The following is a 63406-nucleotide window of genomic DNA, read 5'->3' as shown; positions in this document are numbered from 1 at the left end:
GTATAATGAGGCCCAGGCTTTATAGTGAAGGGACAGGAGTGAGGGCCTGTGCCCAGGAGCTACAGACTGAGGAAAGGGCTAAAAAGCTTTCACTAGACCCCTGTACAGCTGTATAACGAGGCCCAGGCTTTATAGTGAAGGGACAGGAGTGAGGGCCTGTACCCAGGAGCTACAGTCTGAGGAAAGAGCTAAAAAGCCGTCACTAGACCCCTGTACAGCTGAATAATGAGGCCCAGGCTTTATAGTGAAGGGACAGGAGTGAGGGTCTGTTCCCAGGAGCTACAGTCTGAGGAAAGGGCTAAAAAGCCTTCACTAGACCCCTGTACAGTTGTATAATGAGACCCAGGCTTTATAGTGAAGGGACAGGAGTGAGGGCCTGTGCCCAGGAGCTACAGTCTGAGGAAAGAGCTAAAAAGCCTTCACAAGACCCCTGTACAGCTGTATAATGAGGCCCTGGCTTTATAGTGAAGGGACAGGAGTGAGGGTCTGTTCCCAGGAGCTACAGTCTGAGGAAAGGGCTAAAAGCATTCACTAGACCCCTGTACAGCTGTATAATGAGGCCCAGGCTTTATAGTGAAGGGACAGGAGTGAGGGCCTGTACCCAGGAGCTACAGTCTGAGGAAAGGGCAAGAAAGCCTTCACTAGACACCTGTACAGCTGTATAATGAGGCCCAGTCTTTATAGTGAAGGGACAGGAGTGAGGGTCTGTTCCCAGGAGCTACAGTCTGAGGAAAGGGCTGAAAAGCCTTCACTAGACCCCTGCACAGCTGTATAATGAGGCCCAGGCTTTATAGTGAAGGGATAGGAGTGAGGGCCTGTGCCCAGGAGCTACAGTCTGAGGAAAGGGCTAAAAAGCCTTCACTAGACCTCTGTACAGCTGTATAATGAGGCCCAGGCTTTATAGTGAAGGGTCAGGAGTGAGGGCCTGTTCCCAGGAGTTACAGACCGAGGAAAGGGCTAAAAAGCCTTCACTAGACCCCTGTACAGCTGTATAATGAGACCCAGGCTTTATACAGAAGGGAACGGGAGTGAGGACCTGTTCCCAGGAGCTACAGTCTGAGGAAAGGGCTAAAAAGCCTTCACTAGACCCCTGTACAGCTGTATAATGAGGCCCAGGCTTTAGTGAAGGGACAGGAGTGAGGGTCTGTTCCCAGGAGCTACAGTCTGAGGAAAGGGCTAAAAGCCTTCACTAGACCCCTGTACAGCTGTATAATGAGGCCCAGGCTTTATAGTGAAGGGACAGGAGTGAGGGTCTGTTCCCAGGAGCTACAGTCTGAGGAAAGGGATAAAAGCCTTCACTAGACCCCTGTACAGCTGTATAATGAGGCCCAGGCTTTATAGTGAAGGGACAGGAGTGAGGGCCTGTTCCCAGGAGCTACAGACCGAGGAAAGGGCTAAAAAGCCTTCACTAGACCCCTGTACAGCTGTATAATGAGGCCCAGGCTTTATAGTGAAGGGACAGGAGTGAGGGCCTGTGCCCAGGAGCTACAGTCTGAGGAAAGGGCTAAAAAGCCTTCAATAGACCCCTGTACAGCTGTATAATGAGGCCCATGCTTTATAGTGAAGGGACTAGAGTGAGGGCCTGTGCCCAGGAGCTACAGTCTGATTAAAGGGCTAAAAAGCCTTCACTAGACCCCTGTACAGCTGTATAATGAGGCCCAGGCTTTATAGTGAAGGGACAGGAGTGAGGGCCTGTTCCCAGGAGCTACAGTCTGAGGAAAGAGCTAAAAAGCCTTCACTAGACCCCTGTACAGCTGTATAATGAGGCCCAGGCTTTATAGTGAAGGGACAGGAGTGAGGGCCTGTGCCCAGGAGCTACAGTCTGAGTAAAGAGCTAAAAAGCCTTCACTAGACCCCTGTACAGCTGTATAATGAGGCCCAGGCTTTATAGTGAAGGGACAGGAGTGAGGGTCTGTTCCCAGGAGCTACAGTCTGAGGAAAGGGCTAAAAGCCTTCACTAGACCCCTGTACAGCTGTATAATGAGGCCCAGGCTTTATAGTGAAGGGACAGGAGTGAGGGCCTGTACCCAGGAGCTACAGTCTGAGGAAAGGGCAAAAAAGCCTTCACTAGACCCCTGTACAGCTGTATAATGAGGCCCAGGCTTTATAGGAGTGAGGGTCTGTTCCCAGGAGCTACAGTCTGAGGAAAGGGCTGAAAAGCCTTCACTAGACCCCTGCACAGCTGTATAATGAGGCCCAGGCTTTATAGTGAAGGGACAGGAGTGACGGCCTGTGCCCAGGAGCTACAGACCGAGGAAAGGGCTAAAAAGCCTTCACTAGACCCCTGTACAGCTGTATAATGAGACCCAGGCTTTATACAGAAGGGACAGGAGTGAGGGCCTGTTCCCAGGAGCTACAGTCTGAGGAAAGGGCTAAAAAGCCTTCACTAGACCCCTATACAGCTGTATAATGAGACCCAGGCTTTATAGTGAAGGGACAGGAGTGAGGGTCTGTTCCCAGGAGCTACGGTCTGAGGAAAGGGCTAAAAAGCCTTCACTAGACCCCTGTACAGCTGTATAATGAGGCCCAGGCTTTATAGTGAAGGGACAAGAGTGAGGGCGTGTTCCCAGGAGCTACAGTCTGAGTAAAGGGCTAAAAAGCCTTCACTAGACCCCTGTACAGTTGTATAATGAGGCCCAGGCTTTATACAGAAGGGACAGGAGTGAGGGCCTGTTCCCAGGAGCTACAGACCGAGGAAAGGGCTAAAAAGCCTTCAATAGACCCCTGTACAGCTGTATAATGAGGCCCATGCTTTATAGTGAAGGGACTAGAGTGAGGGCCTGTGCCCAGGAGCTACAGTCTGAGGAAAGGGCTAAAAAGCCTTCACTAGACCCCTGTACAGCTGTATAATGAGGCCCAGGCTTTATAGTGAAAGGACAGGAATGAGGGCCTGTTCCCAGGAGCTACAGTCTGAGGAAAGGGCTAAAAAGCCTTCACTAGACCCCTGTACAGCTGTATAATGAGGCCCAGGCTTTATAGTGAAGGGACAGGAGTGAGGGCCTGTGCCCAGGAGCTACAGTCTGAGGAAAGAGCTAAAAAGCCTTCACTAGACCCCTGTACAGCTGTATAATGAGGCCCAGGCTTTATAGTGAAGGGACAGGAGGGCCTGTGCCCAGGAGCTACAGTCTGAGGAAAGAGCTAAAAAGCCTTCACTAGACCCCTGTACAGCTGTATAATGAGGCCCAGGCTTTATAGTGAAGGGACAGGAGTGAGGGCCTGTACCCAGGAGCTACAGTCTGAGGAAAGGGCAAAAAAGCCTTCACTAGACCCCTGTACAGCTGTATAATGAGGACCAGGCTTTATACAGAAGTGACAGGAGTGAGGGCCTGTTCCCAGGAGCTACAGTCTGAGGAAAGGGCTAAAAAGCCTTCACTAGACCCCTGTACAGCTGTATAATGAGGCCCAGGCTTTATACAGAAGGGACAGGAGTGAGGGCCTGTTCCCAGGAGCTACAGTCTGAGGAAAGGGCTAAAAAGCCTTCACTAGACCCCTGTACAGCTGTATAATGAGGCCCAGGCTTTATACAGAAAGGACAGGAGTGAGGGCCTGTTCCCAGGAGCTACAGTCTGAGGAAAGGGCTAAAAAGCCTTCACTAGACCCCTGTACAGCTGTATAATGAGGCCCAGGCTTTATAGTGAAGGGACAGGAGTGAGGACCTGTGCCCAGGAGCTACAGTCTGAGGAAAGGGCTAAAAAGCCTTCAGTAGACCCCAGTACAGCTGTATAATGAGACCCAGGATTTATAGTGAAGGGTCAGGAGTGAGGGACATTTCCCAGGAGCTACAGTCTGAGGAAAGGGCTAAAAAGCCTTCTCTAGACCCCTGCACAGCTGTATAATGAGGCCCAGGCTTTATAGTGAGGGGACAGGAGTGAGGGTCTGATCCCAGGAGCTACAGTCTCGGGAAAGGGCTAAAATGCCTTCACTAGACCCCTGTACAGCTGTATAATGAGACCCAGGCTTTATACAGAAGGGACAGGAGTGAGGGCCTGTTCCCAGGAGCTACAGACCGAGGAAAGGGCTAAAAAGCCTTCACTAGACCCCTGTACAGCTGTATAATGAGGCCCAGGCTTTATAGTGAAGGGACAGGAGTGAGGGCCTGTGCCCAGGAGCTACAGTCTGAGGAAAGGGCTAAAAAGCCTTCAATAGACCCCTGTACAGCTGTATAATGAGGCCCATGCTTTATAGTGAAGGGACTAGAGTGAGGGCTTGTGACCAGGAGCTACAGTCTGAGGAAAAGGCTAAAAAGCCTTCACTAGACCCATGTACAGCTGTATAATGAGGCCCAGGCTTTATAGTGAAGGGACAGGAGTGAGGGCCTGTTCCCAGGAGCTACAGTCTGAGGAAAGAGCTAAAAAGCCTTCACTAGACCCCTGTACAGCTGTATAATGAGGCCCAGGCTTTATAGTGAAGGGACAGGAGTGAGGGCCTGTGCCCAGGAGCTACTGTCTGAGGAAAGAGCTAAACAGCCTTCACTAGACCCCTGTACAGCTGTATAATGAGGCCCAGGCTTTATAGTGAAGGGACAGGAGTGAGGGTCTGTTCCCAGGAGCTACAGTCTGAGGAAAGGGCTAAAAGCCTTCACTAGACCCCTGTACAGCTGTATAATGAGGCCCAGGCTTTATAGTGAAGGGACAGGAGTGAGGGCCTGTACCCAGGAGCTACAGTCTGATGAAAGGGCAAAAAAGCCTTCACTAGACCCCTGTACAGCTGTATAATGAGGCCCAGGCTTTATAGGAGTGAGGGTCTGTTCCCAGGAGCTACAGTCTAAGGAAAGGGCTGAAAAGCCTTCACTAGACCCCTGCACAGCTGTATAATGAGGCCCAGGCTTTATAGTGAAGGGACAGGAGTGAGGGCCTGTTCCCAGGAGCTACAGACCGAGGAAAGGGCTAAAAAGCCTTCACTAGACCCCTGTACAGCTGTATAATGAGACCCAGGCTTTATACAGAAGGGACAGGAGTGAGGGCCTGTTCCCAGGAGCTACAGTCTGAGGAAAGGGCTAAAAAGCCTTCACTAGACCCCTGTACAGCTGTATAATGAGGCCCAGGCTTTATACAGAAGGGACAGGAGTGAGGGCCTTTTCCCAGGAGCTACAGACCGAGGAAAGGGCTAAAAAGCCTTCACTAGACCCTTGTACAGCTGTATAATGAGGCCCAGGCTTTATAGTGAAGGGACAGGAGTGAGGGCCTGTGCCCAGGAGCTACAGTCTGAGGAAAGGGCTAAAAAGCCTTCACTAGACCACTGTACAGCTGTATAATGAGGCCCAGGCTTTATAGTGAAGGGACAGGAGTGAGGGCCTGTGCCCAGGAGCTAGAGACTGAGGAAAGGGCTAAAAAGCCTTCACTAGACCCCTGTACAGCTGTATAATGAGGCCCAGGCTTTATAGTGAAGGGACAGGAGGGAGAAAAGTGGGGAAAGGAGCCAGAAGAGCAGGACTGCCCATCACTAACCTGCAGAGCCGCACTCCACATATATGGCTGCTCTGTGCGCACAGGACCTGTGATGAGGTCACAGGAGGGGAGGAGTCAGGGGTCACATGATCAGGGGCCTCAGTGTGTGCAGGACTCTGCTGTGCTGGTTGTCATGGTGCTGGATGAGGGGAAGTTTCTCTGTGGGGTCAGGAGGGGTTTACAGGGTGGATGTAGCAGAGCCGCGTGTGTACGAGGTGTACGAGGTGTACGGAGCGGAGCCGTGTGTGTACGAGGTGTACGGAGCGGAGCCGTGTGTATACGAGGTGTACGGAGCGGAGCCGTGTGTGTACAAGGTGTACGGAGCGGAGCCGTGTGTGTACGAGGTGTAAGGAGCGGAGCCGTGTGTATACGAGGTGTACGGAGAGGAGCCGTGTGTGTACGAGGTGTACGGAGCGGAGCCGTGTGTGTACGAGGTGTACGGAGAGGAGCCGTGTGTATATGAGGTGTACGGAGCGGAGCCGTGTGTGTACGAGGTGTACGGAGCGGAGCCGTGTGTGTACGAGGTGTACGGAGCGGAGCCGTGTGTGTACGAGGTGTACGGAGCGGAGCCGTGTGTGTACGAGGTGTACGGAGCGTAGCCGTGTGTATACGAGGTGTACGGAGAGGAGCCGTGTGTACGAGGTGTACGGAGCAGAGCCCTGTGTGTACGAGGTGTACGGAGCGGAGCCGTGTGTGTACAAGGTGTACAGAGCGGAGCCGTGTGTGTAAGAGGTGTACGGAGCGGAGCCGTGTGTGTACGAGGTGTACGGAGCGGAGCCGTGTGTATACGGAGCGGAGCCGCGTGTGTATGAGGTGTACGGAGCGGAGCCGTGTGTGTACGAGGTGTACGGAGCGGAGCCCTGTGTGTACGAGGTGTACGGAGCGGAGCCGCGTGTGTACGAGGTGTACGGAGCGGAGCCGCGTGTGTACGAGGTGTACGGAGCGGAGCCGCGTGTGTACGAGGTGTACGGAGCGGAGCCGCGTGTGTACGAGGTGTACGGAGCGGAGCCGCGTGTGTACGAGGTGTACGGAGCGGAGCCGCGTGTGTACGAGGTGTACGGAGCGGAGCCGCGTGTGTACGAGGTGTACGGAGCGGAGCCGCGTGTGTACGAGGTGTACGGAGCGGAGCCGCGTGTGTACGAGGTGTACGGAGCGGAGCCGTGTGTATACGGAGCGGAGCCGCGTGTGTATGAGGTGTACGGAGCGGAGCCGTGTGTGTACGAGGTGTACGGAGAGGAGCCGTGTGTACGAGGTGTACGGAGCGGAGCCCTGTGTGTACGAGGTGTACGGAGCGGAGCCGTGTGTGTACGAGGTGTACGGAGCGGAGCCGCATGTGTAAGAGGATTAAGGAGCGGAGCCGCGTGTGTACGAGGTGTACGGAGCGAAGCCGCGTGTGTACGAGGTGTACGGAGCGGAGCCGCGTGTGTACGAGGTGTACGGAGCGGAGCCGCGTGTGTACGAGGTGTACGGAGCGGAGCCGCGTGTGTACGAATTGTACGGAGCGGAGCCGCGTGTGTACGAGGTGTACGGAGCGGAGCCGCGTGTGTACGAGGTGTACGGAGCGGAGCCGCGTGTGTACGAGGTGTACGGAGCGGAGCCGCGTGTGTACGAGGTGTACGGAGACGAGCCGCGTGTGTACGAGGTGTACGGAGACGAGCCGCGTGTGTACGAGGTGTACGGAGACGAGCCGCGTGTGTACGAGGTGTACGGAGACGAGCCGCGTGTTTACGAGGTGTACGGAGACGAGCCGCGTGTTTACGAGGTGTACGGAGACGAGCCGCGTGTGTACGAGGTGTACGGAGACGAGCCGCGTGTGTACGAGGTGTACGGAGACGAGCCGCGTGTGTACGAGGTGTACGGAGACGAGCCGCGTGTGTACGAGGTGTACGGAGACGAGCCGCGTGTGTACGGAGACGAGCCACGTGTGTACGAGGTATACGGAGCGGAGCCGCATGTGTACAGTACGAGGTGTACGGAGCGTAGCCGCGTGTGTACGAGGTGTACGTAGCGTAGCCGCGTGTGTACGAGGTGTACGGAGCGGAGCCGCGTGTGTAAGAGGTGTACGGAGCGGAGCCGCGTGTGTAAGAGGTGTACGGAGCGGAGCCGCGTGTGTAAGAGGTGTAAGGAGCGGAGCCGCGTGTACGAGGTGTACGGAGCGGAGCCGCGTGTGTACGAGGTGTACGGAGCCGAGCCGCGTGTGTACGAGGTGTACGGAGCCGAGCCTTGTGTGTACGAGGTGTACGGAGCAGAGCCACGTGTGTACGAGGTATACGGAGCGGAGCCGCATGTGTACAGTACGAGGTGTACGGAGCGGAGCCGCATGTGATCGCCGTGTTCACAATTGTGCATGTCACATTTGTGTTTTTAATCCGTTTTTTTCCTTGCTTTGCATGGTTTGGGAGACCCCACCCCTCTCTTGTGTGACGTGCACATAAGAGCTGTCTCAGACCACAAGCCCATACTAGGGAGTGGCCTGTCTGAATCCTGTTCATATTAGACACTGTTCACATGTTCAGGTTTTTAATACATTAGATAGGGACTGCTTCAATAGGAGTTACTGTTGTGAGCTCATTTTCTCATTCACCTTTGATGTCCAATGAACTCCCTCTGCTGGTGAAAGGAGGTGGTGAAACTGATTTGGATGGGAGAAACCTGTCACCTGAACAGGGGGATTGCGATTGGACATCTGGAATCTCTGAGTGGATATAAGGCTGCCGACGCCCTGTAGGGTTGCTGGTGATTTCTCCACTCTGAGCTCTGGCCTCCAGTTCAGTTCCTGTCTTCTAAAGCTAAGTTTTGCTCTGTTATTGTTCCATGAGATTTTGTCTGATTTGCTTAGTTTTGTGTTCTGCCAGCCCCGGCTGGGGCTCTGCTGAATTTCCATTTTTGTCCCTGATCGGTTAAATCTCTTTTGCTCTGTCTTCAGAATATATCGGAGTGCTGACATAGGGATTTTGAAGTCTAGTGTCTTCAGGGCCGTTTTTCCTATCAGACGTGTTGGGACATTTTTGGTAGGGTTTTTTCTGTCCTTTCCTATCTAGTTAGTTGGGCCCCATCGTTTGCTCTGCCTGTCTTTCTGTCTGTGTTTGTGTTTTCATCTGTTTTCACCGACAATACATGTTGGGGGCTGTCTATTGCTTTGGGGTCTGCTCTGGGGCAGTTTAGATTTCCCCTTTCTTTCTTTAGGCTTATTTAGTTCTCCGGCTGTGAAGAGGCGTCTAGGACCACCATAGGATCGCTCCACGGCTACTGTTAGTTGTGAATAGGATCAGGGGTCTGCAATCCGCTAGCTACCAACCTCTCTGGTTTTCTGGACTTAGCTTGCATTTTTGTTTTTTCCTCCTCTGGTGACTCAAAATAACAGAATCACCAGCCATACCGCAGATTCTAGGGTACTCAATAGCAGGAAAGAATTGTAAAAAAAAAAAAATAAAAGTCAGAATTGTTTTTTTTTTCTAATGTATATTTTTTCCTCTTTTTCTCTGGGGCCGTAGGAGGAATTTTTTCTTAATGGAGATTAAGCAATTGTCTGATCGTGTGGAGCAGCTCGCTGCTGAAGTGCGGGGAATTTCCGCCTATCTTGCTCATTCACATGCTGCTGAACCAAAGATCCCTACTCCTGATGTGTTTTTTGGGGATCGGTCTAAATTTTTGAAATTTAAGAATAATTGTAAATTATTTCTTGCCTTGAAGCCTAGCTTATCGGGGAGCTCTGTGCAGCAGGTTAAAATTGTCATCTCTTTGCTGCGCGGCGATCCCCAGGATTGGATGTTTTCTTTGACACCTGATGATCCTATTCTAACTAATGTGGATGCATTTTTTCAAGCCTTGGGGTTGTTGTATGATGAACCTAATGCTATTGATCAAGCTGAAAAAGTCCTGTTGGCATTGAGCCAGGGTCAGGATTCTGCAGTTGTACTGTCAAAAATTCCGAAAGTGGGCGGTCCTTACTACCTGGAATGATGGTGCCTTGGCAGCTCTCTTTCGGAAGGGTTTGTCAGAAACCGTAAAAGATACTATGGTGGGATTTCCTGTTCCCTCAGGTCTTGATGATTCTATGTCATTAGCCATTCAGGTTGATCGGCGTTTACGTGAACGTAAAATTACACGAGAAATGTTGCCACCTGTTGAACAAATGTGTGAACCTATGCAATGTGATAGAGTTTTGTCTAGGGCGCAACGTCAGGAGTTCAGAAGGCGTAATAAGCTGTGTTTTTTCTGTGGAGATGCCTCTCATAATATTTCTGTCTGCCCTAAATGAGAGAAACGTTTTGCACACACATTTGCTGTGGGTGGTGTACAACCTAAGTTTCTTCTGGCAATTACTCTGATCTGCTCCCTGTCCACATTTTCCGCCAAGGCTTTTGTGGATTCAGGAGCGGTTCTGAACCTGATGGACTTGGATTTTGCTAAACGTTGTGGGTTTCCTATGACACCTCTACGGACGCCTATCCCTTTGAGGGGTATTGATGCTACTCCTTTGTCGAAGAATAAACCTCAGTTTTGGACCCAGGTGGTAATGCGGGTCGCCCCAGACCATCAAGAAAATTGCAGATTTTTGGTGTTGCATAATTTGCATGATACCATTGTTCTGGGATTTCCCTGGTTGCAAATCCATAATCCAGTTTTGGATTGGAAATCTGTGTCTGTGGTGAGTTGGGGTTGTCGGTGTGCCCTTAGTGACACTCCTGTTTTCTCCACCTCTCCCCAGTCGCATGATGTTCCTGACTATTTGGCGGACTTTTATGATGTATTTAGTGAGAATGAGTCTGCGTCTTTGCCTCCTCATAGGAGTTATGACTGTGCAATTGAGCTGAGCCCTGGGTGTAAATTTCCCAAGGGTCGACTTTTCAATTTATCTGTACCCGAGCACGAGGCTATGCGATCTTATATTAAGGAGTCATTGGAGAGGGGTCATATTAGACCATCCTCTTCACTCTTGGGTGCTGTTTTTTTTTTCGTGGCCAAGAAAGATGGTTCATTAAGGCCTTGTATTGACTATCGTTCCCTCAACAAAATTACTGTTAAATATCAGTATCCGTTACCCCTGATTTCTGATCTATTCTCCAGAGTTAAAGGTGCTTGCTGGTTTACCAAGCTTGACCTCAGGGGGGGCGTATAATCTTATTCGCATTAAGCATGGGGATGAATGGAAGACGGCGTTTAATACTCCGGAGGGACATTTTGAGTACCTGGTGATGCCTTTTGGGCTCACTAATGCCCCTTCTGTCTTCCAGTGCTTCATGAATTATATTTTCCGGGACTTTGTGGATACATTTTTGATCATCTATCTGGATGATATTTTGATCTTTTCCAGGGATTGGGACTCTCATGTGGAACATGTTCGGACTGTGTTCCGGATTTTGAGGGAGAATTCCCTGTATGTTAAGGGGTCGAAATGCCTTTTTGGTGTACAGAGGATTTCATTTTTGGGATTTATTTTGTCTCCATCAACTATTGAAATGGACCTGGCCAAGGTACAGGCCATTTATGATTGGGTTCAGCCCACTTCTTTGAAGGCCCTCCAGAAGTTTTTGGGTTTTGCTAATTTTTATCGTAAATTTATAGCTAATTTTTCTGGTATTGCCAAACCATTGACTGATTTGACTAAGAAGGGTGCTGATGTGCTGATTTGGTCTCCAGAGGCTGTTTCTTCCTTTCAGGAGCTGAAGCGGAGGTTCACTTCTGCTCCGGTTTTGCGGCAACCTGATGTCTCACTCCCGTTTCAGGTAGAGGTGGACGCTTCTGAGATTGGTGCAGGAGCTGTTTTGTCCCAAAAAGATCCGGTAACATCTAAAATGAATCCCTGTGCTTTCTTTTCCCGAAAGTTCTCCCCATCTGAACGCAACTATGATGTGGGGAATCGGGAACTGTTAGCCATAAAATGGGCATTTGAGGAGTGGAGACATTGGTTGGAGGGAGCTAGACATCAAGTCGTGGTCCTGACTGACCAAAAGAATTTGATTTACCTTGAGTCGGCCAAACGCTTGAATCCTAGACCGGCTAGGTGGGCCTTGTTTTTCACACGTTTTGATTTTGTGGTCTCTTTTCTTCCGGGCACTAAGAATGTCAAGGCAGACACCCTCTCTAGGAGTTTTTTTGCTGATTCTCCTATTGTGACCAAGCCTGCTACCAACTTAGGTGAGGGGGTAGTTCTTTCTGCCATCTCGCCCGATTTGAGACGTGCTCTGAAAGAGTTTCAGGAGGACAAACCTGAGCGTTGTCCCATTGGAAAATTGTATGTTCCTGACCAGTGGAGGAAGAGAGTAATGTCTGAAGTTCATTGCTCCGCATTGGCTGGTCATCCAGGTATTTTTGGTACTAAAGATTTGATGAGTCGGTCTTTTTGGTGGCCCGCCTTATCTCGTGATGTCAGGAATTATGTGCAGTCCTGTGGGACTTGCTCCCGGTCTAAACCTTTTTCTCACTCTAGTGGGTTGTTGATGCCTTTGCCGGTGCCCAGGAGGCCATGGACCCATATTTCAATGGATTTTATTTCTGATCTGCCTGTCTCTCAGAGAATGACTGTTATCTGGGTGATTTGTGGTAGATTCTCTAAGATGGTCCATCTTGTACCACTCCCTAAGTTGCCATCTTCCTCAGAGTTGGTGCCCTTGTTTTCGCAACAGGTGGTTCTCTTGCATGGGATTCCTGAGAACATTGTATCTGACACAGGAGTTCAGTTTGTCTCTAGATTTTGGAGGACTTTTTGTTCCAAGCTGGGAATTCAGTTGTCCTCCTCTGCGTTTCACCCTCAGACCAATGGGCAGACGGAGAGAACAAACCAGACTTTGGAGTCTTATTTGAGATGTTTTATCTCTGCCGATCAGGATGATTGGGTCTCATTTTTGCCCTTGGCCGAATTTGCTTTAAATAATAGAGCTAGTTCTGCCACTTTGATGTCACCTTTTTTTTGTAACTTTGGGTTTCATCCTCGATTCTCTTCAGGGCAGGTGGAGTCTTCTGCCTGCCCAGGTGTTGACACTGTGGTGGAGAGAATGCACCAGATTTGGGACCAAGTGGTGGATAAGTTGTCTCTCTCCCAGGAAAAGGCCCAGCGGTTTTCCAACCGGCATAGGACCATTGGTCCCCGGTTTAAGGTGGGTGATATGGTTTGGTTGTCATCAAAGAATATCTCTATGAAGGTGGCTTCTCCAAAGTTTAAACCTAGATTTATTGGACCTTACAAGATTTTGGAGATTCTTAATCCGGTCTTTTTTTCGATTGGCTCTTCCTGTTACATTTAAGATCCATAACGTGTTTCATAAGTCTCTGTTGAAGATGTTTGTTGAGCCAGTAGTTCCTGTGGTGGCACCTCCTGACCCTGTATTGGTTGAAGGTAATGTGGAATATGAGGTTGAGAAGATACTGGATTATCGTCTGGCTAGACGGAGACTCCAGTATTTGGTTAAGTGGAAGGGTTATGTCCAGGAGGATAATTCTTGGGTCTCTGCATCTGATATTCATGTCGAAAGATTGGTTCTTGCTTTTCATCGGGCCCATCCTAATCGGCCTGGTGGCGTGGATGAGGGTTCGGTGACCCCTCCTCAAGGGGGAGGTACTGTTGTGAGCTCATTTTCTCGTTCACCTTTGATGTCCGATGAACTCCCTCTGCTGGTGAAAGGAGGTGGTGAAACTGATTTGGATGGGAGAAACCTGTCACCTGAACAGGTGGATTGCGATTGGACATCCGGAATCTCTGAGTGGATATAAGGCAGCCGACGCCCTGTAGGGTTGCTGGTGATTTCTCCGCTCTGAGCTCTGGCCTCCAGTTCAGTTCCTGTCTTCTAAAGCTAAGTTTTGCTCTGTTATTGTTCCATAAGATTTTGTCTGATTTGCTTAGTTTTGTGTTCTGCCAGCCCCGACTGGGGCCCTGCTGAATTTCCATTTTTGTCCCTGATTGGTTAAATCTCTTTTGCTCTGTCTTCAGAATATATCGGAGTGCTGATATAGGGATTTTGAAGTCTAGTGACTTCAGGGCCGTTTTTCCTATCAGACATGTTGAGACATTTTTGGTAGGGTTTTGCAGATTGCAGCCAGCATCTTTTCTGTCCTTTCCTATCTAGTTAGTTGGGCCCCATAGTTTGCTCTGCCTTTCTATCTGTGTTTGTGTTTTCATCTGTTTTCACCGACAATACATGTTGGGGGCTGTCTATTGCTTTGGGGTCTGCTCTGGGGCAGTTTAGATTTCCCCTTTCTTTCTTTAGGCTTATTTAGTTCTCTGGCTGTGAAGAGGCGTCTAGGACCACCGTTGGAACGCTCCACGGCTACTGTTAGTTGTTGTGAATAGGATCAGGGGTCTGCAGTCCGCTAGCTACCAACCTCTCTGGTTTTCTGGACTTAGCTTGCATTTTTGTTTTTTCCTCCTCCGGTGACTCATTCATAACAGGTTACCTTGACGTGGTGGAGCAGCTTGATGTACATTTTTTTGCGCAAAAAAAGTATCAACTAAATACCCTGTATTTGTTATCCAGCACTTGCTGATTACTGCCATTTTTTATTGCAGCGTATTTTTGCAAATCTGTCATTCTGTGTTTTCTTGTTGTATCTCAGTGGGTGGTGTGAGCATTGTCTGATCAACGTGTTCACAATTGTGCATGTCACATTTGTATTTTTAATCCGTATTTTCCTTGCTTTGCATGGTTTGGGAAACCCCACCCCTCTCTTGTGTGACGTGCACATAAGAGCTGTCTCAGACCACAAGCCCATACTAGGGAGCGGCCTGTCTGAATCCTGTTCATATTAGACACTGTTCACATGTTCAGGTTTTTAATACATTAGATAGGCACTGCTTCGATAGGGGTTACCTTGACGTGGTGGAGCAGCTTGATGTACATTTTTTTGCGCAAAAAAAGGATCAACTAATACCCTGTATTTGTTATCCAGCAATTGCTGATTACTGCCATTTTTTATTGCAGAGTATTTTTTCAAATCTGTCATTCTGTGTTTTCTTGTTGTATCTCAGTTAGTGGGTGGTGTGAGCATTGTCTGATCGACGTGTTCACAATTGTGCATGTCACATTTGTGTTTTTAATCTGCTTTTTTCCTTGCTTTGCATGGTTTGGGAGACCCCACCCCTCTCTTGTGTGACGTGCAAATAAGAGCTGTCTCAGGCCACAAGCCCATATTAGGGAGTGGCCTGTCTGAATCCTTTTCATATTAGACACTGTTCACATGTTCAGATTTTTAATGCATTAGATAGGGACTGCTTCGATAGGGGTTACCTTGACGTGGTGGAGCAGCTTGATGTACTTTTTTTGCGCAGAAAAAGTATCAATTATATACCCTGTATTTGTTATCCAGCACTTGCTGATTACTGCCATTTTTTATTGCAGAGTATTTTTGCAAATCTGTCATTCTGTGTTTTCTTGTTATACCTTGTAATGAGCCAACTGTAAGACAAAACCTGGAAAAAATCAACTCCGTGGAACAGAAAAGGGATCTGGTCTGATATGCAATTTAGGTTATTTATGAAAGAGGAAGAAATTGAGGATTTAAAGGACCAAGCAAGAATCTCTTGGAGGACAGACTGCAAACAACAGGCAGCATTCATCGGACATCCAGAGACCTGAGCATCCAAAGGTAGGACCATCCTGCAACCCCAAACAACCTATAGACGTCTTACAAATTAACCCTCTTAGAAATAAGGATTATAATTACTATATAACCACAAAAATGGAAAACCCAAATTTAGAAGGAGTAAATGAGCAAAGCACAGAGCTGGAGACACAGGACACCTGGGGGTCAGACATGGAGACACCACATGGGCAGAGGAGCAGTAAAGCCAGGAAAGGAATCACAATCAGAGAGAAACCAGAAACTCTTATTGCTGATTACACCAAAGAGGAAGATAAAAGAAAAAACAACCTGCTATTCTACACAGATCAACTCTCAGCCTGGCACACCACCCTGTGCAAACATTACAAATATATATTTAAGTGCAACACTAATAATGGCCGGCAGATTAAAATCAGAAGCCAAGCAGATGATGACACCAACTCACTTACCATAAGCCTATACAACAATGTCATGGTGCAAGGGACGAGGACAATCTGCAGCAGTTTGAAAACCATTTTACTCATATCAGAGAACAGGCACAAATCTTTAAAAAACAACCCCTAGAGGCCACTTCTAATGCTTACATCTCTACAGAGACCTCTAGGTTCAGCTCCTCAACCCCCAACTCTTCATACCTCTCCCCTGAGGCCATCAGAGACTGCCTATCCCAATTAGAAAGAGAACTGGTCCAAATTAGGGAAGAGCTTCAAAGAAACTCGCATAGAAATGCAAATGACCAAGTAACAAGTGAGATCAATAAACTGAAATGTGAGTACAAGTCAGCTCTACAGAAGATAAGAGAAGAAATGCATGAATTACAAAATGACAATGAGAGACTCAGAAAGGAGATCGCAGAACTAAAAACACAGACCCCTCACCATCTGACCCAGCAGGGGGCAAAGGAAGCAAGCCAGAGAGCAGACAACATGGCCTCCACTGACCAGAATGTGAAGATGCCAAATAACAGCACAACAATAACCAATACGACCAATCCTGAAACCAATAAAAGTGAACCAGAAACGAGAGAGATAGAAAAGAGAAGAGAACCAACCACCAGCAAAGCCAGCATCACAGACCCCCATCAGCGGCCACTTAACCCACCCCAGACATCACAAAGTCCTGACATTGTCCTAATAATGGACTCAAATGGGAAGTACCTAAATACACGATGGCTATTCCCAGGAAAACGGGTCCGAAAAGTTCACTGTGCAACTATTGAACAGGTGACAGAGGTCATCAGTAATCCGCGGTTTACCAACCCAAACCATATTATCATACAAACAACCTGCCAGACCAGCACCAGCAGATCGCAGGACAACTTATCCAATTAGCAAAGACAGCAAAACTAAAATTCCCAGACAGCAAAATCATTCTGTCATCTCTGCTCCCAACAAAGGATATATCCAGGCAAACCACCCAAAGTATCAATATGGAACTGACAGAAAGGGTCAAGACTGTCCCAAACGTGACCCTGGCACAACACCTTTCCATAAACCACCATCACCTGTATGATAATAAACACCTCAACAAACAAGGGGTCAGCCTCCTGGCCAAAGAGCTGAAATACATTGTACTAAACAGAGGACCGAGGCCTGGACTCAACAGTGACCATAATCACACTGAAAGACCCCCAACAATAAAAAGGCAGAAAACCCCAATCCTATCTCCAGAAGCAGGAAACAAAGCTCTTCACCCAAAATCAGACCATCAGAGGAGGAGACCACCACGGAGGGGTCCACCGACCTCACACAGATACATGCAGAGCAGAGATATGGATGAGATAAAGACCCTGCTCAGTGCACTATGCAGGAAACTAATGTGACTGGATGCAACCAAGCACATCTACAGAACAGTCAGAAATCCAGTTTGATCTACACAGCCATACTCATTACAAGGTATATACACCCAAGATATATAGAAACATGACTTCACTTACAATCAGCAGCTGGAATATTCAGGGTCTCAACACCTCGACCTTTGGATGTAAAACAAATGACCCTGACTTTATACAAAGACTGAGAAATATAGACATTCAGATCCTCCTGGAAACATGGACCAGAGCCGAAAACGAATCTCTGGTGCTCATCGGATACAGGGAAATCTCTGTCCCTGCCCTGAAAAATAAAAACATCAAACAGGGCCAGAGCTCAGGAGGAATACTGATCTGGTATAAAGAGGAGCTCCACCAGTACATCAAACCGGTGAAGAGAGGAGGCAGCCACATATGGATCAGGATCAGCAGCTCCATCCACACCTCTCAGTCTGATGTCCACCTCTGCGCCACCTATATACCACCACCAGAGTCACCCTACTTCAATCCAGACTGCTTCGAGATCCAACAAAGAGAAGCCGCCCACTATCAAGGCCTGGGCAAAGTTCTCATCTTTGGAGACCTCAATGCAAGAACAGGGAGAGAAAACGACTTCCTGACCACGGATGGGAACATCTACATATTTGGAGCAGAGAATGACGGCCAAGACTCAGTAGTCACAGAGAGAAACATCTATGACAGTACAGTCAACAAAAGTGGTAAAAAGCTCCTGAACGTATGTAGAAGTTTAGGAATTCATATTCTTAATGGACGAACCAAAGGGGTCTCCTTAGGGAGGTGTAAACTAAACTACCATGTAGGGAGAAGTGTAGTAGATTATGCCATTACAGATATGAACCTGGTAAATATCAGCGCCTTCATAGTCTCCCCACAAACGCACCTGTCAGACCACAGCCAACTTCTTCTGTACCTGAAATCTACAGAGAAACCATCCACTCAAAAGCCACAGCAGAGTGGCCGCTTCACCCGGCCTCCATCCTAAAAAATGGCACAAAATGTCAGCAGTAAAGTATAAAGAGGCTCCCAGCAGACCTGAAATACAGCGGATGCTCCACCACTTCTACAACTACGAGTACCAGCCTAACCCAAAGGGAGTGAGTCAAGCTGCCAAAGACCTCAACAATATATTCTATGCAATGGCCAGACTGTCCGACCTTAAAAAAGTCAACTACAAGAGACCAAAATAAAAACAAATCAATGGATGGTTTACAGAGAATGTAAAGCCGTACGGAAGACCCTGAGAACAGCCTCAAACAAGAAACACAGAGACCCCAACCACCCGGGTCTGAGGGAAGCCTATGAAACCATACAAAGGTAGTACAAAACCATCCTCAGGAGGAAGAAGCAGAGATACATCTCTATCAAGCTCAACCAACTCCAAGATGCCCTCCAAGACAACTCCTTCTGGGAACTATGGAACCACATGGGCACAAACGACAAGAAAAAGCAACATCAATATCCAAAATGGCAACATCTGTCTCCAGTACTTCAGAGACCTCTATAATGACATTCCAAAGGAAGAACTAAGCCAAGAACAGGAAAGCATAATGGCAAAACTAAAAGCAATGGAGGAAAAGGAAAAAATTTGCAAAACCCCATGGATACACCTATTACATTACAGGAAGTAGCAGAGAGAATCTCTTCCATAAGATGTAGAAAAGCCAGTGGCCTGGATGGAATCCTACCAGAAATGCTGAAGTACAGCCCACCAGAAATACAGGCCGCAATGGTTAAACTCTTCAATATTGTGCTAAGTGCCGGCTACTTCCCTCGTACCTGGAACCAAGGCCTCATCACACCCATCCACAAGAATGGGGACAGGTATGACCCTGCCAACTACAGAGGAATATGTGTCAGCAGCAACCTGGGAAAACTGTTCAACAGCATCCTGAACAAGAGGATCCTCAGTTTCCTCACCGAGCACAACGTCCTCAGCAAGAGCCAAGCAGGGTTCATGCCAAACCACCGCACTACCGACCACATCTATACCCTGCACAGCCTCATTCAGAGACACTTCCACAATACAAAGAACGGGAAGATATACGCCTGTTTCGTAGACTTTAAAAAGACCTTTGATTCGGTGTGGCACCCAGGCTTATTCCTGAAACTGCTGGAGAGCGGAATAGGAGGAAAGACCTACGATGTTATCAAAAGCTCCTACACCGAGAACCTCTGCAGTGTGAGTGTGAACGGTAGAAGAACGGCCTATTTCCAGCAGAGCCGTGGAGTCAGACAAGGCTGTAGCCTAAGCCCAACGCTCTTCAACATTTACATCAACGAGCTGGCTACCACTCTGGAATCTTCCACAGCACCAGATCTAACCCTCCTCGACGTGCAGGTGAAATTCCTGCCGTATGCAGATGACCTGCTGCTTCTGTCACCAACCGAGAAAGGTCTCCAAGAAAACCTGAAAATCTTAGAGAAATTCAGCTCCACCTGAGCACTACTGATCAACGCAAAGAAAACCAACATCATGGTGTTCCAGAAGAGAAAGAGAAAATCAGACCAGCACCCTTCATTTTTCCTCAACAACTGCGCCCTTACAGGAATGGACAAACATACCTACCGGGGCCTAGAGATTCACCGGTCAGGGAGCTTCAAACAAGCCATAGAGACCCTGAAAGACAAGGCCTGCAAAACCTTCTATGCCATCCGAAGGAAACTCTACCATATGAAGCCACCAGTGAGGCTCTGGTTAAAAATCTTCGACTCTATCATCGCCCCAATCCTCCTGTATGGCAGCAAAGTCTGTGGCCCTCACACCTACCCAGACTGGTCAAGGTGGGATTCCAGCCCAACAGAAATATTCCACCTGGAATTCTGCAATCACCTTCTCCAAGTCCATCGGAGCACCTCCAACAGTGCTTGCTGGGCCGAGCTGGGCAGATTCCCTCTACACCTAACGGTTCTAAAGAGGGCACTGTCATTCCGGGCTCACCTACAAAGGAGCAATCCAAGCTCCCATCACCATAAAGCCCTGACACGTCGGTGAAACAGAAAAACCAGGACCCTCGGAACAGCTCACCCAAACCCAACCTGACCAGAACACCAATCACAGCAACCTATCAAAAGCCGGAATCAGGAAGATGGTAGACGAAGGCCAGGAGAGGTACGCAAGTGACTGGAAGAACGACATTATCAGCTCACAGAAACTGACCATGCACCAGAGTCTACAGAGAGACTACAGACTGGCCCCATATCTGGAGAAACTCCCGGACCCCAGAGACCACAAGATCCTGAGCCGGTATAGACTCAGTGCCCACAGTCTGGCCATCGAATCCGGCCAACACAGGCAGATCTTTAAACACAGGGAGGAAAGACTGTGCCAACACTGTGACCAGGAGGCCCTGGAGGATGAGACCCACTTCCTGCTACACTGCTCCAAGTACTCAGCAGTGAGGGACACTCACTTCAGGAGACTCTCACATCTCTTCCCAGATTTCATCACCATGAAGGAGGAAGAGAAAACATATATCCTGCTGGGGGAGAAGAGAGAGCAGTGGAGATAGCAGGGCAATATGTGAGCGAATGTCATAGACTGCGAGAAAGAGAACTATGATATGCCATGGACTTCTATAGCCCCTACCCTGGATCTGCCCCATGCCCCCCATTCACCTTCCCTATGCCATGGACTTCTATAGCCCCATCCTAGATCTGCCCCCATCCACCTTTCCTACAACCCCTACCCAAGATCCCTACAGTCCCTATCCCTATTCCCTTTTGTACACTTGCTTTGGCAAAACTAATGTGTATTTAGTCCTGCCAATAAAGCTTCCTTGAATCTTGAATCGTGTACACAGGGGTCTGCGACCAAAGCTGGGGGTATACGGGTGTATACAGCGTACACAGAGGTGCCCGTGTCCGAAGTTGGGGGTATACAGGTGTATACAGCGTACACTGAGGGGTCTGCGACTGAAGCTGGGGGTACACGGGTGTATACAGCGTACACAGAGGCGTCTGCGACCGAAGCTGGGGGTATATGGGTGTATACAGAGCACACCTCGTACACACACTGCTCTGTTCTGTACACACGTGGCTCCGCTCCGTACACCTCGCACACACGCGGCTCCACTCCATACACCTTGTACACATGCGGCTTCGCTCCGTACACCTCGTACACACAGGGCTCCGCTCCGTACACCTCGTAGACACACGGCTCCGCTCCGTACACCTCGTACACACGCGGCTCCACTCCGTACACCTTGTACACATGCGGCTCCGCTCCGTACACCTCGTACACACAGGGCTCCGCTCCGTACACCTCATAGACACACGGCTCCGCTCCGTACACCTCGTACACATGCGGCTCCACTCCGTACACCTTGTACACACGTGGCTCCGCTCCGTACACCTCGTACACATACGGCTCCGCTCCGTACATCTTGTACACACACGGCTCCGCTCCGTACACCTCGTACACACACGGCTCCGCTCCGTACACCTCGTACACACACGGCTCCGCTCCGTACACCTCGTACACATACGGCTCCGCTCCGTACACCTCGTACATATACGGCTCCGCTCCGTACACCTTGTACACACGTGGCTCGGCTGCGTACACCTCGTACACACGCGGCTCCGCTCCGTACATCTTGTGCACACACGGCTCTGCTCCTTACACCTTGTACACACACGGCTCTGCTCCTTACACCTCGTAGACACACGGCTCTGCTCCTTACACCTCGTAGACACACGGCTCTGCTCCATACACCTCGTACACATACGGCTCCGCTCCGTACATCTTGTACACACACGGCTCCGCTCCGTACACCTCGTACACACACGGCTCCGCTCCGTACACCTCGTACACACGCGGCTCCGCTCCGTACACCTCGTACACACGCGGCTCCGCTCCGTACACCTCGTACACACACGGCTCTGCTCCTTACACCTCGTACACACACGGCTCCGCTCCGTACACCTCGCACACACACGGCTCTGCTACATCCACCCTGTAAACCCCTCCTGACCCCACACATAAAGTTCCCCTCATCCAGCACCATGACAACCAGCACAGCAGAGTCCTGCCCACACTGAGGCCCCTGATCATGTGACCCCTGACTCCTCCCCTCCTGTGACCTCATCACAGGTCCTGTGTGCACAGAGCAGCTGTAGAAATCTCCGGCCTCGGGGGTCTCACCAGACTTCGCTCTTTTCTTGCAGGGGCCGCAGTGGATTTCATCCTGGATCCATAGAGCTGAATAGAGGAGCGATGTTCCTTCACTCTGATGGGAATTGATGGTGACGTTTGTCCAACGTCCACGTTACCGAGTAAATCCCCCCAGTACTGCAGCCGGTAAAGACCCCGATATCCACAGGTGTCCCCTCTAATTGGGGGAAAGGGATAGAAAAGCCTCTTATCCCGAGAGGAAACCCTGTACATGGAGACATCGGCCTCAGATCTCTCCTGTCCTGTTCTTCCAGAAAAGCCTCAAACTTCTGTGTGTGACTCAGAGCTGAGATCTAACGGGAGAGAAGATTCCAGTGCGGGGAAGACGGGAAACCTTCATATAGACGGCCGGTGGGGATGGAGGCAGTGACCGACTCTGGCCACATCTGTCTCTAGAGCCGCAGTAGAAGATGAAGATGTCGTCCTCATCATGAAGGAGTTATTTCTCATGTCGCGTGTAATGAATCTCTCCTGCAGTATTGCTAATGCCGATTCCAGTGTCGGTAATGAGACGAGAATTAGCGTTATGGAAGATGAGTCTATGAGGAACGTGTTCAGCTGCCGACTCCGAGGAGGAAACTGCTTGTTGTCTGTGGCCTAAATATATAGGTTTTATTAGTAGATGTCAGGGAAGAAAACTAAACCCTGTAAGATAATAAATCTCCTCATATGTTTCCCTTATTATCTCCAGTAAGTGTATTATTACACAGGATTCTTATGATGTTACATCGGATCATCTTCTTCTCATTCAGGTCTCTACAATATCGGATCCTCTCAGTGAAGATCTTCTACAGAAGAGAATTTTCCTGATTTACCCATCAAGGACGGATATGGACAGAGACAAGATGGTGGAGAGGATATTACACCTCACCCTAGAGATCCTCTTCCGTCTCACTGGAGAGGTGAGAGATTCTGATGACGTCACATTACATCATTCTTATCTATGGGAATAACAGATGGACAGAACTGGAGAGGTGAGGACTCTGGAAATGTCTGTAGTGAGATTTATTACTGTGTCTCTCCATAACCAGGATTACACAGTGGTGAAGAAGACCTCTAGTGATCGCTGTCAGGACCCTGTGTCTGAGGGATGGGGAAGACCCCTGAGCCCAATCACGGGGCCTCCACCTCACCCCCTGATCCATGAGGACATCAATGACCAGAAGATCCTAGAACTCATCTACAAGATGATGGAGCTGCTGACTGGAGAGGTGACACTGCTGGGAATGCTGGGACATTATACAGTAACACTATGAAGGGATCGGGGGGATGACGATATCATTGTATGTGTCAGGTTCCTATAAGGTGTCAGGATGTCGCTGTCTATTTCTCCATGGAGGAGTGGGAGTATTTAGAAGGACACAGAGATCTGTACAAGGACGTCATAATGGAGGTTCCCCAGCCCCTCACATCTCCAGGTAATAGACAGGACTAAATACACACGGCCTATAATTATCTGTATGTAGAGAATGAATTCAGTCCCTGTATGTGTTTCCTCCAGATCTATCCAGTAAGAGGACAACACCAGAGAGATGTCCCCGTCCTCTTCTTCCACAGGACTGTAAACAAGAAGATCCCAGTGCTCCTCAGGATCATCAGGTAGATGGAGAGAAGGTGTCAGGAGATCTCCCCTGTGATGTGTAGACGGCTGTGAAGGTCTTGTGCTCAGTCTTGTTTTATCCACCAGTATTCTGTGTTTTATACTTGTGTAATGAGAACGGTGGAGATGGCAGGATTAGAGCTGATCATAGATGGGACTTCTCCATCTGTCGGTGACTTTTACAATATTTGTTTCAGGGTGAAGATCTGACTCCTATTAATCCTACAGAGACATATGTGAGGGATGATGAGCGGTGTAAAGAGGAGATTCCCACATATGACTACCCAGGTGAGTAGGAACCACTGAATGCAGAGAAGTCACAGATTCCTCTCAGTCACCGGCTGTGGCTGCTTTATCGGTGGTGTAGTCCGGCCGTATTACCATGATCACCATTTTGCCTCTAGATCACAACATTCTCCTCCACCCAAAACTGTTCAATTGACTTGGTTACAGGAAAGATGTATATATTTGTACCGTGTTAGCCAGTAGATAGAAGAATATTTAGAATTGAGAGTCCTCAGTAGTTGATACCTTTTAATGGCTAACTGAAAAGGTGGTAACACATTGCAAGCTTTCGAGACTACTCAGGTCTCTTCATCAGGCTAGACTAATACAACATCTGAAAAATCACATATTTATACACAAAACAACACAGAAATAACGCAATAGATAAGACAAGTAACATTTAGCAGAATTGTCATTATGGGAGAGGTATAAACATAAATATTGGAACAGTTTATAGATTAGGAGTGTGAAGGTTTTATTGCCCTCTGATTGGGGTCTGGTTCTGTGTTGTGTGATGACCCCAGAAGTTCTGAAGAGCAAATTCCTTAATTGATGTAAAAAGACATAAATCCATGTGACACATTCATTCCTGCACTGAGTGTGTCAAACGTTGTCATAAATTTATACTCCCAGACCCTCCTGTCTCTCTGAGAGTTGAAGTTACCTTTTAATACAAGTAATTTAATGTCCATCGTGCTATGACCGAGGATATAAAAATGTTTTGCCACAGGTAGATCCCTTCTTTTTTCTCTTATTGTGTGGCGATGAGAAGTCTCCCTCACATGCAGACCCCAGTTGGACATTTAGTACAAATAATTAAGTACACCCCATTAGATGTAATGCAGGTGAGAGTACCTGGGATCTTGTAGTCCTGATGTGAGTTGGGGATCTTTATCTTGTCCGTGGTCATTATAAGTGGACAGGTTTTACATTTTTTCTGGTTGCAAGGAAAGGTTCCTGCAGCTGTTGGAGAGGACAGGGAGCTTCTGACAATGACGCTTCTTAGATTTGGGGGCTGCCTAAAACACAGCAGTGGGGGGTCTGGAAACATGGATTGTAATCGGGCATCTTTTTGTAGTAAAGGTTGTAATTTCCGTGCCGCTCCCCTTAGCACCTCCAGATTTGGGTTGTAGGTGACCACTAGAGGCACCCGGTTATTCTCTTCTTTAGCTTTGTAATGTGGCAGGTGATTCCTTGATATTCTGGTGGCTCTTGTAATTTGGTTTTCAATTGTTCTTGGATGGTAGCCCTGACTCAAAAAGGTCTTTCTGAGGCGACCAAGGTGTTTGTCTCAATCCATGGGGTTGGAACATGCGTTATATGTTATATCTGTTATATGTTGTTAACGTATGATATTCCGATCACGCTCAGTAATGCAATACAATGAGTGCGTGGAAAACATTGGACTGCACTCTGATGACATAATGGAGAAGCGTTTGTTTTCCATCTTTGCCTCAGTGTTCTCTGATTTTCTCATCCTAGACAATCGGACCACACTGTGCTGACACTCGGGTCAGATCCTGATCCAAGTGTCAGCTGTACAGTATAATTGGCCGATTCTCTCAGATCAGAGGATACATATGGCCGTCTGCATTGGCCCTTAGAAATCCATGTAGCCGCACGCTCCGGTCCGAGTGCCGGGTGTTGTTTCTCGCATCACACACCCTAGTGTGACCCCGGCCTTAGAATGATTCATGTACTGAGCGTTTGCCGGGTGCTGTAGCCTAGTGTTTGTAACTAGGGTATGCTAATTATGCAAATTGTCTCTTCAGAGAGGAAGAGGACTAGAACTCTAGTGCCACCTATTGGAGGTAGCAATCCTAGAAGTCAAGGTTGACCCTTTAATGAGCCTTGTCAAATGACGTAGGATAAAAGCCAAGCCAGAATCTCAATTTGCAGACACTGTGTTTCGGGGTACTGCCCCTCATCAGTGCAAAGTGTGAGATCTGGTTTGGCTGTGAGAGAGGCGTCTGACCGATATCCAAGAAGTATCATTTCTCCTTGCGGAGAACTAGGGTATGTGCACACAGTTTTATTTCAGGGGGCAGAGCTGCTTCAGGAAATTGTCTCCGGTCTTTTACCTGAAGGCGCCATGTTTTTTGTGCCACCGGTGTCTTTTCTCAATAGTTTCTATTATAGTTGCAGGTGACAGAATGTGCTACTTGTATTAATGGCCTCAGTTTCCAAGCACTGAAGCATTATTTAAATAATTTAAAAAACAGTGTTGGGACCCCTCTATTCTTGATAACCAGCCTTGCTGAAGCTGACAGCTGAGGGTTGCAGCCCCCAGTTGTGAGTTTTCCATACTGGTTATAGGAAATACAGGGGAATCCTCGCCAGTTTTTTCAGTCATTTACTTAGTTATAGCACAGGTGTCAGGTGAGGAATACTCCCATCATCCGCTCCTGCTGTCACTGTTCTTAGCAGCAGGTGTAGGTTGATGGGAGTAATAGTCCCAAAAGCCGCCACCTGCTGTCATCATTCTGACTTTAATATAACTCTCATCATTCTCCCCACCGGCAGAGCAGGGGAGAATGATGAGAGCACCTTCAGCACCCGCCACCGGGGAACAGCGATTAATGTAGCGCTTCTTCCCTGCCAGCCGTCCATGTAGTACTGATGCTGCACACAGGCGGCACACGGTTGTCACACGTGTGCCACGAATATTACACACATGGACATCTCCGGTACCGGAAATATCAGGACGTGTGAAACCGGCCTTATACACAGTTCTCTTTAAATGCCTAATATTTCTTCTTGAAACTCATCTGACAGAAAATATTGGAGCTTAGGATAGTATAGATTGTGAAGTCTCCGAGACCCATACTCTAATTAAACCAGAGAGGTTTCACCACTAGCTGCTCATTTATTACTGGTGGAGTTTGATCATTTCAGTAGTTCCTAATCAGGCCCCATTATTAATATCTGACGTGTGTCACTTTATGTTGTGGTAAGTTTGGAATTCTGCACAAAGGATAATAGAAAACAACTGGATCTTACAAATTATTTTCCAGCTTCGCACTATACCCTACATACGGTTGTACACTACTGTCTGGGCACATGGCAGTGATCAGAAGGGAAGGAGCGCCATTTAGCTATTTGAATACAGATCTAGCTGGAATAGATTGCAGACACAATGTATTCGTGGTCAACTGGCAGATCAAAAGATGTCCACCATGAACATGCTTGGCGCTATCTTTTCTGCTTTCCATATCCCAAGGATTGCCTTGCTCATCGCCCTTTAACACAATTACATGGAATCTGGACTTACACAGGGACCCCTAGGCTTGGACCATGGTGTTACCTGCTATTCTGTGGTGTTAGATGGCAAGAAGAATAGTCAGGTAGCCAGGTCAGAACCAGAAGGACAGAATACAGAATCAGAAGACACAAGAGTAGTCAGTAAACGGGCCACGGTCACAGCAGGAAACAAATACACAAGCCGCAAGCTGAGCACAGAGGACTGAACCAGAGGAGAACAGCGCTGTATCTGGCAGATTCCGGCCATGTGCTTTGCGCTTTAGTAGGGTGTGGTACTTTCCAATTGGCTGAAGTAGGGAGCAGATTACTCCAGCTGGACAGCAGGAACAGATCCCAGATGAGATTGGACACACCATATGCAGAAGCCCTAATATAACTAAATGACAGAAAACCAGAACAGTCGAAATCACCATAAAGTGATTCCATGTTATTAATTAATTCACTGAGGGTTATAATCCTTAGGAGGAGTGAATATTTTGACTCCACAGCCACTTTCTGGAAATTAACACGCAGTGGATGTTGGAGAGTGAAAATTACACATTTGCCATTTTATTACCCAGCACATAGTGCCCAGATTGTGCTCCAGGAGACACACACCGCAAATTAAGTGGATTCTTCTCACTATAATATTGCTAAATACAGGGATCCTAAATGTTGTTTGCGCACACTGCAAGACTCCGAAGTGAGAGCAGATTTTGCTGGATTGGTTTATAGAAACCTTGTTGCTTTTCAGCAGCCTTTGAGCCACTAATAGTGTGGGAACCTCTGTTTTTCCACTGACAGATGATAGACCTGAGTGGGGACTTGTTTTTTGTGAGATGAGAATTGGTATTATTTTCGCCTACATAACATTGATTGGTTTCGTTTTATTCTATATTTGGGAGGCAGAATGAACAAACAGTTGAACACCGCACACTACTGGTTCATCCAACAAGGTTTTCTATTAGACTGTGAACTGTCATTGTCTTGGTAAATAATTATAGTTTTTTACATAGCTTGCCATTTTTATGAACAGTTTAAGTAGAAATGTTCAAAAATATAAAACTCAATATTTCATTAAAAATAATTTTTTTTTATCTTAGCAGATGACTGTACCAGGAGATCAGAGGGACAGCTGACATCTTCAATTTTTAAATCTGATGATCTTGAGATCCTACAAGATACAACTGAAGTGACTGCTATTACTCCAGATATACCATCATCCATTCACAGCAAAGATCTGTCATCTGATCCTATGAAACAGGTCCCATCTTCTGATTCATTACTGACTACTAAGGAAAATCAAAGTCACAAAAGAAGCAATAAAAAACAAACTTCTCCTAAAGCAAAGAAGTCATTTTCATGTTCAGAATGTGGGAAATGTTTTAGCAATAAATCAGATTGTGTTAAGCACCAGAGAACTCAGACAGGGGAGAAGCCCTTTTCATGTTCAGAATGTGGGAAATGTTTTGCACATAAATCACAATTTGTTACCCACCAAAGAACTCACACAGGGGAGAAGCCTTTTTCCTGTTCAGAATGTGGGAAATATTTTGCACAGAAATCAAATTTTGTTACCCACCAGAGAACTCACACCGGGGAGAAGCCTTTTTCATGTTCAGAATGTGGGAAATCTTTTGCACAGAAATCACAATTGGTTACCCACAAGAGAACTCACACAGGGGAGAAGGCTTTTTCATGTTCAGAATGTGGGAAATGTTTTAACAATAAATCACATTGTGTTAAGCACCAGAGAACTCACACAGGGGAGAAAATATTTTCATGTTCAGAATGTGGGAAATGTTTTGTACATAAATCACATTTTGTTATCCACCAAAGAACTCACACAGGAGAGAAGCCTTTTTCATGTTCAGAATGTGGGAAATGCTTTAACAATAAATCAAATTTTGTTAAGCACCAGAGAACTCACACAGGAGAGAAGCCTTTTTCATGTTCAGAATGTGGGAAATGTTTTAGCAAGAAATCAAATTGTGTTAAGCACCAGAGAACTCACACAGGGGAGAAACCTTTTGCATGTTCAGAATGTGGGAAATGTTTTAGCAAGAAATCAAATTGTGTTAAGCACCAGAGAACTCACACAGGGGAGAAGCCATTTTCATGTTCAGAATGTGGGAAATGTTTTAGCAAGAAATCAAATTGTGTTAAGCACCAGAGAACTCACACAGGGGAGAAGCCATTTTCATGTTCAGAATGTGGGAAATGTTTTAGCAAGAAATCAAATTGTGTTAAGCACCAGAGAACTCACACAGGGGAGAAGCCATTTATATGTTCAGAATGTGGGAAACATTTTAACCAGAAAGCGCTTCTTGAACGCCATCAGAGCAGTCACACAGAGGAGAAGCCATTTTATGTTCATAATGTTGAAGTAGTTTTAACCAAAATTGAATCTTCTTAAATGAGTTGTCTCTTGTCATTCCTTATATTTGTTGACAAAAGGATAAATCTAAACTTTATTTTTTCCTAATTTAAAACTATACCCATAATTCACCCTCTGAAGGTTAGTCAGAAAGTGACTAATAGAAAAAACATGTACCCCACGTCTCAGTATATAGGGTGAGGTGACATTTACACACTCTCCAAGCCTCTCATTTCAACGGTTTTCATCGTCCTCACCAAAGACGACTCATCAGGAGACTATTTAATATTGACCTATATTCAAGCGAGACTAAGCGAAAAAAAAAACAAAAAACTAAAATCATGCATCATGTTATTCGAAACAGTCAGAAAACTAGCCACATATTGGCAGATCCCAGACCTCAATCTATATACTTCGGAAGTTTATAATCCACTCCAGTGTCAGGAATAGATAGTATGAATTTGAATTTACCAAATGGCTGCAATGAAACAATTTAAAAATGCAAAGGGGTCTGAATACTTTCCATACCCGCTGTATCAGTAAAAATAACTCCTCTTTATTAGGTAAATTATAAAAGAATTGCACCATTTTCCGATACCCGTCGCGTCTCCATTTTTCATGATCTCGGGTTGGGTGAAAGTCTATTTTTTGTGTGCCGAGCTGACGTTATTAATGGATACCATTTTGGTGCAGATACGATCTTTTGGTCTTTCCTTTATTGCATTTTAGATCGGGCGATTCTGAATGCGGCTATAACAAATATGTGTATGTTTGTTTTTTTTATTTTATTTTGAAGGGGCGATATGAACTTTTATATTTTTTAAAATATTTTTTAAAACTTTTTTTTACTTTTGGCTTTTTTTATATTTTTAAAAACATTTTTTTTTTACTTTTGGCATTTTAAAGACATACAGCATTGTTTCTTAATTAACCAAGTTATCTGTATGTTGGCTTTAAATTTAAGTGTTGATTTCTAGTTGGTCAAGAAAACACTTTTGCTTGTGTAAGCCGGTAATATTGACTTTTATTGTGCGCTTATCCTTGATCACTAGTGATGTTTGCTGATATGCTATTTATGCATTGTGTTATGGAGCCAGTTTGTTGACTTCTAAAGCAAAGAGGGAAAAACTATGCAAATAGTTTAAATAATCAAGTAATGCTATAATAATCTCATCTCCATTCTTACCCTTTATGTAAATACTGAATGAGGGACACTTGTTAAGTCTAAAAGTAGGTTACATGCCTCTGTATAAAGAGACTGAGAGAGAGAAACAGCCAGAGAGATTCTGCCAAGACATCTATACATCCAAAGGACAAGAGACAGGACAGAAGCCACAACATCACAAGGGACACGGCTCTATCATGCTATAGGAAACAACCTAGGGGTTTTCAGCCTCGGTTGGAAGAATACAGATCTGCTCCATTGACCATCACTGAACCATGGATACATTTGGAGAAGCCAGGTTGTGATCTTTGGATCAACTGGCCTTGTACCTTGTATGGACTCAATGGACTGTCACCTTCCTACACTTGTTGTTACCTCCTCTGTGTGTATGTGCCACAGGTGGAGTACTCGACTCTGGAAGATGTAGCCAGGTTGTGATCCTCGGATCAACTGGCCTTGTATGGACTGTCATCTTCCTACGCTTGTTGTTACCTCCTCTCTGTGTGTGTGCCACAGGTAGTGACCCTGGAAGATCTGAAGTCACAGCTGCTATTATCCCGGTAAGTCAGCGGAAGGGTGAGACTCTGTAATGTGCCCCATCTTGGGTATTTTGCTGGGACTGTTCTATGTGTTAGCATACAAAGAGATGAACTGCACCGCAGGGAAATCACGGCCGCCACATGTGCTAGGTGCGATACTGCTCAGTGAGCCATGACGACCTCATGTAACTGGACACTGTGGGTACACACCAAGTAAAGAAAGTGTGAACCCATAAAAGTGCAGAAGCGCAAAATGGCCGTCGTCACTCACATACTCCATCTCCCATTCTCCCCATGTTGTAGCGCCATCTAGTGGCCATGTGCAAAAGTGCCATCATAGAGTAAAATGTATCCTAAGAGAGTGTCACTATCAAGGTGGAAATGAGATAAGTGCACCGTATTTATTGAGTAAAAGATAAATCCATACATAGATATATGTAAATGAATTGTAGATTTTAATAAAGTGAAATGAAAAACAAGACATTAAAATCATGTCAAACTTTTATTAAAAAAGTAGAGAACGAATTCTACCAACCCCCTATAGGAAAGGGGAGAAGCTGAGAACTTCATTTACACCATTGGGATGTAAAGGATTTAATTGTCGGATACATTTAGTTTCTGATTGTGACCAGATCTTTTTCCAGTCACCCCCCTATTGATAACCAGGACCCTATCGATGCCAGAGACACAGGGGAAACCAACTGCAGCAAAAGAACCCCTAAAAAATAACTTTTATTAATTATTTAAAAACTATCAAATTTTACAAGAAATAACCAAGAAAAATCTTTCCAATGTAAAGGCGTAATGGGGGGTCTGGTGGTAGTAATGGGGGGTCTGGTGGTGGTAATGGGGGGGTCTGGTGGTAGTAATGGGGGGTCTGGTGGTAGTAATGGGGGGTCTGGTGCTGGTAATGCCAGTCAGCTGGAGTCACCAAGATACAATAATAACGGATTGATTTAGCACTAATTAAATAACACAGGGGAAATATCTCGGGAAGATAGGTTGTGCATGACCCTATGTAGATGTCCCTTCCTTACAGCGGAGGGTGGCACCCTGGGTAGTGATATGGCGCCTTTGCTCCATATCCACTGACCCTTATTGACCCTCAGCAGGACTCCTCACCAAAAGCCATTGTCAAACACATAAGAAATAAAGTGCTAGTGGGGCAAAAAGTCCAACTGACCCCTTGTGCTTAATGTGCACTGAGCACAGATGTGGCTCCATGTTACAGAGAAGATGCCGCATCCATATATCCTCCATATGTCTAATATCTTGTAGTGATAGAGAAATAACAAGATGTCATGGATCAGAGACAAAAGACATCGATCATATAGACCTACTGCTCAAACGCAAGACGCCTATAATAACAAAGCAGAAGGCCCAAAAGGAAATCTATCATTCTCTGCAGCAACTGAAGATCTAATGTGTAAGCATGTAACATCCGCAGCACAATGGCTGATCTAAAAAGCACAAGACCGTTCCCACAATACAGGCCACACTTCTGCCTTTATATGGCCCCAATAGCATCATATTATATAAGCAGGTGTCATCTCAATAGCACAAGGGATTCTTCATAGCACAGAAACATGCCCAATATACAGGAGAGCCCTTATATTGGAGGGGCTAATACCCCACCCTGTATATGCAGATAAATGGCCCAATCAGCAGAGAGGAAAACATCAGAAGCCACGCCCATAGGAGGTGGACACTTATCTCCAAAAATTAAAAAGGGCAGGTACGGACTGGGGCTGAAATCCAGCCCTGGCATTGGCAATCATACAGGCCCATGTTGTCCCCGTCTCCAAGTGTGACACCCCAGAGTCCGGTTGTCACAGTGACATTACCTCCCTCTAATGGGTAAAGTCATGCTTGGAGGCAAAAAGGGACCCCTTGCCAGGCAGCATAAATAAATCACAATTTCCTGCTGCAGGTCAGAAAAGGGAGATGCCTTATAAATTCTGGCCAGCAGAGGGGGTTGGTGAGTCAGCTAGGCATCAGCTGAGGAGTTGTCATGGAAACAAAGCAGCTGTGAGCTGTGAGGAGAAATGACAGTTAAACGTGAGGAGGTGAGGTGAAAAGATCTTTCTAGAAGATCCTGTCAGAGAGATGAAGACAGGGAGCTGATCTGTGAAGAGAGAAAGGACAAAAGCAGAGATTGAGAGACTCTAGGGAAGCTAAAATACTGCATATAGCAGACCCTTGAGTGAAGCGCTAATATAGAGAAAAGGGACATCAGAGTCCTAGGCTGACAGGAGCTGTAAGTCCTGATCGCCGAATCTGAAAGTACAGTGGATTGTAAATTCCTGTGCACCTTGAATACCTGAGGGCACGGCATCAGATAAGGAGCCCGGGGCCGACGGTGAAGAGAACAGTACCCGTGTAATAGGCTTACGCTGACAGCCGTACAGGTTGGTGAAGCCATCACGAATAGAGGGTCGCAGCATAGTTATATACAGCGGAGACCCACACACATAGCACAGAAGGAAGGCCATAATTCCCCACCTGACAAGGTGGATCCCCTGAGTGCCTCCAGGCGAGCCGGACTCCTTCCATCACCTGTATGTGGTACTCCGGACTGCAACCTATTACCAGGAAAAGGTAAAGAAACTGCACCTCTCTGTGTCTGTCATTTATCTGCACCCCAACGTTCACAGCCATCTTTACTATTTATTTAACATCTTTGTTTTTGTTTTAAACATCTTTTTATTGTTTTAACAAAAGGGTGAAACAATACATGCGACTAGAAAGATCAAGTAACAATATTTACATGAGTTACCAGTCCGGCGTTGCTGTACATATATTAACATCATAAGCAATATCACTTGAAGTACCCAATCTTTAAACAGGTCAGACAGTGTCTATCCGAGTTTTCATATTTGAAATCTTGAGTCAAAGGGAAAGACCTTGACGTAGAGCGCAGGTAGAAATGTGCATTCCAGTCGCAACGAAGTACAAGTCTTAAACCAAGGGGGAAAACAACAGTTAGGTAGAAAGGAAGGATAGAGGAAGGGGGGATGTTAAAGGATGGAGAAGGAATTCTAGTCAGGAGGGATGTCCAGTCGTTAGATGTTCTGCCCTGACAATCTAGATAGTCAGCTGGTGTTGCTTCATGTATAATTGGTCTTAGGGCAAACTAATCTTGTTTACTTAGAGTTTAGCAGATTTAAGTCTTCGTCTGTTTCTCTATAGAGTGTCCAGGGCGCCCAGGTCAAACCGAATCTAACTAGCTTGAATGACGTGCCAGCTATTATTTCTTCTATGTGGTATATCTGATTTACCTTGTGTAACCATCCTGACAGGGTGGGGCTGTTCTGTGATAGCCAATGTAAGGGGATGAGCATTTTAGCTGCTGCCAACAGATACGTAAGACGCTTTTTGTGTTTGTATTGTGCAATATCACTTGACCAGTTTAGAAATATCAATTTCAAGGATGGGGGGTTTGGCAGCTGGCAAAGTTTTGTCGTAATTTTAAGTACCTTACTCCAGAAAGGTTGAATTTTGTCGCATTGCCACCATATGTGCAAAAATGATCCCCTCTCACCGATACATCTCCAGCAATTAGAGGAAGCATCAGGCTGCCAAATCTGCCTTGTGTCAGGGGTGGTATACCACCTGGTAAGGATCTTGTAAGAGCTTTCTTGAACCCTCACACAACCAGAAGGGCCATGCGAGTTTTTATATATCTTTTCCACCTCCCAATCCCGCAATTCCACCCCCAGGTCTCTTTCCCATTTCAATATAAACGCCCGTTTAGCAGAGGATGAGGGAGCTAGGAGCATCTGGTAGAGTTTACCCAGCACACCCCTTGGTTTATTCCTCTGGGTCAGCATCTTTTCAAAGCCTGTCAACTCTCTATATGGTAGTCCTGATTGTAAGTATGATCTGATCGCACTTTTGAGCCTGTTGTAAAGAAGAAAGATAATGTGGTAGTGTGGGAATTTAGTTTGCAGAGAGAGGATTACACCATCTTCCGTGAAAGCATCTAGAGAGTCTGTGTCCTTAAAGGGCGGTCTAGATATAGGCCAGGCAGGTCTCTTACTTTTATTAGCGGTGACGGAAGCGGCATTAGTGAGGAGGAAAATCTGGCCCAAGTCTTAATTAAATTTCTTGTTATTGTGTTTGGGGAAAGAGCTCTCATTGTGGGAGCCGTAGACGTGTGGAGAATAGCAGAGATTGGTGCTGTTAATGACTCGTTCACAATCCCTGTCCATAGTTTGTGGTTACTATCTCTCACCCTATCAATTAGCAGCGACAGAGTCGCTGCCGCGTGGTATTTTTGTGGGTCTGGGATTCCCATGCCCCCTTTATGTTTAGGTAGGGAAAGTATATTATAGCTTATTCTCGGTTTTAAGCCACCGCAAATATACTTCCCAAAAAGAGATCTGACCTTTTGGATGAACGTGTCTGGGACTTTAATAGGTAGCATTCTAGATATATAACTGTACTTGGGTAAAATGAACCCTTTAATGAGGTTCTTTCGTCCTATCCAGGATACATAGGGCACTCTCCATGACTTAATAGCTTCTAAAGTATTATTAAGAAGGGGAATGAAGTTGATTGAGAAAAGGGAGTTCCAATGTGGGCTTAGTTTTATACCTAGGTATTTAATATATTTAGAGTTCCATTTTATTGGCAATTTAGCTTTCAAATTTCGGATTGTTGTGTGCCGTATATTTATCCCCATCGCCTCAGATTTCTCTAGATTAATCTTAAAATTTGATAGCTCTCCGAATGCCTCGAACCTTTCCAATACCACGGGAATTTCTTTCTCAGGGTCTGATAGGAGTAATAGAAGATCGTCTGCGAACGCCGCTACAACATGTGAGGAGTCTGAGATCTTAACGCCCCTCATTCCTGGATGCTGTCTAATGCTTTGAATTAACGTCTCGATGGTCAGGACAAATAGAGCTGGTGATAGGGGGCAGCCCTGACGTGTGCCGTTTTTGATTTCAACGGTTGGAGAAAAATCTCCATTTACCCTAACTTTTGCAGAGGGTGCTTTATACATTTGAAAGATGGCATCAATGACCACGGGAGGAAAGCCAAACCTCACGAGGGTCTCGCGCATGAATGTCCAGTCCACCCTGTCAAACGCCTTCTCTGCGTCAGTTCCCATTAAAAAACTAGGGGTTTGTGGTGGCTGTGTGCATGCTGCATCAGGTACAGTACTCTCAGGGAGTTGTCTCTCCCCTCTCTATTTTTCACAAAACCCACTTGCTCGGCTGAAATGAGTATGTCTAGGATGAGACTAATCCTTGTGGCCATCGTTTTTGAAAATATTTTTAGATCATTATTTAATAGCGAGATCCGTCTGTAATTACTACATAATTCAGGATCTCTACCTTCTTTATGTATTAAGGAGATATGTGCTTCCAGCGTCTGTCTGGCAAAAGCTGCCCCACCTAATACTTCATTACACAGCTTCAATAGATACGGGCTCAACGCATCTCAGAAAGTCCTATAGTAGGATGCCGGGAGGCCATCAGGGCCTGGGCTCTTGCCCATAGGGCAGTCCGACAGGGTGGACTGGAGATCCCCGACCGTGAAAGGGGCCGATAGTTCCTGTTGTTGTGCTTCAGATAATGTAGGGAGGTTTATATTTTGTAGAAAATCTCTTATATTGATTTGTCTTTACTCTAATTGATCTGCGCTCTCCTCCGGCCGTAAATTGTACAGGGTGGAGTAGTATTCCCTGAAGGCTGATGCTATCTCGTCTGGGCTTGTAATTTTTGCTTCGTCTGGACCTTTTACCATGTGAATAAGAGACTTAGCCTTACGTTTTTTAATCATGGATGTCAGAAATTTTGTCATTTTGTCTCCATGAGCGAATACCCTGTGTTTCCATCTAGTATAAATTTTTATCGAGTCTTTGTTTAGTAAGTCTCTAAGAGATTGTCTCTTCTGAGAGAGCAGATTTAAAACATTCTGGTCAAGTGTCGTTCTATGGTCTCGTTCTAGTGTTTGGATCTCTTTATAAAGAGTGTCAGTTTTATTTTTTCTACTTTTATTCTTATGCGAAGCCATAGAAATCAATTCACCTCTTATTACGGCCTTGTGGGCCTCCCAAATAGTTGCAAATTGGATGTTGTCACTCAGATTAATCTCAAAGAACTCCTGAATTTTCTTTTTTATTTTGTTTTTGGAAGGTTCATCTGCAATTAAAGTTTCATTCAGCCTCCAAGGGTTATTGTTTGGTCTATGACCTATCACAAGTTTATTTATTAAGAAGGAGTGGTCGGAGTGAACGCTCGGGATTATTTGTGTCTTTTAGATACGAGGATATTTGGAATGGGACAAAGAGATAGTTAATTCTACCATAGGACGATTGTGCTTGTGAGAAATGTGAGAAGTCTCGTTCAATAGGATGGAGAAATCTCCAGGCATCAATCAGTTGGTTTAGATGTAAGGTTGTTCGGATGCGTGTTAGTACATTCTTGGGAACACTAGATTTCCCAGTAGAGGAATCCATTGGTGGCTCAAGAGGAACGTTCAAGTCTCCCCCAAAAATCAAAGTACCCTCTATAAATTGGCCTGCCTGTCTCATAATTCTGGAAAACCAGGTGTCTTGTTTTATGTTGGGGGCATATACACACCCTATCATGACTAGTTGGGCGGCACGGTGGCTCACTGGTTAGCTCAGTGGGTTCGAATCCCACCAAGGACAACATCTGCAAGGAGTTTGTATGTTCTCCCCGTGTTTGCGTGGGTTTCCTCCGGGTACTCCGGTTTCCTCCCACATTCTAAAGACATACTCCTAGGGAATTTAGATTGTGAGCCCCATCGGGGACAGTGATGATAATATGTGCAAAAACTGTAAAGCGCTGTGGAATATGTTAGCGCTATATAAAGATTATTTATTATTATTTATTTATTAGTTTGTGTGCCAGTTTCCCTTTTATGAAGACATATCTACCATCTCCATCGTGGAGCCTGTCGAGATACTGAAATGGTGTGTTTTTTACTAGAGCAATTGCCACCCCTCTCCCCTTCCTAGAAGAGGAAAATGAGTGGAACTATGTGTTGTAGTGATGTTTCTCGAAACTCTGGGTTTTTTTCTGTATAAAGTGGGTCTCCTGCAGGAGTGCTATATCAGTCCACAGTTTTTTTATATGTGCTAGTGGGTCACCCTCCCGGGGCTGTTGGGTACTCGGTACTGGGCCGGTGTCAGGGGGATGTGTCACAGCAGCAGTGACCCGGTCCGTGGCCCTGGGCGCCCAATGATGGGGGATGGTTTATGTGAATAGTTTGTGACGCCACCTGTGGTGTTCGGCAAGTGAGGTGTTAGGCCGACGCTGCATGCAGATCCTCTGGGACTGATGGTGTGTGCAGCAAAGATGGCAAAGCTCCCCACAGGTGGAGCTGTAGTCCCAGGGCAGTGTAGATGTAGTAATGGAGGAGAGGCGCAGTTGGTGTAGATGCTGGTACCCAAGTGTAGTGGTGCTCGAATAACTGGAGGACACCAGAGAGCGCAGTTCCAAAGCTTTACTCACAGTCTGCAGTTCACACAGGTGCCTGCCTCCGTGCCGTGTTCTCCAGGTCAGGGCTCCAGCCAACCTCCAGGCAAGAAAGGATTCTCCCTTCCAAAACTCTGCCAACAAGTACCTTCCTGAATGTCTCCTCTAATGCGCCTCTAAGTGTGAAGTACCCCAGTACCGTGGTTCCCTGGAGTGCCTCTTGTCTCGGGTTCCTAAGACCCTTACTTGTATGACAGACAGCTGTAGCCTGATCAGGGATCTCTATCTCCAGAGTCCGGGCTCTCTATTCAGTTGCTGTTGTGTCCCAAGTCTATGGTGGGAGTAAGGCATTAGCGGCTCACTACTCCACCGGTGTCGCTGGATATTAAGGATCCGATCAACCTTGGGGACCGGGCCCCGGCCTTGCGCTCTGGACTGGAAGTGTTGTCTATCTCTCTAACCCGCTTCCCACCGTCCTTCTGTTCTCCTTCGTTCCGATCCGTTCTATCTTTCTTATGGAAGCTGCAGTCTCAAGTCTACATCTCTTCTCCTTCTCTTCCTTCCCGTGCCAGCTGGCCCAGATCACTGGGGCAGCTGCAGCACTCCTTCCTCCATCTCTTCTTCCAGGGATTCTCACTCTTCACCGATTGACTCTCCTCTCACTGACCTCCTGTCAGACTGACTTGTAATTCTACACTTTCCCTCTCTTTTATATATTCTTACTCCACCCGCCTCCCAGCACATCTCGTGTTACGAAGCCAGGGACCACAAAAGGTACTCTATTACCTTTCCAGCATAAAGCATGGATGTGTCCCTGCTGAACTATCCTGTTTGTGGGGTGAAGGTGTGGAGTGTGGTTAGGAGTTCCCACCTTACCTGGATGGTGGGGTACCACACCTTAGGAGAAGGTGCAGTACCTCCGTGGCGACTGAAGCCTCAGGGGCGCCACACTAGTACCTGAGCTCTTTTAATTGGCGCGTTCAGTCCTCTTACATTGTATGAAGCTATTGTCGTTTCTTGCATTCGGTCAGCCATATCGGGTCGGTGGGCGTCGGGGCTCAGATAAAGATAACAGATGATCCTCCGATGGACATGGGGAGGGTAGGTGAGGGGAAGAAAGAGAAGTAAAAGATAAAAACATTAACATGTGTTCAACAAAAAGGGTTTGTTGCCCTAAATTAACCACTTTCATTGTAATAAGTAAAATTACGATTAATACTGTAATACCCATCAGGGAATGCAATAGGTCAAAACATAACAATTTTTCAATTTGTTCCACTTATTAACTTGGTAGTCATTATGGATTAGATTAAAAGATTAATGCATAGAAGGATAGAGGACCAGGGTCTTCCATTCAATCGCTTGAAGATTGCTGCTTTCCTGCTTGTCTTTTCTTGTCTCTCTGCTCTCTAGAACCACCCGCTCTCTTCCAGGGTTCTTGCATTGACAGGTCCGGGATACAGAAATCAGTACGGGCGAAGCGAAGATCGGGCAGCCTGTCGAGTTGAATGTCCAGTTCTGTACAAACTTTGGCGATGTCAGAAGATGATTTGACAGTAAATCTTTTGCTGTCCGCTGTGATAAAGAGGCCAAATGGGAAAAACCAACGGAAGGGAAACTGTCTCTGCTTGAGGGCATCCGTAAAAGGTTTCAATAGGTATCTCTTTGACAAGGTTGACGGTACCAGATCCTAGAAAACACGAATGTTAGAGCCTTTGTATTCCAAAGAATTTAGTGCCCTTGTCTTTTTAAGAATTTTCTCTTTCATACGGAAGTCCAGTATTCTGCAAATTATATCCCTCGGGAATTCTGATTGTTTAGGCTTGGGCTTCAGCGCCCTGTGTGCCCTCTCAAGGATTTACATCTTTCTTTCATCTGGGTCCAGCATGGGCAAAAAGAGTTCATGAAGAATGGCTAGTACATCCTCCCGGTCTGCCGCCTCCAGCACCCCCCGGACTCTAAGGTTGTTTCTTCTATTCCTGTTTTCAGCGTCCTCCAGTGCTGTATAGAGGGAATTGATATGGTCTTCTTGCTGTTGTAGACCTGATTTTAGTTACCCGGCAAAGGCAGACACCTTTGATTGTGCCTCCTCCAACTCCTCCACTCTGCCCTCTATCTGCTGGATGTCTTTTTTGATTGTAGATAAATCTTTAGCTAGGGGAGCCAAGGCCGAAGACAGGATGTTTTTAACGAAGCTTCTGGAAATAGGCTTATCTGAATCCACAATGTCAGAAGGATCTTCCTGCGACTCATCTAAATCTAGGTCATCACCAGAGTCTTTGTGGTGCGTTGGCACTTGTTTAGGTCCACCTTGTTTTGTGAAAATTTTTTCCATCTTTTTAGTTGTTTGTGTCCCACTATTGACATCTGTGTTATTTCTTCTTCCAATCTTGACCATGTTCAGTTTTTGTTGAAGAAACAAAAAAAAAAACAGGTATTGTAGTGCGATTCAGAGGTCTGGGGTCAGGTATCAGAACTGTAAAATGTGATATCTTGCAGCAGAGTTGGGACAAGAGTGCAAAGAAATTTCTTAGCTAATATATTCCAGAAGTACCACTAGATTGGGATCACGCTCTGTTTTTCTCATAGGCTTTTCTGTGGCCCATGTAGTAGTAAACTTCAGGGCATGAAAAGATAATTATTTACCAGCTACTTGGTATTTTATCCAGCAGATAGCATTATTATGAGAGCATTATTTTATGAGAGTGTAAGCAGCTTCCCCTGACTCATGGGAGCCCCAGTACTCTCATTCTCCATGGAACTTTTTTTTTTCTTTTAATCTTTTAATATATATGCATCCCCTCGGCGGGCATTTTATCCGCTCCTTAAATCATGTCAGGGACGGAGAGAGTGAGCAATTGTTCAGAGAAATATTCTTGATAAAGCGGTGGGAGGTGCCGCGTATAGCGTTGCCTCCAATAGTAATGGAAGATGGTGGTATATACTCAGAATGTCTGAGAGAGTCTACTATATATCTATCCACCCTTTGGGGATGGGGTGAGAGCTTATTGCGGGATGAATAGGCTTTATGCCTATACGATTAGTCCCCAATCCCCAAAATTTTAAGCGTGCCCTGAAAACGCATTTATTCAGACTGGCCTATCGCCTCAACACATTAACCTAATCTATCCCTGTGTGGCACAGCCATAAGCTTTTTACCATAACCAGGTTCCCCGCATCATGTCCCCACATGCTTTATGCATCCATTAGCCCTCTGTGTCTGTACTGTTACACACTTAACATTATGGCTGGTCCATACAATCAGGGTAACTGTTACCACCCACCTTTCGTGTCTCCCTCTTTCCTCATAGACTGTAACCTTGTGAGCAGGGCCCTCATTCCTCTTGGTATTTGTTATGATCTATGTGATTATTGTTATGCTGTAATGTCTATTGTCTGTACAAATCCCCTCTGAAATGTAAAGTGCTGCGGAATATGTCGGCGCTATAAAAATAAAATGTATTATTATTATTATGCGGTGCTGTATAGGTGTAAGTCGCTTTGAATTTATATCAGGGCCTCCTAGTGGGTCTCAGCAGAGCTTACTTCTTGCCACATTGTTAGGGCAGATTGTCGCTCCCTTATTTCACCTGTCACCCACCTCTTGGAAGCGTTGCTTCTTCAGTCTCTCCAGAGATGAGGGGTTAATGAACCAGTTCAGCTCTTATGCCTGTGAGCTGCGCGTACAGCTGTGGGGGAAGGGGGACGCCAGGCCCTGCGGAGGGGAACTCCAGTCCCGCACCTCCTGCTTCACACCGTCTGCAGCCCGTTTGGACCTCAGTTCTCCGGGGATTCCCCGTTCAGGCATCTGCTTCCACCGCTATCACGATGAGCTTGCTCCACTTCTCTCTCTCCAGCTCTCCTGCAGCATGCGGTCAGCCGTGGGGGTATCCAACCTTCCAGGCCCTGCACCCGCTCCACGCTCTGTTGCTTCTCACGTGTGCCAGATGTAAACTCCTCCGCTAGTGAGCTGATGAGCTTTAGACCTAATGAGGCTAGATGGTCTTGGTAGTCCCGGAATCCTTTTGTCGCCGGCTCCGAGGCTGGGTGTGGGGGATTGCTTCAGATGGAGCAGGAGCTCAGTTGAACATGTCCTGCTCCCTCAGCGGCCATCTTGGATCTCCTTATTTAACATCTTTGCCCTGGGACTACAGCCCTACCTGTGGAGAGCTACAACATCTTAGCTGCGCCCAACATCCATCCCAGAGAAGCAACACCGCAGCGCTGGTCACTTCTGACTAGAATACCACAGGTGGCGTCACATATTTCACCATCTATAAACATTATCTTTATTTATTTTCATTTTTTTACCACACAACTTTCCCCTATTTTATTACTGGACGCCTCAGGGCCACAGACCAGGTCGCTGCCTCCGTGACACCGTCCCCCATGGAAGTCGACGGGCTCGGTACCGAGTACCCCCAGGCCCCGCGGGGCGCTCCAACAGCACCAGATGGGAGATATTACTAATATTACCCTGGATGGAGGAAGGAAGATTTACTACAAGACCAATATTTCTAATGATACCTGTTGCCTGCTGGGGTAAGTGACGGAGTCAGCGACTTTGTGTTCCGTCACAACTGGTAACAGTATGGGGGTCTTGAGATCACCAATTCTGATAACAACTTAGCAGACAGGGCAGCCCACAACCAGACAGGCCCTTCTGGCATTTGCCAGAATTGCCAGATAATCAGTCCGGCCCTGAAAAAGGGGATGGGGAACGGGAGAAGTCAGCTCACCATTTACAGTCTCTTTCTAAGAATGAGTTCCACGCACGGAGCCGCCTCGGCGTGCAAGTTCCAAAGAATGAAGAAAAAAGGTTCTCCAGAGTAGAAAAATATAAAACTTCATCTTTATTAAAAAAAAATTCATGAAAACAGGTACAATGCAGACAACATATAGATCCCAGAGAGCGAGCAACTGACGCGCTTCACCAATCCGGCCTTAATCATGGTTAGTATACGTTGTCAGACTGGAGGCTGAAAAACCTTTCCTGAAGCAAAAGGGTGAGAAAGTCAGAGCGAATTATTAATTAGATCACAAGGTGAGTAGATTTAACTCTTTGTGACAGCACTTCAACAACATGCATGGACCATATGAAATAAAAGCAACACATCATGAAAAGACAATATGCAAACACAAGATAATTACTACCATGGATGAGACGGACTCTTATTACCATGTATAGCCAAACTGATGAGAAATCAGACACGGAAAAGGCAAACGGAGGGGAAACTCTATGCAGACACAGGATAATTACTACCATGGATCAGACATACTCTTATTACCATGTATAGCCAAACTGATGAGAAATCAGACACGGAAAAGGCAAACGGAGGGGAAACTCTATGCAGACACAAGATAATTACTACCATGGATGAGACGGACTCTTATTACCATGTATAGCCAAACTGATGAGAAATCAGACACGGAAAAGGCAAACGGAAGGGATACTCTATGCAGACACAAGATAATTACTACTATGGATGAGACAGACTCTTATTACCATGTATAGCCAAACTGATGGGAAATCAGACACGGAAAAGGCAAACGGAGGGGAAACTCTATGCAGACACAGGATAATTACTACCATGGATGAGACAGACTCTTATTACCATGTATAGCCAAACTGATGAGAAATCAGACACGGAAAAGGCAAACGGAGGGGAAACTCTATGCAGACACAAGATAATTACTACCATGGATGAGACAGACTCTTATTACCATGTATAGCCAAACTGATGAGAAATCAGACACGGAAAAGGCAAACGGAGGGGAAACTCTATGCACACACAGGATAATTACTACCATGGATGAGACAGACTCTTATTACCATGTATAGCCAAACTGATGAGAAATCAGACACGGAAAAGGCAAACGGAGGGGAAACTCTATGCACACACAGGATAATTACTACCATGGATGAGACAGACTCTTATTACCATGTATAGCCAAACTGATGAGAAATCAGACACGGAAAAGGCAAACGGAAGGGAAACTCTATGCACACACAGGATAATTACTACCATGGATGGGACAGACTCTTATTCCAATGCAGATTCAGACTGATAAAAATCAAACACGAAAAAAACACATTAAACAGAAAAAAAATTATAGATCTTACTGAAGTATGAGATCTTGTCGCACGTTCAGACCCTGCGGAATCCTTGTCTGTAATTTGAATATCCACTACGACTCCCTATTTACCGTATTTTTTGGACTATAAGACGCACTTTTTCCCAAAAAAATTTGGGAGGAAAATGGGGGGGTGTCTTATAGTGCAAACACAGTCTTACTGGGGGGTTGCAACAGTGGTCTAGCAGCGGAACCAGTGGTGGCAGAGGTGTGGTGATACTGTGGCGGTGCAGAGAGCACCTGAACAGGGTTCCTTCCTCAGGATGCCAACGGCAGAAATGTGTCCACGTCACAGCCCGGTGTCCACGGTGAGCAGAGTGCATCACCGGTTTCCCTGCGGCCATCTTCCTGAAGTCGTGGGCCACTGGAGGCTTCAGGACAATGGCTGCCGGAGGCCGCGTGTGTGTAAATTGAGATTTTGGTGGCACTTGGCTTCAGAAAAATGGTTGCCGAGATCTTAATCTGTGCACGCGTGGCCTACGGCAGCCATTTTCCTGAAGCTTCCAGTGGACCATGGCTTCAGGAAGATGGCCACAGGAAAATCGGTGATGCACTCTGCTCTGGAGTTCCGGACAGCCTGGAAGCAATTTAGGGTCCCCTAAGCCAGATGGAGTTGGAGGCCTCCTTGCTGCGCTGTTCTCTGAGGTCCTTGCTGCTTAAAGCTATGCTCGAACCTCTGTTCCTTATGGTCCCCTTTCTTGCCCGTATGGCAGGCAGCTCGAGCCTATAGCTGGTGTCGCTCCTTTGTGGCGGCTCCGGACTCTGATACGCTTCTGTGCCCCAAGTGTCTGATGGGCCAGGGGACCTGCAGTTCCCTGCCCTCCAGATTTAGCTGCTGGGACTGTTGTACCCGTGCAGCCATGAACTCCGGCGTCCGGTTCTAGCGCTCTGTTCTGGGGTGAGCTTGGTCACAGCTCCACTCCCCAGCTTTTCCTACACTTCTCTCTTCCTCTATAAACAGAGTGATAAAGGTGGTATGATTGTTGTCTTGAATTTGGAAGACTACAAAAATCAAATGTTGGAATTGTTATCAGATACTTCCACATATGAAAAACTCAAAAATAATCCAACTGAAAAGTTAAATGAAGAAATTAGTAAAATTATTTTTGAAGGACTAAGTTTGGGTGTTCTTAGTAAAAAAAACAAGCTGACTTATTGTTTGTACCGAATCCTGTCCTCGCGATCTTATATGGTTTACCGAAAGTCCATAAAAGCACTGGAATCCCTCCAATGAAACCCATTGTCTCTGGAATTGGATCAATAAATGAACATTTTTGTGAATGGGCCAATTCCTTATTGCAATCTTTGGTACAAAAACTACCAGGCTACGTAAAAGATTCTAAAGACGTTCTGAGAGGTTTTTTTTAAAAAAAAGGGCTCAATAATTTTTCATGGCTATGTTGTGACGTTGTGTCACTGTACACTTGTGTCCCTCATGAACTAGCTGTACGAGCTCTTCATTTTCATCTGAAAAACTCCAGTAACTACTCAGAAGATCTTATTGATTTTTTATTACAGGTTCTTTTTTGCTAATGTATAATTTGTTATCTTTTAACAGTGATGTGTACTTACAAAAACAGGCGTTTCTATGGGAGCAAAATAAATTAAATGAAAACCTTGCACATCTGAGCATATTAGAGACATAAGTAACACTAGGATCAGGAATCGTAATGTCTCTATGGCGGCAAAACATTCTATAATGGATCATGCATGTAACACATCCTCCCTCAAGATACCGGGCACAGAACGGGTCAGGAATCCCCGCCGTGGGGGAGAGGTCAAAAGAAGTCTCCTCAGGCGCGAGGCTTTTTGGATCTATAACTTAGCAACTAGATTTCCTACTGTCCTAAATAGAAGAAGCAAAATCAGGTTTCATTATTAATGGTGAACTATTAACACTTGTTTTATTTTATTCTGCATGCATTAGTCTAGTTTTATATTTCATGTTCACAGCATTTTGTTACAATGTTTCAGGCTGTTTGCTTAATTATCAGTTTTAACCTATCAGGACCTTAGTATTCTGTCACCTGACATTTGTAATAGATTTGATTGGTCTGAAAACACTATATGTATCTTTTGCTGTGTTACATGGTTTAGCTGTGAAAAAGATCTATTTACAGATCGAAACGCGTCGCTAGACCCTTCCCCCCTTGACATATGTCCACTTAATTTGAGAATTGCTGCCAACTACATTTATTTTAATGGATTAATAAAGTTTTCAATTTTAAGGAGCTGGAACGCCCTTTTCTTTTTCTTGGATACTCCACGTCCTGTCAAGACAAAGTTCCGTGCACCTGTGGCTGTCGGTGAGCTGGCTGAGGATTTCAGCCTATTTTTCTATACATGATTCATTTCCACTTCAGTCTCTGTAAAAACAAACTCCTTGAACCCCTTTCTGACATCAGGCGTAAATGTACGCCGATGTCGGACTCTCTCCCTTTGATGTGGGCTCCGGCGGTGAGAACACATCTCTTCCGGCACGTCAGTTGTTTTGAACAGCTGACATGTGCCCCTAACAGCCTTTGACAGCAGCATTTAACTCACACTTCCGGACAGCACCGGAAATCAAGCCCATCAGTGACCCTGTCACATGATCGTGGGTCACCGATGGGTTGGTATGAAAATCAGAGGTCTCTAGCAGACCTCTATAGTTGTCATTGCTGGATTGCTATGAGCGCTGCCCGCTAGCTGAAATCACATGAACCAGGGATCATCCCGCCAAACTCCCACTCTCCTTTTAACATGGGCAAAATGCTACTCAGAAAACACAGGGTGATGGAAAAACAGTGTGGCAATGCTTTACTGTACCACAAAACAGGCAGGTAGCACACAGAACAGTCCCAGCACAGTACCCAGATGGTGCATATTACAGTCTCACCCTTCTGCTGTGACTTCAAATCTTCCAGAGTAGCTACCCCACCTGTGGCACACACACAGAAAGGAGGTAACGACAAGCGTAGGAAAATGACAGTCCATTGAGTCCATACAAGGTACAAGGCCAGTTGATCTGAGGATCACAACCTGGCTTCATCTTCCAGGGTTGACTACGTCACCTGTGGCACGCACACAGAGAGGAGGTAACGACAAGCGTAGGAAAACAACAGTCCATTGAGTCCATACAAGGTACAAGGCCAATTGATCCGAGAATCATAACTTAGCTTCTCCAAACGTATCCATGTTTCAGTGATGGTCAATGGAGCAGATCTGTATTCTTCCAACCGAGGCTGAATACCCCTAGGTTGTTTCCTGTAGAATGATAGATCCGTGTCCCTCGTGATGGAGCCATGATGTGAAATAGCTTCTGTCCTGTGTCTGGTCCTTTTGGGATGTATAGATGTCTTGGCAGAATCTCTCTGACTGTTTCTCTCTGTCTCTTTACTCTTTATACAGAGGCATGTAACCTATTTTTATACTAAACAAGTGTCCCTCATTCAGTATTTACACAAAGGGTAAGAATGAAGATGAGATTATTATAGCATTACTTGATTATTTAAACTATTTGCATAGTTTTTCCCTCTCTGCTTTAGAAGTCAACAAATGGGCTCCATAATACAATGCATAATTAGCATATCAGCAAACATCACCAGTGATCAAGGATAAGTGCACAATAAAAGTCAATATTACCAGCTTACACAAACAAAAGTCTGTTTTCTTGACCAACCAGAAATCAACACTTACATTTGTAAGCCAACATACAGATAACATTCTATTATTCTTTGTCTGCTAAAAATAGTCGTCTGGTTAATTAAGATACAATGCTGTATGTCTTCACAATGCCAAAAGTAAAAAAAAAAAGGTTTTTAAAACTATTAAAAATATATATAAAAATTCAAATCACCCCCCTTTCACCCCATTCAAAATAAATTAAAAAAAATCAAACATACACTTATTTGGTATCGCCGCGTTCAGAATCGCCCGATTTATCAATATAAAAAAAGAATTAACCCGATCGCTAAATGGCGTAACGAGAAACAAGTCAAAACGCCAGAATTACGTTTTTTGGTCGCTGCAATGTTGCGTTAAAATGCAATAACGGGCGATCAGAAGATCGTATCTGCACCAAAATGGTATCCATTAAAAACGTCAGCTCGGCACACAAAAAATAAGCCTTCACCCAACCCAAGATCATGAAAAATGGGGATGCGACGGGTATCGGAAAATGGCGCAATTTTTTTTATACTTTACCTAATAAAGAGGAGTTATTTTTACTGATAAATGTTTGTTTTGGGTCATTTATTTTCTGTTGGTATTTGGTTTATTCTATAAAACTCCCATAAAACGATTTAGATGAAGGAATTGAGGGTAAACTGATTAAATTTGCTGATGACACAAAGCTAGGAGGGATAGCTAATACTAGAGAAGAGAGAGAGGATTCAAAAAGATATAAATAAACTGGAGAAGTGGGCAGCAACTAACAGATTTTTTTTTAACAGGGAAAAATGCAAAGTACTACATCTGGGCAATAAAAATGAAAAAAGCATATACAGAATGGGAGGAATAGGGCTAAGCAACAGCACATGTGAAAAAGACTTGGGTATACTAATAGATCACAGACTGAATATGAGTCAACAGTGTGATGCAGCAGCAAAAAAGGCAAATGCAATTCTAGGATGTATTAACAGAAGCATACAGTCTAGATCACGTGAAGTCATTATTTCCCTCTACTCCTCTTTGGTCAGACCTCATCTGGAATATTGTGTCCAGTTTTGGGCACCACATTTTAAAAAAGACATCAACAAACTGGAGCAAGTTCAGAAAAGAACGACCAGAATGGTGACCGGTCTGCAAACCCTGTCTTATGAGGAAAGGTTGCAGGATTTGGGAATGTTTAGTTTGCAAAAGAGAAGACTGAGGAGACTTAATAGCTGTCTACAAATATCTAAAGGGCTGTCACATTGTAGAAGGATCAACTTTATCCTCATTTGCACAAGGAAAGACTAGACACAATGGGATGAAATTGAATGGGAGGAGACACAGATTAGATATTAGAAAATTTTTTTTGACAGAGTGATCAATGAGTGGAACAAGCTGCCACGAGAAGTGGTGAGTTCTCCTTCAATGGAAGTCTTCAAACAGAGGCTGGACAGACATCTGACTGGGATGATTTAGCGAATCCTGCTTTGAGCAGGAGGTTGGACCAGATGGCCCAGGAGGTCCCATCCAACTCTACGATTCTATGATTCTCACCTTGAATTTATCCTATAAAACTCCCATATAATATTCTGACCTTGAATTTATTCTATAAAACTCCCATATAATATTCTCACCTTGAATTTATCCTATAAAACTCCCATATAATATTCTCACCTTGAATTTATCCTATAAAACTCCCATATAATATTCTCACCTTGAATTTATCCTATAAAACTCCCATATAATATTCTGACCTTGAATTTATCCTATAAAACTCCCATATAATATTCTGACCTTGAATTTATCCTATAAAACTCCCATATAATATTGAGCTAGTTGAGAATCTGGAGCAATACATTTGTTGGTTTCATTAAACTCTCAAAATGGCCAGAAAAAAAAGAACTTTCATGTGAAACTCTACAGTTTATTCTTGTTCTTAGAAAGGAAGACTATTCCATGCGAGAAATTGACAAGAAATTGAAGATTTCCTACAACGGTGTGTACTACTCCCTTCAGAGGAGAGCACAAACAGGCTCTAACCAGAGTAGAAAGAGAAGTGGGAGGCCCCGCTGCACAACTTAGCAACAAGACAAGTACATTAGAGTCTGTAGTTTGAGAAATTGTCGCCTCACAGGTCCTCAACTGGCAGCTTCATTAAATAGTACACGCAAAACGCCAGTGTCAACGTCTACAGTGAAGAGGCGACTCCGGGATGCTGGCCTTCAGGGCAGAGTGGCAAAGAAAAAGCCATATCTGAGACTGGCTAATAAAAGGAAAAGATTAATATGGGCCAAAGAACACAGATATAGGACAGAGGAAGATTGGAAAAAAGTGTTATGAACAGACGAATCCAAGTTTGAGGTGTTTGGATCACACAGAAGAACATTTGTGAGACGCAGAACAACTGAAAAGATGCTGGAAGAGTGCCTGACGCCATCTGTCAAGCATGGTGGAGGTAATGTGATGTCTGGGGTTGCTTTGGTGCTGCTAAAGTGGGAGATTTGTACAAGGTAAAAGGGACTTTGAATAAGGAAGGCTCTCACTCCATTTTGCAACGCCATGCCATACCCTGTGGACAGCGCATGATTGGAGCCAATTTCATCCTACAACAGGACAATGACCCAAATTATGCAAGAACTATTTAGGGAAGAAGCAGGCAGCTGGTATTCTATCTGTAATGGAGTGGCCAGCGCAGTCACCAGATCTTAACCCCACTGAGCTGTTGTGGGAGCAGCTTGACCGTATGGTGCGCATGTCAAAGGTCTGCAATGCTGGAATTGCTGCAAAGGGGGCATTCTGTGATGAAAGCAAAGTCTGAAGGAGAAAATTATTATTTCAAATAAAAATCTTTTTCTAGCCTTCTCAATGTCTGGACGAGATTTTAAATTCATTTGGCAACTCATTTGATTAATAAAAGTATGAGTGTTCATGGAAAACACAAAATTGTCTGGGTGACCCCAAACTTTTGAGCGGTAGTGTATATACATTATATATATATATATACACACACACACACACGTAACTATTCCTTGATTAGAAGATTCACTGACAAAATGATAAAACTAAACTTTATTAATTCCAAATGTAAAACTATACCCATAATTCACTCCCTGAAGGTTAGTCAGTAGGTGACTAATAGAAAAAACATGTACCCCACAGTTCAGTGTATAGGGTGAGGTGATGTATACACACTCACTCTCCAAGCCTCTCATTTCTACGGGTTTCATCATCCTCACCAAAGGCGTCATCAGGAGACTATTCAATATTGACCTGTATTCAAGCTGGACTAGATGAAGAAAACCCTAAAATCATGTATCATGTTATCCAAAACAGTCAGAAAACTAGCCCCATATTGGCAGATCCCAAACATCAAACTATATACTTCAGAAGTTTATAAGCCACTCCAGTGTCAGGAATAGACAGTATGTGACAATACCGTATATACCGCTCAGGGAACACTTACCTGTCAGAGATCATTTCCATATTCATACTAAATAATGGCACAGATCTCCCAGACATTATGACTGCACATATCCCTAGTCTCTATAACGATATTGTTAACTTACACAGTATATAGTTTGCGGTCTGGGGTCTGCCAATATGGGGCTAGTTTTCTGACTGTTTCGGATAACATGATACATGATTTGTTGTTTTTTTCATTTAGTCCTGCTTGAATATAGGTCAATATTAAATAGTCTCTTGATGAGTCGCCTTTGGTGAGGACGATGAAACCCGTAGAAATGAGAGGCTTGGAAATGTGGGATACATGTTTTTTCTATTAAGCTATGTGCACACGGTGCGTATTCTGCTTTGGAATTTTCCACGCAAAATTTTCTAAATCCGCAGGTCAAATGACCTGCATTTTTCCTGCAGATTTAGTGCATTTTTTGTGCGATTTTACTGCATATTTTGTGCGCTTTTCCCCTTCAGTTTTCCACCTGCAGATTTCTAGAATGGAGCAGGTGGAAAACTGCAGAAAACCCGCACAAAAGAAGTGACATGCTGCATTTTTCATTCCACACCAAATCTGCACGGAAAAAAACGCAGCATGTGCACTGCGGATTTTGTTTTACATAGCCTTTAATGCTATTGTACATCACATGCAGTTCTGCTGCGATTCCGCAGGGCCAAATGCGCTGCGGATCTGCAGCAGAATTCGCACCATGTGCACATAGCCTCAGTCACCTACTGACTAACCTTCAGGGGGTGAATTATTTGTATAATTTTACATTTGAAATTAATAAAGTTTAGTTTTATCCTTTTGTCAGCAAACATGAGGAATGACAAGAGACAACCCATTTAAGAAGATTCAATTTTGGTTAAAACTATTCCAACATTATGAATATAAAAAAAGGCTTCTCCCCTATGTGACATCTCTGATGTTTATTAACAGTTGATTTCCAAGTAAAATATTTCCCACATTAAGAAAATGAAAAAGGCTTCTCCCCTATGTGACGTCTCTGATGTTTATTAACAGTTGATTTCCAAGTAAAATATTTCCCACATTAAGAAAATGAAAAAGGCTTCTCCTCTGTGTGACTGCTCTGATGTCTTACAAAATATGATTTGTGCGCAAAACATTTCCCACATTCTGAACAGAAAAAAGGCTTCTCCCCTGTGTGAGTTCTCTGGTGCTTAACTAAATCTGATTTCTTGTTAAAACATTTCCCACATTCTGTACAAGAAAAAGGCTTCTCCCCTGTGTGGGTTCTATAGTGAATAACAAAATTTGATTTCTCGTTAAAGCATTTCCCACATTCTGAACAGGAAAAAAGCTTCTCCCCTGTGTGGTTTCTTTGATGGCGATCAAGATGTGTTTTCCGTTTAAAACATTTCTCACATTCTGAACATGAAAAAGGCTTCTCCCCTGTGTGAGTTCTCTGGTGAGAAACAAGCAGTGATTTAACTGCAAAACATTCCCCACATTCTGAACATGAATATTGCTTCTCTCCTGTGTGAGTTCTTTGGTGCTTAACAAGATTCCCTTTCAGGTTAAAACATTTCCCACATTCTGAACATGAAAAAGGCTTCTCCCCTGTGTGAGTTTTTTGGTGTTGAACAAGATTCACTTTCTGGTTAAAACATTTCCCACATTCTGAACATGAAAAAGGCTTCTCCCCCGTGTGAGTTCTCTGGTGAGTAACCAATTTTGATTTCTTGTTAAAACATTTCCCACATTCTGAACATGAAAAAGGCTTCTCCCCTGTGTGAGTTCTATGGTGATTAACCAATTTTGATTTCTTGTTAAAATATTTCCCACATTCTGAACATGAAAATGACTTCTTTGCTGTAGGAGCAGTTTGTTTTTTAATGCCTCTTTTTTGACTTTGATTTTCCTTAGTAGTCAGTAATGAATCAGAAGATGGGACCTGCTTCATGGGATCAGATGACAGATCTTTGCTGTGAATGGATGATGGTATATCTGGAGTAATGGCAATCACTTCAGTTGTATCTTGTAGGATCTCAAGATCATCAGATTTAAAAATTGTAGATGTCATCTGTCCCTCTGATCTCCTGGTACAGTCATCTGCTAAGAAAAAAACAATTCGTTTTTAATAAAATATCCCTGAGTTTTATATTTTTGAACATTTCTACTTAAACTGTCCATAAAAATGGCAAGCTATGTAAAAGCTTTAATTATTTACCAAGACAATGACAGTGCAGAGTCTAATAGAAAACCTTGTTGGATGAGCCAGTAGTGTGCGGTGTTCAACTGTTTGTTCATTCTGCCTCCCAAATATCAAATATAAAGAAACCAATCAATGTTATGTAGGTGAAAATAATACCAATTCTCATCTCACAAAAACAAGTCCCCACTCAGGTCCATCATCTGTCAATGGAAAAACAGATAAGGCAGATTACAGTTAATGCTATAGTTAGGGTTCGTGTTGGGGCTAAAGTTAGGGTTAGGGTTTATTCTAAAGTTAGGGTTAGGCTAAAGAATTTCACTTTGGTGGTGGGTATTTTCTGTCATATTTACCCCCCAAACTCACTTCAAATGTGAAGTGGTCCCTAAAAAAATGGTTTTGTAAATTTTGTTGCAAAAATGAGAAATCGCTGGTCAACTTTTAACTCTTATAATTTCCTAATGAAAAAATATTTCCAAAATTGTGCTCATGTGAAGTAGACATGTGGGAAATGTTACTTATTAACTATTTTGTGCGATATGACTCTTTGATAAGGGCATAAAAATTAAAATTTTAAAAATTTTTGCCAAATTTCCATTTTTTAACAAATAAATGAAAGTCATAAAATAAATGTTACCACTATCATAAAGTACAATATGTCACAAGAAAACAGAGTCACCAGGATTCCTTGAAGCGTTTTAGAGTTATGACCTCATAAAGTGACACTGGTCAGCGTTGAAAAAATTGGCCCGATCACGAAGGCAAAAACTGACTTCTGGCGCTAAAGTGTTAATATTTTGTTGCACAACCTTTTGAGGCAATCACTGCAATCAAACGATTCCTGCAACTGTCACTGAGACTTCTGCACCTCTCGACAGGTATTTTGGCCACTCAAGAGCAAACTGCTCCAGTTGTCTCATGTTTGAAGGTCGCCTTTTCCAGACGGCATGTTTCAGCTCTTTCCAAAGTTGCTCAATAGGATTTAGGTCAGGGCTCATAGAAGACCACTTCAGCATAGTCCAATGTCTTACTCTTAGCCATTCTTGGGTGTTTTTAGCTGTGTATTTGGGTCATTATCCTGTTGCAAGACCCACGACCTGCGACTGAGACCAAGCTTTCTGACATTGGGCAGCACATTTCTCTCTAGAATCCCTTGAGAGTCTTGAGATTTCATTGTACCGTGCACAGATTCTAGACACCCTGTGCCAGATGCATCAAAGCAGCCCCAGAACATAACAGAGCCTCCTCCATGTTTCACATGAGCAAGGCAATCCTTGGGATATGGAAAGCAGAGAAGATAGTGCCAAGCATGCTCATGGTGGACATCTTTTGAGCTGCCAGGTGACCATGAACAGTGCTCCCAATACATTGTGTCTGCAAACTATTCCAGCAAGATCTGCATTCAAATAGCTAAATGGCGCTCCTTCCCTTCTGAACACTGCCATGTGCCCAGACAGTAGTGTACAATCGTATATAGGGTATAGTGCGAAGCTGGAAAATAATCTGTAAGATCCATTTGTTTTCTATTATCCTTTGTGAAGAATTCCAAACTTACCACCACATAAAGTGACACACGTCAGATACTAATAATGGGGCCTGATTAGGAACTACTGAAATGATCAAACTCCACAGTCTCCATCAGTAATAAATGAGCAGCTAGTGGTGAAACCTCTCTGGGGTAATTAGAGTATGGGGCTCGGTGACGTCACAATCTAAACTATTGTAAGGTCCAATATTTTCTGTCAGATGAGTTTCAAGAAGAAATATTACACATTTATAGAGAACTGTGTATAATAGTGCAGAGCTGAGATGTCTTAAAGTGCCCCTGTCAGCAGGATTGTGCTTAGTAACCTACAGACACTGTCAGGTCAGCGCCATTATACTGATTACAGTGATACCTGGTGATGAAATCCGTCTTGTGGTTGTTTAATCTGTATTAGTAGTTTTCAGTTAATGAGATTCTCGTGCTCTGGGGCGGGGCTGTGGGTGGGGCTGTGGGCGGGGCTTTATGTGGTGCTCTGATTACATATTCATCTGTATTGGCTTATGACAGGTCGCTGATCCCTCACTGACCTGCCCCCCATTATTACATAATGCATATAATAGCATTGATATTATTGGTGATAATGCCTATAATATTGTGACTATTGTGAGGCTTAGAAAAAAAATTACATCCAGCAAAATGTCACCGGCGATGGCGGCGCCTGTGTGGCGCCCCTGAGGGTTCAGTCGCCACCGAGGTACTGCAGCTCCTCCTGAGGTGTGGTACCCCACCATCCAGGTAAGGTGGAAGCTCCTGACCACACTCCAACACTTGCACCCCTCACCACACAGTAGTGTAGCAAAGCCACATTGCGGCTCCCTGCTTGGAACAAGAAACGTGCTAGGAGGCGGGTGGAGTTAGAATACATAAAAGAGCAGGAAGGTTAAGAATTTCAGTTCAGTGAGTTCAGTGAGCTGAGTGAGTGCAGTGAGGCATTCAGTCGGAGAGTGTGAGAGAGAGAAGATCCCTGAGAGGGATGGAGGAAGGAGGTGCTGCAGCAGACCTCAGTGATCTGAGCCTGCTGGCACGGGAAAGGAAAGAAAGAGAAAGACATTGAACGGAAACCTGACTTTTCATAAGAAGGAAAGACTAGCACGGAACGTGAGGAGTAAAAGAGAACAGAGGACGTGGGTCAGAGGAGAACCCTTCCTAGAAGTTCTAAGCGCAAGACCGGGGCCCGGTCTCCGAGGTTGTTCGGATACTAATGGTCCTGCAACAGACACCGGAGGAGTAGTGGGCTGTAAATGCGCTACTCCCATCTCAGACTTGGGGGCACAACAACAACATTGATAGTGAGCCGGGACTAGGAAGCAAGGAGTCCCCGAAGCAGGCTACAGCTGTCTGCCGTACGAGGAAAGTTCATAAGAACATCGGACAGGAGGAACTCCAGTGTAACTCAGTACTGGGAGTACTTCACTTACAGGCGCTATAAGAGGAGACGTTCAGAAAGGCACATGATGGCGGAGTGTTGGAAGGGAGCATCCTATATTGCCTGGAGGTTGACTGAGTCCCTGACCCGGAGGACACAGCACGGAGGCAGGCACCTGTTTGCACAACAGACTGTGAGTAAAGCTTTGGAACTACATACCCCAGTGTCCTACATTTATTCCTGCGCCAACACACCCCACACCGCTACATCTGGGTACCAGCTTCTACACTGCCTGCGCCTCTCCTCTACCCCTACATCTACACTGCCCTGGAACTACAGCTCCACCTGTGGGGAGCTTCACCATCTTGGCTGCAACACATCACCAGTCCCAGAGGATCTGCATGCAGCGTCGGCTTAACATCACACTTGCCGAACACCACAGGTGGCGTCACGAACTATTCATCTACTCAACTACATTTCACCATTCAGCCCCCCTTCTACTTGGGTGCCCAGGGCCACGGACCTGATCACCGCTGCTGTGACACATCCTGCTGATACCAGCCCTGTACCGAGTACCCCACAGCCCTGGGAGGGAGACCCACCGGCGCAGTAGCATCTATAAGTAAGAGATAGAGGCTACTGGGCAGGGGCCGCCGGTGACATTTTGCTGGATGTAATTTTCTTTCTAAGCCTCACAATAGCCACAATATTATAGGCATTATCTATATATATATATATATATATATATATATACATATATATATTTACCTTAAATTGTCTGTCATCCACTTCCGTCTGGATGTCCTCGAATCCCACAATCCACCGCGCCGCACCGCAAAGTACGCCAACTGCCATATTGGAATACCAAAGTGATGGGTATTCCAATATGGCACCCGCTGGTGATACCAGGCCCTTCCACAGTACCACCAGCAGGATACTGCCGGGACCCTCCCGCCACCACCGGACCCGCCGCTGCCTGTCCACTCACCTCTGTCCCAGCCGGCAGGAAAGACTGCGGCTTGCGGCCTGTGCTGGAGATGGGGTGCGGGCGCCCTCTGGTGACACCGCACCCCATCTCCAGCACAGGCCGCAAGCCGCGGTCTTTCCTGCCAGCTGGCCGCTGCTAGAATCCCCCCCGCCGCTGCCTGCCCACCATGTACATACACAAACACGTACTCACACACATCTCCAGCACAGGCCGCAAACCACCCGCTTTCCTGCCGGCTGTGACTGCACGGAGGTGGGTGCGCAGGCAGCTGCGGGACACACACCCACATGTACACACACACACTTCCCTCTCGATGCGATAACATCGGGCACACCTCTAGTCAACAATAATATCAATGCTATTATATGCATTATGTAATAATGGGGGGAAGGTCAGTGAGGGGTCAGCGACCTGTCATAAGCCAATACAGAGGAATATGGAATCAGAGCACCACATAAAGCCCCGCCCACAGCCCCGCCCCAGAGCACGAGAATCTCATTAACTGAAAACTACAAATACAGATTACACAACAGTAAACCAGAGTTGCCCTCATTTATGGTGGACCATTGGAGCTACTATGAATCCTGAGCAGAAGATTAGAGAAAATAATATTGCTCCCCATTTCAGGAGAGATTGTGCAGTAATCTGAATTCCTGAGGATCAAAAACAATGTAATGTATGACGTGGAGTGAATCCATGACACCAGGGCTGGAGCCAACACATCTCCTGCAGGCGGGAATAAATGTATATTACAGCCATCAGCCACACACAGCTTAGAGATCTATCATGGCACAGGTGGAATGTTTGTCCTGGAGATTATCACAATCCTCCTTGAAGTTAGTTGGTTTTAATACAAATTGAAAAGTCAGGATAAAGGGAAACTCTGCTGTTATTGGACAGAAATTCACACTCGGCCTCACTGCACATTTACTGTTGTCTCTCATAAAAGGGAAGTTTGGCCAGAAAGACTGGACCTGGTCTTGTAGGGACCATGAGACATTGAGCAGCACAGAAGGGAGAGAAGATTCATCCGATAAGATCTCAGGGATCTAGGAAGCCAACAGCATCATTACCCTCTGCTTTCTCTTACAGGCCCAGCATAAGATTTTTCTTCAAGTGATTTTCTATCTTGTCAGCACATTCTACGTACGCTGTCATTTGGCTTTATAGTTACAGATCTGGGCAGGTAACGGTCAGCGTCTCCTAATGTGAAGGAGAGAATGGCTAGTTACTATCTCTTTGTCTTGAGAATAAACTTCAGTTGTGTGCAAACCTTTACTGAGAAAAGATTAGACATCTAAGGTCGGGATCACACCACTGGGTGTGATGTGAGAAACTCGCACGAGTCTGTCGCATCAACAGCCATGTATTTCTATGCAGCCGCAGCTCCGGTCCTGAGTACCAGCGGCAGCGCCGGATATTGATGCGAGAGACTCATGCGTTTCTTGCATCACACACGGTAGTTTGATTCCGGCCTAACTCTGTGTTCGGTGTGACTCTTTAAGAGCAAACTCGGCCTATATTGGGTCAGGTACAAATAATCATATAGATCTCTCTTTAAGGGATCACCCTCACACTAATACCAGGGGGTAGGTGGATCCTCCAGGTTTTAAGTTCTATAGAAAAGGGCTTTCAATGCCCAAAGTCATTTGAACAGTTTTGGGTGGAGGAGAATGTTGTGGTCTAGAGGCAAAATGGTGATCATGGTAATACGGCCGGACTACACCACCGATAAAGCAGCCACAGCCGGTGACTGAGAGGAATCTGTGACTTCTCTGCATTCAGTGGTTACTACTCACCTGGGTAGTCATATGTGGGAATCTCCTCGTTACACCACTCATCATCTCTCACATATGTCTCTGTAGGATTAATATGGGTCAGATCTTCACCCTGAAACAAATACTGTAAAAGTCACCGACAGATGGAGAAGTCCCATCTATGATCAGCTCTAATCCTGCCATCTCCACCGCTCTCATTACACAAGTATAAAACATATAATACTGGTGGATAAAACAAGACTGAGCACAAGACCTTCACAGCCGTCTACACATCATAGGGGAGATCTCCTGACACCTTCTCTCCATCTACCTGATGATCCTGAGGAGCACTGGGATCGTCTTGGTTACAGTCCTGTGGAAGAAGAGGATGGGGACATCTCTCTGGTGTTGTCCTCTTACTGGATAGATCTGGAGGAAACACATACAGGGACTGAATTCATTCTCTACATACAGATAATTATAGGCCGTGTGTATTTAGTCCTGTCTATTACCTGGAGATGTGAGGGGCTGGGGAACCTCCATTATGACGTTCTTGTACAGATCTCTGTGTCCTTCCAAATACTCCCACTCCTCCATGGAGAAATAGACAGCGACATCCTGACACCTTATAGAAACCTAACACATACAATGATACCGTCATCCCCCGATCCCTTCATAGTGTTACTGTATAATGTCCCAGCATTCCCAGCAGTGTCACCTCTCCAGTCAGCAGATCAATCATCTTGTAGAGGAGTTCTAGGATCTTCTGGTCATTGATGTCCTCATGGATCAGGGGGTGAGGTGGAGGCCCCGTGATTGGGCTCAGTGGTCTTCCCCATCCCTCAGACACAGGGTCCTGACAGCGATCACTAGAGGTCTTCTTCACCACTGTGTAATCCTGGTTATGGAGAGACACATTAATAACTCTCACTACAGACATTTCCAGAGTCCTCACCTCTCCAGTTCTGTCCATCTGTTATTCCCATAGATAAGAATGATGTAATGTGACGTCATCAGAATCTCTCACCTCTCCAGTGAGACAGAAGAGGACCTCTAGGGTGAGGTGTAACATCCTCTCCGCCATCTTGTCTCTGTCCATATCCATCCTTGACGAGTAAATCAGGAAAATTCTCTTTTGTAGAAGATCTTCACTGAGAGGATCTGATATTGTAGAGACCTGAATGAGAAGAAGATGATCCAATGTAACATCATAAGAATCCTGTGTAATAATACAATGACAGCAGCAATCTCCAGAGTAGGGAGATATGATTGACAAATATTTATATACATACACATATCTATCTATATATATATATAATTTCACCAAAGAAAGTAAGGACTGCAGCACTCACCGATCCATATAGAAAGTCCGTAGTTTATTTGTAGCAAAAGTGTAAAACTTCATGGCCGGGAGGCTGAAGAGAGGAGTGAGCAAACTCTGACGACGGCCTAACAGCACTTTCATGGGTCAGATATATATATATATATTCGTCTAATTCTGTCTGTCTGTAACGGAAATCCCGCGTCGCTGACTGGTCGCGCCTGGGGACATCACTGAAGGTGGAGGAAGATGGCGCCCGCAGCAGTCCTCCACAGAAACTTCAACGATGTGCCCTGCCTTAACTTGAGCAGAGGAGGGCAAAACCCCCCGGTCAGCAAGGGGCAAGCCTTAGGCAGGACGCAGATGCTGTTCAGAAGGAAATCTCCACACGGGCCTGTTCCCAGGAGCTACAGTCTGAGGAAAGGGCTAAAAAGCCTTCACTAGACCCCTGTACAGCTGTATAATGAGGCCCAGGCTTTATAGTGAAGGGACAGGAGTGAGGGTCTGTTCCCAGGAGCTACAGTTTGAGGAAAGAGCTAAAAAGCCTTCACTAGACCCCTGCACAGCTGTATAATGAGGCCCAGGCTTTATAGTGAAGGGACAGGAGTGAGGGCCTGTTCCAAGGAGCTACAGTCTGAGGAAAGGGCTAAAAAGCCTTCACTAGACCCCTGTACAGCTGTATAATGAGGCCCAGGCTTTATAGTGGAGGGAAAGGAGTGAGGGCCTGTTACCAGGAGCTACAGTCTGAGGAAAGGGCTAAAAAGCCTTCACTAGACCCCTGTACAGCTGTATAATGAGGCCCAGGCTTTATAGTGAAGGGACATGAGTGAGGGCCTGTGCCCAGGAGCTACAGTCTGAGGAAAGGGCTAAAAAGCCTTCACAAGACCCCTTTACAGCTGTACAATGAGGCCCAGGCTTTATAATGAAGGGACAGGAGTGAGGGTCTGTTCCCAGGAGCTACAGTCTGAGGAAAGGGCTAGAAAGCCTTCACTAGACCCCTGTACAGCTGTATAATGAGGCCCAGGCTTTATAGTGAAGGGACAGGAGTGAGGGCCTGTTCCAAGGAGCTACAGTCTGAGGAAAGGGCTAAAAAGCCTTCACTAGACCCCTGTACAGCTGTATAATGAGGCCCAGGCTTTATAGTGGAGGGAAAGGAGTGAGGGCATGTTCCCAGGAGCTACAGTCTGAGGAAAGGGTTAAAAAGCCTTCACTAGACCCCTGTACAGCTGTATAATGAGGCCCAGGCTTTATAGTGAAGGGACAGGAGTGAGGGCCTGTTCCCAGGAGCTACAGTCTGAGGAAAGGGTTAAAAAGCCTTCACTAGACCCCTGTACAGCTGTATAATGAGGCCCAGGCTTTATAGTGAAGGGACATGAGTGAGGGCCTGTGCCCAGGAGCTACAGTCTGAGGAAAGGGTTAAAAAGCCTTCACTAGACCCCTGTACAGCTGTATAATGAGGCCCAGGCTTTATAGTGAAGGGACAGGAGTGAGGGCCTGTTCCAAGGAGCTACAGTCTGAGGAAAGGGCTACAAAGCCTTCAATAGATCCCTGTACAGCTGTATAATGAGGCCCAGGCTTTATAGTGAAGGGACAGGAGTGAGGGCCTGTTCCAAGGAGCTACAGTCTGAGGAAAGGGCTACAAAGCCTTCAATAGATCCCTGTACAGCTGTATAATGAGGCCCAGGCTTTATAGTGAAGGGACAGGAGTGAGGGCCTGTTCCCAGGAGCTACAGTCTGAGGAAAGGGTTAAAAAGCCTTCACTAGACCCCTGTACAGCTGTATAATGAGGCCCAGACTTTATAATAAAGGGACAGGAGTGAGGGCCTGTGCCCAGGAGCTACAGTCTGAGGAAAGGGCTAAAAAGCTATCACTAGACCCCTGTACAGCTGTATAATGAGGCCCAGGCTTTATAGTGAAGGGACAGGAGAGAGAAAAGTGGGGGAAGGAGCCAGAAAAGCCGGACTGCCCATCACTAACCTGCAGAGCCGCACTCCACATATATGGCTGCTCTGTGCACACAGGACCTGTGATGAGGTCACAGGAGGGGAGGAGTCAGGGGTCACATGATCAAGGGCCTCAGTGTGGGCAGGACTCTGCTGTGCTGGTTGTCATGGTGCTGGATGAGGGGAAGTTTCTGTGTCAGGAGGGGTTTACAGGGTGGATGTAGCAGAGCCCTGTGTGTATGAGGTGTACGGGGCGCAGCCGTGTGTGTACGAGGTGTACGGAGCGGAACAGTGTGTGTTCGAGGTGTACGGAGCGGAGCCGCGTGTGTGCGAGGTGTACGGAGCGGAGCCGCGTGTGTGCGAGGTGTACGGAGCGGAGCCGCGTGTGTGCGAGGTGTACGGAGCGGAGCCGCGTGTGTGCGAG

The 63406-nt window shown here is 45.7% G+C and overlaps 2 protein-coding genes across 3 annotated transcripts; one reads left to right on the top strand and one right to left on the bottom strand.

Annotated features, from left to right (window-relative positions):
* Positions 1-23041: 23041 nt before the first annotated feature.
* Positions 23042-29551, top strand: LOC141099681 (uncharacterized). The gene is made up of 5 exons (XM_073587643.1): positions 23042-23217; positions 23301-23424; positions 23508-23605; positions 23804-23894; positions 28238-29551. Exons 1-5 carry the CDS (start codon positions 23194-23196, stop codon positions 29545-29547), a joined length of 1647 nt encoding a protein of 548 aa, XP_073443744.1. The 5' UTR covers positions 23042-23193; the 3' UTR covers positions 29548-29551.
* Positions 29552-52802: 23251 nt separating this feature from the next.
* LOC141099682 (uncharacterized) lies at positions 52803-62970 on the bottom strand. Of its 2 annotated transcripts, none has more exons than XM_073587644.1 (7): positions 61071-62970; positions 60746-60895; positions 60437-60616; positions 60231-60354; positions 60050-60147; positions 59761-59851; positions 52803-53964 (listed from the first exon to the last, which is right to left on the bottom strand). In XM_073587644.1, the coding sequence occupies exons 2-7, from the start codon at positions 60821-60823 to the stop codon at positions 52940-52942; spliced, it is 1596 nt and encodes a 531-aa protein (XP_073443745.1). In that variant the 5' UTR covers positions 60824-60895; positions 61071-62970; the 3' UTR covers positions 52803-52939. The 2 variants fall into 2 exon arrangements, with proteins under 2 accessions (XP_073443745.1, XP_073443746.1); XM_073587645.1 differs by having other exon boundaries at positions 52803-53961; positions 61071-62969.
* Between the last annotated feature and the right edge of the window lie 436 nt (positions 62971-63406).

The sequence above is a fragment of the Dendrobates tinctorius genome, unplaced genomic scaffold, assembly GCF_039654945.1.
Source record: "Dendrobates tinctorius isolate UK_male_01 unplaced genomic scaffold, ASM3965494v1 ptg000101l, whole genome shotgun sequence".
Lineage (NCBI taxonomy): Eukaryota > Metazoa > Chordata > Amphibia > Anura > Dendrobatidae > Dendrobates > Dendrobates tinctorius.
This window is presented reverse-complemented; position numbering and strand designations above follow the sequence as displayed.

Bases quoted from the DNA above. Each gene is read 5' to 3' on its own strand.
- LOC141099681 (XM_073587643.1), top strand. From the start codon at position 23,194: ATGATGGAGCTGCTGACTGGAGAG. The intron at 23,425-23,507 runs GTAATAGACAGG...TGTTTCCTCCAG, and splicing joins CCAGCCCCTCACATCTCCAG to ATCTATCCAGTAAGAGGACA. The intron at 23,606-23,803 runs GTAGATGGAGAG...TATTTGTTTCAG, and splicing joins GTGCTCCTCAGGATCATCAG to GGTGAAGATCTGACTCCTAT.
- LOC141099682 (XM_073587644.1), bottom strand. From the start codon at position 60,823: ATGGATATGGACAGAGACAAGATGGCGGAGAGGATGTTACACCTCACC. The intron at 60,355-60,436 runs GTGACACTGCTG...TGTATGTGTTAG, and splicing joins TTGATCTGCTGACTGGAGAG to GTTTCTATAAGGTGTCAGGA. The intron at 60,148-60,230 runs GTAATAGACAGG...TGTTTCCTCCAG, and splicing joins CCAGCCCCTCACATCTCCAG to ATCTATCCAGTAAGAGGACA.